The following is a 60,948-nucleotide window of genomic DNA, read 5'->3' as shown; positions in this document are numbered from 1 at the left end:
GTGGCAGGCAGCTAGCCTCAGGAGGTTGTGCAGGACATGCAGGGACAGGAGCCAGGAGCCAGTTGAGGTCTCCATCCCAAGTTCTTTGGAAAAGGATAACAGCCCTCAGGCTAGCAGAGGGGCAGAGCTAGGAGACTGCTGGAGTCCTGTCCCACCCCAGGCCGCCTCCCACCCAGTCCCTGATGCACCCCCACCCCCACCAAGAAGCTACAAGAGACAAGACCAAAAAGAGGAGGGTTTTAATACAAAGAGGGTGGGGCATAGCCTGGGAAGGACTTAAATAAGGAGAGTAAGAGTATCAGGAACCAGCAGCTGGGGGTACGGGGACCCTGCGGAGTGGGATGATGCAGACAGAATTCCGAGCCTCTTTGATTCTCCACCATCGGCCAAGCCTGCAGGGAGTGCAAGAAGCAGCTGAGACTCGGCCCAGTCTCCACCCCATTTCCACCCAGCTGTCCAGCCTGCACCACCTTACCTGAACCCTCGAGGGCCACACATACCTGTGCTCCTGCCCTACCCCAGCCACTAGGAAGTCCCCAGAGCTGGAGAACTTCAGGCTGTTGATAAAACCCACCTGAGCAGAAAGAGAGACAACACGGAAAGACATTAGAATGCCCCCCCACCACCGTCCTCAGCATGACAGTCAAGGACTGGGCCTTATCAGGCCTGGGTTAAATCCCTGCTCTGCCTCCTGCCACCTGGTGACACAGGCCAGCCCTACACTTGTCGGGGCCTCAGCCTCCACATCTGTGAGACGGGGGTAAGCAGAGCACGGGGCTAGCAGTGAGTTTGTGAGGATGAAGGAGGCAATGTACACCAAGTATGACCTGAGGCTGGCTCCTGGTGGTGGGGCCCTGGAGACCCCATGACTGTCCCCACTGACCTAGACCCTGCATTCTCAGCACACATCACTGACAGATCCTGCCACCCTCCCCCAGGTCACCCTAGTGTGGACAGTGAGGTCCACACCCTCTAGCCTGGAACCCAATCTAGCACCAGCAGTGCAGAACTCATCACAGGGCCAGGCCTCCATGCCTCTCCCCATGCTGCTCCCTGACTTGTACCCCAGCACCCTGGACAGGGCCTAGGATAGGAAGGGGAACAGAGGAGGGAAAGTGGGGAGGGTTCCTGCCAGGCCCTGCGCTAGGAGCTGGCCCTGCCCTGAGAAGGTTCCCTTCTGGCAGGAAGAAAGACCTTAAAGAGCTAATTCCAGGGGCCTAGGCAGTGTGGCAGAGACAGGCTGAGCATTCAAGCCCACTCACTCACCAGGGGGATGTCACAGAGAAGGTCAAGCTGCCGGAAGCCTTCCCCACACTGCCAAAGCCGCACGCAGGAGCTGTGGGAGCCTGGGGAGACTAGAACAGTGAGCAACCCCTGCACCGGCCCACCTGGCGACCCCTCCTTCCTGCCTCTCAGGGCACCCACCTGTTGCCACAAGGTCTGTGTTGAGGAGGGCTGCCACCGACGATATCCAGAAGGGCTGCTCCAGGCCTGGCTCTCCCCGCAGCCCGTGAGCTTCACGCTGCAGGGCAAGTGGTCGCTTCTTGGAGAGGCCCCACAAGGCCACAGAGCTACAGACAGGGAGGGAATATAGCAGTGAGGGGGCCAGAGGCAGAAAAGACCCCATGTATAACACAAAGGATTAATGCTTGAGGGGATGGATACCCCATTTCCCATGATGTGATTATTACTTATTGCATGCCTGTATCAAAACATCTCAAGTACCCCACAAATACATACTAAGCACCCACAAAAAATTTTTTTTAATTCTAAAAAAAAAGAAAAAAGGCCACGACAGGAAGGGATCAAGGGCACACAGCCCAGACAAGGTCATCTGAGCTCTCTGCCTCATCATCCTCATCTATGAAAAGAGGTTACAACAGCTCCCCCACTGGGGGTGCCCTGGGGCAAGCTCAGGGCCCCGTGGGCAGCCAGCGCTCAGGAGCAGAAGCTGTGGCCAGAGACATCCAAAGGAGCTCTTACCCATCGTCCGCGCCGGACACCATGTGCTCCTCATTGATTAGGTGGATGCAGTCGATGGAGCCCCTGGAGAAAGGGGCTGTGAGGGTTGTGGCCCAAGCCCACCCCCAGCCCATGTAGCCCCCACTGGCATGGCAGGCCACCTTACTGGTGGCCATAGAAGACAAGCTGGGACTCCTCAGGGATCTTCCACACACGTACAGTCCCGTCCCGGCCTCCAGCCGTCACACAGCACTCCCGGCTCAAGGCATCCAGCGCAGCCACAGCATCCTGGTGTCCGAAGCTAGAGGGCCGGGCAGAGCAGGATGGGGGGATAGGGGTATCGCATGAACTCATGGGCACACACTCCTATACCCTCTCCCATACCATCCACACACCCTCTCCCAAACATACTCACAGCGTCTCCACGTAGGAGTTCTCTGCTACATTCCACACCTTCACAGAGCGATCGTGGGACGTGCTGTAGAGCTGGTGGGTGCCTCTACGGAATGCCAGACCCTAAGGGTGCATGGGGAGAGGACAAAGGGGACCTGGACTACAGCAGGCGAGAGACAGGTCAGGCCCAGGGAGGACTTCCCAAAAAGCAAGCCACGTGGCATGTCCTGTGAGGCACTTTTGTGCCGCCCACATGCCCGTCTGCCCCTGAGCAGATGCAGACTTCTTTTTTATTTATTTATTTTTTTTAGCGACAGGGTCTCATTCTGTTGCTCAGGCTGGAGTGCAGTGGTGCGATCATAGCTCACTGCAGCCTCCATCTCCTGGGCTCAAATGATCCTCCATCTTGGCCTCCCAAAGTGCTAGGATTATAGGCAAGAGCTGCCACACCACGCCCAGAGGCGGCTTCTCAAGGCCCTCGTTGATTCCTGAGCAAGCTCGGCCCAGTCTCCCCCAGCTCCTCCCCATCCCTTTCGCCCATTTATGTATTTTACAGCACCACTCACTACCCACTCGCTACCCCAGGATGCAGGTTCCCTGAGGACGGGGACTACAGAGGCCAGCACTGAGCCTAGAACACTAGCATGTGCCCACTAAAGATCCACTGGCATAGACCCAGCTCCTCACCGACACTGCATCCCGGTGTCCTGTGAAGGTGTACAGGTGCTGGCAGCTCTGGGCCTCCCAAATGAGAATGAGCTTGCTGCGGTCACCGGAGGCCTGCAGGGATGAAGACAATGATCACAGGCACCCACCATGCACCAGACCTCCTGCCTGCCCCCAGGGCCAACCTGGCCTTACAAGGTACTTGCCGTCGGAGGAGATGGCCATGCAGAGGACGTGGCTGCTGTGGCCAGGGGGCTTTCCCTCGGCACCCTTCTTGGCTCGAGGAATCACACGCAGCTTCCGTCCACTCTCCACGCTCCCTGCCGTTGGGGGTGGGGGAGAAGCTACTGGGATGGGGGGATAGGGCTGGCTGGCAACCCCCGTCAAGGGGCAGCATGGAAAGAAGAGCCATGGCAAATGTCCCGGACTCGGCCAGAAGACCTGGCTCAGCCACTGTGAGCCTCCGGACAAGCTGCCTCAGTTTCCTCATCTATGAAGAGGGACATTAATGCCAAACAGCAGCCACACAGCCCAAAGAAGAGAAGGGATGAACAAGGACTTTGGGATTGATGGTGTGAGTTCTTCTGTTACTACACCAGGTGTAGAAGGAACTGCTGGTCAGCCAGCAATGGATGGGAACCCAGGAGGACCGGGCACTCAATCCCAGGACTGCACAGCCTCAAATGTCTTCTAGTCCAACCACCCACCAGCGGCATTAATTCCCATTAAATCATCATCCTGACTTTGTCCAAAGGTCTCTAGGGACAGGGAGCTCATAAGCTCCACTGCCGGGCAGCAGCTTTCACTGTCACCCAGAGAGCACTTCTAGGGCAGCAAACCTGCCTCCAGAGACTTCCCCCCTGCAGGGCTCAGCCTGCCGTGACCACTCCCACTCCCCTGACAGCCCTCCCGCATCCGCCAAGGGGGCTCCAGCCCCACCCAGGCACTCACTCACACTTAATGACGGTGCAGTCTTTGGCAGCAGAGAAGATGGCTGAGTCATCGGGGGTGATGACCAAACATGTGACAGACAGCTGATGCCCCCGTAAAACACGAATGTCAGCCAAGGCTGGGGCCTGGATCTGGGCAGACAGGGGCTGGGTCACTGTGGCTAGTGGCATAAAGGCACCACCTCACCAACCCCACCGCGCAGTGTTGGCCTTTCCCACCCAGGCCAGAAGGAAAACAAGACCCAAGGCTACAAGGACCAGATCCTTACCTGACCAGATAGGCCCAAGTGTCCACCATGTTCCAGAGCAAAGGCCCCCACACTCTGAGCCCCCACCGAGCCACCTGCCCACCAACCCAAGTGGGGCCCCCAATTCCCTCCAACCTTATAACAAAATACCATGTCCACTCACCTCCTTTGCCACCAACTTCTGCAGCCTGCCCCTCTGCTCGAGCTGCATGGAGAAGAGGTGGATGAGACCCTGGGAGCAGATCAGCTCCACCTCCACCCTCCCCCAACTCTCCCTCCACACTTACCACATCCTCCTTCAGGCGCCCCGCCACCTGGTCCTCCTCAAATGCACGGGCCTCAGCCTTCTCCTCCTCTGTGCAGGACAGACCAGACCAAATAAACTGAGGCTGAGACCCCTCTTTCCCCTCCATCCTGTCCCCATCCCACTGCCCCAGCGCTGGATAATGCAGGAAGCTCCAGCTGCCTCAGCAGAGGGGAGGGCAAGCTGGAGGGTTTCCTCCTGCCTTTACTTATCAGATCAGCCCCCTGCAGGCTCCCCAGGAGGCCCATGAGAGCTCCTGGCCACCCCCACAGGGCAGCCAGCACCGACAGCCCGGGCACTCACTGGGAACCCATGTCAGTCACCCATCAAGTGGCTGGGGCTGCAGCGATGAGCAGCAGACCAGCACAGGCACAAGCCCTGCCCATGGCTGGCCTGCTCACTGGCTCACCTTGCTGACGGAGCTGCTCTAAGTAGAGCTTGGCCAAGCGCAGCTTCTTTTCCTGTGCAGTTTCCTCCAGCTCTTCCTCCTCCTCCTCCTCAGGCTTCCTTGGAGCTAGGCTGTGGGCAGGAAGGGGCTGGGTCTGAGGGGCTCACCTTGTTCCTCTGGCCGCTAGGATCGTGCCTTTTGGATGCTCACCCTGCCATCCAACCTCCCCCATTCCCTGCCAGCCCACGTGGCCGGTGACTACACTGCAGAAAACTGAAGGATGTGACTCCCCAAACTAAAAGGCCCCACTCAGTGCCCCACGTAGGGGTGGAAACAGACCCAAATCCCAAAGAGATCACTAAAGCCTCTCAACTCTGGGAGAAAGAGGAGGCTTCCAAGAGAAACCAGGCTTCCAAAAGAAATCAGGTCACATACAAAGAGTCAGGAATCAAAATGCACAGGCATCTCAACAGCAATACTGAAAACAAGAAGACAAAGGAGACTCACACACAAAGCTCTGGAGGAATACACTGACCCCTAAAATGCCATGCCCAGTCAAACAATCAATGACGACACTGCCAGGTGTGCAAGGTGCCACGGAATTTTCTCCCTCTTTTTCTTTAAGAAGGATAGAGGCTGTGCTCCCAAACAAGAGGGTAAACTGGGAAAGAGAAAGGCAAGGGATACCGGAAACCAGAGATGCGACACAGAGAGCAGAAAAGGTGACACCATACCCAGACATAACAGGGGCAGTCTGGATCAGATCCAAAGACCCACCAGGCAGACACACCAGGACTGTCATCACCACAGCACCATCCTTTACCCTGGGAACAAGGTTCCAAGCGAACCTTCACTGTTTGGGGATTGGCCTTTACTGGTGAAGTTACGGCTTTCCCCTCCATGCCCCAGCCCCCAGACCAGCTGAGAGTACTCACTTCACTCAAAGACAGGCCCTGCTTTGACCTGCTCCTGGGAGGTGGGGGTAGGTCATGGGCACTCAGACACAGAGGATCCAGGGCAGCCCACTCCCTCTGATCATGTGCCTGCAGACATCTAGTCTCTGTCCACTCCCCTAACCGTGTTTCCCAGGACTCACTCGTAACCCTGCCCCTGACTTCCCCAGAAGGGATCTTGGAAACTCTCAGGAAAGCCAAAGCTGGACCATGCCCCAGAAATAATTTAGTGCCCTGTGCCTGGCAAGCCTTCAGCCAACAGGGCTAGTGCTGCCCTTCCCTTACACAGCCAAAGGACCTGTGTTAACTTCGGACTTCTACTCAATTTAGCCAAACTAATTAATCTATTGTTGAAGGATTCATACGCATGAGGCAGAATGCTAAAGAAATGCAAGGGAAGTACACACTATGATTCCATTTACAGGGCATGCTAGAAAATGCACAACTCTAGGGGCAGTGGTTAGCAGAGACTTGGGGGGAAGGACAGGGGCTGACTATGAAGGAGCAGGAGGAGTTTTGGAGGGTGATGAAACTCTTTACCTTCAGGGTAGAGGTGGTCACACGACTGTGTGTGTTTGTCAAAACTCATTGAACTATAACTTTAAAAAGTGAATGTTACTATATGTAAATTACACCTAAATGGAAAATGTTAATTTTTTAAAAGAAGAACAAAGAAACCAAAGAAATGATTAACTCAAGTTAGGAATGACAGTTGGGGCTTCTAAGTTTCTGCAAATGTTCTAGTTCTTAACCTAAGTGGTAAGTAAGTATACAGAGGTTTACCATTTTACCATTACTCTCTGTAGCACAAATATATCTCATTCACTCTTCTGTATCTAACACACTTCACAACACAACATTCTAAAAATATTTAAAAGCACTTAGCCCACACTAGCCTGGCACACACTCACCCACAATAACCTTCAGATTAAGAAAAGTACATTAATGGCTGGGTGTGGTGGCTCATGCCTATAATCCTAGCACTCTGGGAGGCTAAGGTGGGCGGATCACTTGAGGTCAGGAGTTCGAGACCAGCCTGGCCAACATGGTGAAACTCCGTCTCTACTAAACATACATAATTAGCCAGGCATGGTGGTGCAGGCCTATAATCCCAGCTACTCAGGTGGCTGAGGCAGGAGAATCACTTGAACCTGGGAAGCAGAGGCTGCAGTGAGCCGAGATCGCACCACTGCACTCCAGCCTGGGCAACAGAGTGAGACTCTGTCTCAAAAACAAAAAAAAAAAGTACATTAAGTCTTTCCGTGAGCAAATTAAGGCAATACATACTCAATTTTAGAAGCGAGGTTCTAAAGTCAACTCATAGAGAAGGCACTAGGATTCTCTGGTCCAAGAGCCTCCAACCCACAGGGTCAGGCCTGACACCTTGCCTGACCCTTTGAAATCCTGCAAGCAACCACACCCATCACCTGCAGAAATGAGCGAGGCATTCAAAGCCCTCTACAATCTACATGCACTTATGACCAGTCCTCCTGTTTTTGTGTGTGTGTTTTTTTTTTTAGAGACAGGATCTTGCTCTGTCACCCAGACTGGAGAGCAGTGTATGATCATAGTTCACTGTAGCTTCAACTCCCTGGGAAGGGATCCCCAAACCTTAGCCTAATGAGTAGTTGGGACTACAGGTGCACACCACCATACCCAGCTAACTTTTTTTGTTTTTGTGCAGACAAGATCTCGCTATGTTGCCCAGGCTGGTCTCAAACTCCTGACCTCAAGCAATCCTCCCGCCTTGGCCTCCCAAAGTGCTGGGATTAGAGGCATGAGTTACCAGGCCCAGCACCCTTCCATCTTTTCTACTGCCCATTCTGGCACACTTACACCTCAGACTTTCCTCTGATCACTGAATGCCTTCCCTACCTCTCCGTGAGAGACTCCTCTTCATCTCTCAAGACCCTATTTAAATGTCCCTCCCCTGTTACCAGAACACACAACTATAAAACACACACCTCACTACAACACTCTCTTCACCCGCCTGCCTATCTCTGCACTTCCAACAGCAAAGACAGTGCCTGGCATATTAAGAGACGGGGAGTCCAGTAATTGTGAAATTGCAGGAAAACTGGCAAGGGAAGAAGGATGCAAGAAATACTTGACAGCTTTGTTCTCTTTTCCTGCAATTTCTCAATCAGTCCAGTCCCTGCCAAAACCTAAAGAGGTCTCAATGGCCTCGGATTGGGGCCCAGGGTCCTTCCCACCCAGAGACCTCGCAGAAACAAGACTTTGCAGGACCAGAAACTAAAGGAAAGAGCCACGATCTCAGAGCCAAGGGCCAGAGTCTTGGGTTCTCGGCTCAGCTCTGTTCGGACTCACTCAGTCTTCCGTGCACCATGGGACTCAGTTTTCCCTCCCACTATGTGGAAAAGAACAGCTCACCTCTCGCTCTCAGAGTCGCTGGAGATCTCCTCATTCATCTTGCCGCCACCCTTGGATTTGCCCCTGTCCCCCGCAGAGTCGGCCTGGGAATTATACGGTCTTTTCTTTGGTCAGGGGTCCAGACCACCCTGGCATTGACCAAGGGCCCCCCTCGGTTCCCTCAGAACCCCAGGACTGGGAAAGGCGGTAGTTCCCGGGTTAAGCGAACGGCTTTCTAGGATTTGGCCCGCGGAGAGAGGGATGAAGCTGACTCCAGCAGGGGTCCAGGGCGAAGGGCTGGGGAAGGGCCCGGACCTAGGTCCCCTGGATGGGATGACGGTTGTCCCAGTAGCAGGGCTGACCGCGGCCCTCAGAAGCGCCATGCTCACCTTTCGCCGCCGCTTGCCAGCCCCCGCGCCAGCCCCGGCCCCAGAGGCCGGCTTTCCCCGCTTACGAGCAGCCGCTGTTGCCGACATGCTGCCCACCAGGCGTGTAGCAGCGGCCGCAGGAGAACTCACGTGGCAGCTGAACCCTCCCAGCTCCCCAGCCGCATGGCAAGACCCCGCGTCTTGATAGGCTTCCACCGCCCGCCGGGCCCCGCCTCCTACTGCTCCATTGGGTCCTTCGGCAGGCCCTGCCACGCCCCCAGGCACCCATAGGATGCACGCTTGTAGCCCCGCCTCCTGAAGTTCCTAGGCTCCCGCACCAGGCTCGAGTAGGAAGCCCGTACCTCCACAGCGCTTCCGGCCTGAAGCTGTGGCGCTTGCGCTCTGCTGCCGGCCGACTTCGAAGTCGGAGCAAGAGCCGTCTCTGTGTTTGCGCCCCTTGGCCGCTGGGAGGCGCCAGAGACGCGGCGCCCTTTCGCGTTCTGGAGCGTGACTCCTCCCCTCCATGGGCAGCCCCGCGCTAGACCCAACGGGGATCCAAGCAGCCCCGGGGAGAGGGAGGCTGCGTCTGTATCCGGGCCCAAGGTCACCGGGCCCAAGGTCACCGGGCGACCGGCAGATGCGTGCTGCAGGCCCCGGCCACATGAGTCGCTACGGACGCGACTGCCCCGGACTTGGATATGCCAGATCGAGTGTCCACCCGTCCGTGGGACTGGTCGCCTGACTCGGCCTGCCCCAGCCACTGCTTCACCTCACTGGTGGCCAAATAGCCGATGTCTAATCCCCCACACAAGCTCATCCCCGGCCTCTGGCGATTGTTGGGAATTCTCTCCCTAATTCACGCCTGAGGCTCATGGAGAGTTGCTAGACCTGGGACTGTCCTGGGAGGCGCACACAACCAGGCCGGGTGGCAGCCAAGATTCCTCTCCCATGTCCCTGCTTTTCTTGGGTGAGTGTGCTATGGTCCTGCCCACGGCAGGGCAGGGCAAGGCCTGGTGGGACTGGCCTTTGCCCTCTGTCAGTTCAAGGCCACTGATCTGGAGTTCTGTCTCCTCAGAACTCTTGAGTCCATTGGGAAGGACTTCTACAGCACTGGGTTCTAAGCTCCGGGAGGATAAATCTGGCCCCAAGAATCCTGCCCCCAGGAGCCTCTGCCCACCCTCCCCCATAGCTCGGTGACTCAGCCCCGCAACCATGCCAGGGCTGAACTAGCTGACACAGGGGGAGGAGCCCCGAAGTGGAAGAGAGAGATCCTCCTTTCACTTTCCCTACCCCTCAGGACACACAGGTCAGCTGGAGAGGGTAGGGAGCCAGGCAGACCCTGTTGACCAGAGTGGGCAGACTGGACAGAGTCCTAACCTTGCACTTGGGACTGGGGAAAGGGGCGTTTCTGAGGGACAAAGAGCCGGGTGTGGTCTGGGGCTGGGAATGCCGTCAGGGTGGACACAGGTTGCAATGGGAGGCCACCGAAGGGCCAGCCCGGGGTGGGGCAAGTTGGTGTTGTGCTGGCCCAGGGCAGGGGTGGGGACTGACAGTGGGTCGTTGGGGATGAGGAGGCCTCCACTCAGGCCTAAGGGCCTCTCTGTGCCCCAGGACAGCCATGGCTCCAAAGCGGAAGCCCTCGGTACAGACTGAGGGCCCTGAGAAGAAGGGCCGGCAGGCAGGAAGGGAGGAGGACCCCTTCCGCTCCGCCGCTGAGGCCCTCAAGGCCATACCCGCAGAGAAGCGCATAATCCGCGTGGATCCAACATGTCCACTCAGCAGCAACCCCGGGACCCAGGTGAGCTGCAGTCCCCAGTCAGGCCCAGAACCTGCCCACTGATAAGCACAAACATACCCAGGCCACCCCCTTAGGACTCAGTTCTGGTTTTGGAGCCCAAGGCCCCCAGGTAAGCGCCAGCGCCAGGCCATGTTCTCCTGACCCCACACATCAGGGCTGTGTCCCATCAGGTCCAGGCGGGTCACATCTGCCCTGCAGACCCCATGCAGGCCTCCTCCCACCGCACTTAGGGAAAGGCTGTGACTACATCAGTTTCCTGGGCGCTCGCCCATGTCCCCTCAGGGCAGAGCCATGTCCCTCTCAGATTCCCCCATCCAGGGCCCAGCTGTGTCCCCCCAGCACCCCCCATACCCCCATGTCAGGGTTTAGCCATGTCCTCTCACACCGCATCGCCTAGGGAAGAGCAGTGACTGCCCAAGCTTCCAAGACAGGGTCCCTCTGACTCCCACTGCCGTCAGACTCCTGTCCCCATCAGAGCCCTCTCGGTGTACGGCCAGGCACCCCATCTGACCCCAGCCAGCCTGCCCCCCACCTCCCCTCTGGCCCAGGTGTATGAGGACTACGACTGCACCCTGAACCAGACCAACATCGGGAACAACAACAACAAGTTCTACATCATCCAGCTGCTCCAAGACAGCGACCGCTTCACCTGTTGGAACCGCTGGGGCCGTGTGGTGAGTGCCCCGCCTGCTCTGCACATACTCCCCAGGGTCCTCAAAAGGCCACAGCTACTGACTAGGGGGGCACCCCCAACTGTCCCGGGGTGCTCAGCACAGGACCTGGCCCGACACGCAGGCCAGCAAATGTTGATGGTGGGCATACCCCTGAAGGCTGTCAGTTGCAGGGAGAGGTCGGCCAGTCGAAGATCAACCACTTCACAAGGCTAGAAGATGCAAAGAAGGACTTTGAGAAGAAATTTCGTGAAAAGACCAAGAACAACTGGGCAGAGCGGGACCGCTTTGTGTCTCACCCGGGCAAGTACACACTTATCGAAGTACAGGCAGAGGATGAGGCCCAGGAAGCTGTGGTGAAGGTGAGATGGCCAAGGAAGGTGAGCAGGCCCTGGGCTGAGGGAGGGGACTCGTTGGAGAGTTCCCGCTGGTTGGGCTCTGCCACTGCCCAGCTGCGCAGCCTCAGCCACAGAACTCCCCTCTAGCCTCAGGCTGGCCGGTCTCTGTCTGGTGTCGCGCCCTGCCCAGCTGCTTCTGCCCATGTGTGCCCTCTATCTTCAGGTGGACGGAGGCCCAGTGAGGACTGTGGCTAAGCGGGTGCAGCCCTGCTCCCTGGACCCAGCCACGCAGAAGCTCATCACTAACATCTTCAGCAAGGAGATGTTCAAGAACACCATGGCCCTCATGGACCTGGGTGAGGAGTGAGAGGCAGGCAGGGTGGCAGGGGCCTCAGGGTGACAGGGCTGTGGGGCTGAGTCTCCCCACTCCCCTGTCCCCCTAGATGTGAAGAAGATGCCCCTGGGAAAGCTGAGCAAGCAACAGATTGCACGGGGCTTTGAGGCCTTGGAGGCGCTGGAGGAGGCCCTGAAAGGCCCCACTGATGGTGGCCAAAGCCTGGAGGAGCTGTCCTCCCACTTTTACACTGTCATCCCGCACAACTTCGGCCGCAGCCAGCCCCCGCCCATCAATTCCCCTGAGCTTCTGCAGGCCAAGAAGGACATGCTGCTGGTGAGGGCTGGCAGGGGTGCGGGCAGGCAGTGGGGCACTGAACAGACAGCCTAGGCAAGCGGGATGAGGGGCAGGTGGCCAAGAAGGCCCAGAAGGATGGACTGCCTGGGCAGGCTGACAGACGGGTGGGGAAGGCTAGGCAGACAGATAGGGTGGGGAGGGACAGGCGGGACACACAGGTGGGGTGGCTACAGTACCAGTCATGTGAGAGAGGAGAGGGGAGGCCAGAGGTCAAGTGGGAAGACAAGCTGCCAGGGCCCATCATCCTAGGTGCTGGCGGACATCGAGCTGGCCCAGGCCCTGCAGGCAGCCTCTGAGCAGGAGAAGATGGTGGAGGAGGTGCCACACCCCCTGGACCGAGACTACCAGCTTCTCAAGTGCCAGCTGCAGCTGCTAGACTCTGGAGCACCTGAGTACAAGGTGAGTTGGGCCCCACAGAGGGGCCAGGCTATCAGTGGGCACTGTCCCTCTGCCCACCTGCCCTCGAGGTGCCCAGAGGAATACTCGCCCTCAGCCTTCTCTTCCTGTGTCTCCAGGGCCTGAGGAGGGCTTGGGACTGGGGGAAGAAAAATGGGGGATTAGCTCCTGAGCCTCCCACCCTGGCAACCAGCTTCTGCTCTCCCCACAGGTGATACAGACCTACTTAGAACAGACTGGCAGCAACCACAGGTGCCCTACACTTCAACACATCTGGAAAGTAAACCGAGAAGGGGAGGTGAGGGAGGTTCCCCCACCTCTCCCCCATCACCACTGTGCCTTAGGAAGATGTCGTTGACTAATCTGCCCCTTAGCAAATCGTTTAGCAACTCTGGTCAGTTTCTGCCGGCCATGAGTGCGTGTGAGTAAGCAGAGGGACACTAGGCCTCGGTCACGAGCAGCAGGGCAAGGCGCCTGAGTACTCGGGTGGCATCACTCCCATTTCTCACTTCCTCTCCACTCAGGAAGACAGATTCCAGGCCCACTCCAAACTGGGTAATCGGAAGCTGCTGTGGCATGGCACCAACATGGCCGTGGTGGCCGCCATCCTCACTAGTGGGCTCCGCATCATGCCACATTCTGGTGGGCGTGTTGGCAAGGGCATCTACTTTGCCTCAGAGAACAGCAAGTCAGCTGGATATGGTGAGGTGCCCCTCTGGGCCAAGCCCTGGGAGGGTTGGCACTAAGGTGGATTGGGCCCAGTCCTTGGTCACTGGAAATTCATGGTGAATCCAAGAGAGGAATCCTTTAGTGGTTAATGACTACAGTGCTCAGTGGGTTGTCCTGAGCTTTGGTGGCGGGGGTCTTAGAGGAAGTGTCTGATGGTCAGGGATGGCTTCCTGGGGGAGGCAATACAGATAGGATGGGTGCACCAACCAGACCTGGGAGGGGGTAAAAGGGGAGCCTTTGAGCCAGGTGTGGTGGCACACACCTGTAGTTCCATATACTCAGGAGGCTGAGGCAGGAGGAGTGCTTGAGCCCACAAGTTTAAGGCTGCCATGAGCTATGATCACACTCCAGCCTGTGTGACAGAGCCAGACTCTATCTGAAAAAATAAAAATAAAAAAGAGGAGACGTCAAGGCAAGGGGATGGGCAGAGAGGCTGGGAGGATGTGAGGATGTGGCAGGTCAGGGCTTCCAAACACTTCCTGATACTGGAGCTCAGAGCAATGCCTAGTGGGGGCAGGGTGGGTTAGGGGCCCAGAACGATCAAGGAGGCTTTATCCAGAGACTGATGGTTAGCCCAGCTGGACTTGTCTGTAGCAGGATCCCAGTGGCTACAGCTGTGGAGAGGGGGGCAGCAGCCAGAGGCTGCAGAGAGGCCGTGCTCTTATCCAGGCTGGATGTGATGGGTGCCTGGCCCAAGGGCTGGGAAGTGCAGGGGAGGGAGCCCATGAGAGGGGCATATAGGAGGTGGGATGGGGAGCATGTGGGAAAGGGTCAAGGCTGTCTCCAGTGACTTCGGAGTTTCTGGCCAGGAATGTCCTCACCAAAATGACCCCCCCAGACCAGCTCCTCAGCCCAGGCTGTCCCCATCATTGGAGGCCACCACCCAGCTGGCCAAGAGAGCAAGGACCAAGGATTCATCCCAGAATAGATGGGGCTGAAGTTCTAGGATGCCTGAGGTCGCCAAGAGCAAGGGGTCCACCAGGAGGGCAGACGAGCTTAGGAAAGAGTGGCGGGGTGGAGGGCTTAGGAGAGCCAGTGCGAGGAAGTCCCAGGTAGGGGCTGATGATGTCAGAAGCAAAGTAAGCAGAGCAGGCCAGGGAGAAAAGCCCCTGCCCCGGGTTTGGTCACTGGGAGGCCATTGCTGACCTTGGTGAGGACAGCAGAGGGTGCAGAGGCCTGGCCATAGGGAGCACAGTGAGGTGGGAGGGAGCAGGCTGGGACAAGGAGGGAGTGACAGCTGGAGGAGAGTGAGCCTTTTCTTGCTGGAGCAGCAAAGCCAAAAGAGATAACATCGCAGCAGAGAGGGGCCCCACAGGTCAGCAGGAGGCAGGCTGAGCTGCCCACTGGTGCCTCCCTGTGTCCTGCAGTTACTGGCATGAAGTGTGGGGCCCACCATGTCGGCTACATGTTCTTGGGTGAGGTGGCCCTGGGCAGAGAGCACCATATCAACACGGACAACCCCAGCTTGAAGAGCCCACCTCCCGGCTTCGACAGTGTCATTGCCCGAGGCCACACCGAGCCTGGTGAGTCCTCAGAAGCTGTACAGCCCAGGGAGAGAGGTGGGGCCGAGATAGGGGCTGGGACATTTTCAGGGAGGGGGCTGTGAAGAGGGACAAAAAGAAGCTTCCCTGTAGTCACTCAGTTTGTCATTTGACAAACATCCACTTGTTCAACAAATCATTCCTGGGCATCCCGGAGGGCTTCAAAAAGAGAAGTTGTTGACTGAGCATTGAAGGATGAGTACGAGTTTCCCAGAGAGAAGTCGGGGAGGACACCCCAGGCAGAAGCCCCAGCCGCTGCAGTGGTTTGGAGGTGGGCAAGGTGGAAATGAGCAGGTGTGCCCTGTGACAGACGTGGAGAGCGTAGGGAGAAGGACTTACTCGTAAGGCCAGGGACCAGTGACCTGTGACCCCTGGGCCACCCTGGCCCTTGCTGTGCCCTGCAGATCCGACCCAGGACACTGAGTTGGAGCTGGATGGCCAGCAAGTGGTGGTGCCCCAGGGCCAGCCTGTGCCCTGCCCAGAGTTCAGCAGGTCCACATTCTCCCAGAGCGAGTACCTCATCTACCAGGAGAGCCAGTGTCGCCTGCGCTACCTGCTGGAGGTCCACCTCTGAGTGCCCACCCTGTCCGCCGGGGTCCTGCAAGGCTGGACCGTGATCTTCAATCATCCTGCCCATCTCTGGTACCCCTATATCACTCCTTTTTTTCAAGAATACAGTACGTTGTTGTTAACTGTAGTCACCATGCTGTACAAGATCCCTGAACTTATGCCTCCTAACTGAAATTTTGTATTCTTTGACCCACATCTGCCCAGTTCCTCTCCTCCCAGCCCATGGTAACCGGCATTTGACTCTTTACTTGTATAAGGGCAGCTTTTATAGGTTCCACATGTAAGTGAGATCATGCAGTGTTTGTCTTTCTGTGCCTGGCTTATTTCACTTAGTGTAATGTGCACCGGGTTCACCCATGTTTTCATAAATGACAAGATTTCCTCCTTTTTTAAGGCTGAATGGTACTCTGTTATGTATATGCACCACATTTCCTCTATCTGTTCATCTATCAGTGGACACCAAGGTGCTTCCATATCTTGGCCATTGTGAACAGTGCTACAGTGAACTGGGAGAGCAGACATCTCTTGAACATACTGATTTCATTTCTCTTTGATGTATACCCAGTAGTGGGGTTTCTGGATCCATATCACCCCTTCTTGCCAGGCTCCCTTGTGTCCCAGACATCGATCCCCCTTCCCTCCAATCCCTGTTAGCCTTGATGTGTCTGTGGCCCCAGAGTCTTGCCTCCTAAAGTGATGGGTGTGGTACGGGCGTATTACAGGGACACAGATGCAGCAGCCTGCTCAAGGGGCACAGCTGAGAGTGGCTTGGATCCCACATCCACCTAGGCCGTCCATCCTGGACTGGACTGCATGTTGGAGCCATGTGGTCACCAAGGTAGGCTAAACTGCAGGCACGCGCAAGCAGCTTTACTAAACGTGGTATTCTCTTGTCCCAGCCTCTGCCTGTCTGTGCCACAATTGTGCTGGGCCTGGGCCTCCAGCCACACTCCAGGGAGCGAGCGCTCATATGGGTTGATGTGGATCATGCACACACTCCTTGCCCCTCCTGGTCCATCACTGCAACAACCTGCTTCCTCTAATTGAGCCTTCAAGGGGGACCCCCACTGTCTACTCAGAACTATTTGTCATCTGGGGACCCACCTGGTGATTCTGTCCTTTATCCCAGACATTGCCAGGTGAATCAAGCATTCCTCATGTCTTGGCACCAAACATCTCTTTGTGTCTTTCTTTTTTTTTTTTTTTTGAGGCAGTGTCTCACCCTGTCACCCAGGCTAGAGTGGAGTGGTGCAACCACTGCTCACTGCAGCCTCAGCCTTCCCAGGCTCAGGTGATCCTCCCACCTCAGCCTCCAGAGTAGCTGGGACTACAGGTACATGACACCACACCTGGCTAATTTTTGTGTTTTTTGTAGAGATGAAGTTTTGCCACGTTGCTCAGTTTGGTCTCAAACTCCAGGGCTCAGGTGATCCTCCTGCCTCTGCCTCCCAAAGTGCTGGGATTACAGGTGTGAGCCACTGCACCCAGCCTCCTTTGTGTCTTAATCTAAATGTTAGAAACAAGCTGAGCTTATGTCAGAGGAGCACAGCTCTGCAATCATGAAAGGAGGCTGTTCAGGCAGGAATGCCAGTGATCACCAGGCAGGTCATCCTATCCACAGACAAGGGGTGCCATTCCTGGAGCAGGCCAACATCCAGGCTAGGGTTGCACATTGCATTTAGTTGTTATGTCTCTTTAGTCTCCTTTAATCTGAAAACACTGCTTAGCCTTTTTTTTCTTTTATAACTTTGACACTCTTGAAGAATACAGGCCAGTTGTTTTATAGAATGTCACTCAGTTTAGGTTTCTCTGATGCTTTGTCGTGATTAGATTTAGGTATTGCATGGGCAGGAATGTGACATAAATGATATGCCCTTAGGGAATTCCATCTGTAGGGGCATGGCCCATTCTTGGTGATGTTAATTAACTTTAATCATCCATTAAGGTGATGTCCACCATGTTTCTCCACGGTGAAGCTACTATTTCTCCTCTTTGTAATTAATCAATAATCTGTGGGGAAATATTGTTGGGTGTAAATGTCCCTTTCCTCATCACCTTTCACCCACTAGCTTTATCCATCGATGATAACTTAACTGAAATCAACTACCTGAATCAATTTTTGCTAAGATAGTTGCAAATGGTAGTTATCTAACTCCATCATTTCTTTTATCTGTATTAGTTTCTGTCTTTATTACCAGTGTAGACTCATGGATTTTTATTTTATTCAGTGAGTTATAATCCATTACTGTCATTAGTTATTTTGATCCTCAAATTGTCCCAGATTTGGCCAGCAGAAGGTCCCTTCTGTGTCCTGATCATTTTTTGAGCACATCCTTTCTCTCTGGCATCACAAGATGTTCCAGGTTCATCTCGTACGAACCGGGAATCAGCCATTTCTCCAAGGAGCCCTGGTTCCCTGGAGCAGGAAATGTTTAGAATCCAAGATCTGGGCAATAGATGTGCTCCTTGGTACTGAGATGTCATTGCTTTTAAGTCCTTTCAGCAAAGAGAGCTAAGGAATGTGTATATGTGGCTTGGCGCAGGGGCTCTCACCTGTAATCCCAGCACTTTGGGAGGCCAAAGCCGGAGGATCTCTTGAGCCCAAGAGTTCAAGGCTGCAGTGAGTTATGATTGCAACACTACATTCCAGCCTGGATGACAGACTAAGACCCTGTCTCTAAAAAAATTAAAAAGGAAAAAAAAAGGGGAGAGACAGAATACGTATGTGTGAATAAATAACAAACATCTCTCTATATCTATTTCTCCAGTTCCAATCAAACACCACAGAGTTCTTCCATTCTTCCCCAATTCCCTATTTCCTCGATTCTCAAACAGTAAGAACCTGGGTTTCTATCAACATCAATACATCTACTTATTTGCTCAATCCTACACAAAAAGGAGTTTCAGAATTGCCATGCCCATACCCTGTGAAAAACAAACGTTCTAAGTAGAGCTCAAGATGTATCTGATCTTACTCAGTATTTTCTTTTTTTTTTTTTTGTCGTTAGACTGAGGGTCCATGGTCAAAGTAACAGTTTGAATACAGGTTCAGATGTTACTTGGATTGGTTCTTTCTCTTCAATGTGGTTATGTTATTCGTCTGAAATACAGGTAGGCTCAGTCATTTCTGTCTACATTCTTCTTTGTTACTTTATTGTTTTCAATATGTAGAACATTAACATAGTTCCAAAAGGTCCACTCTGTGCAAGCTGTGCTCAAAAGAGTCCTTCTATTCCCCTCACTCCATTCCTACTCACCTGCTGGAGGGAGCCAGTTTCATTAGTTTCTGGCATATCCTTCCTGTGTGTTTTTTTTTAATTTTGTTTTGTTTTTTGCAAATTTTGCAATACACTTACACACATACACATGCTAAGGAAGTGTTTTAATTTTTTATTTATATTAATGATGTTGAAGGGAGCATGAACTCTGCAACCCACCACAGTCCCCACCCCTCCCTATCGCGTTCCCCAATCCACTTTTCTCATTTGCTGTTCCCACTTGGCCCCACCGAGCTCTCTCCAGGCCCTGGTAACTCAGGGGCTGCCCCGGGCTTATAGGGCTGCCTGGGTAAGGACCAAAACTTCAAAAATCCAGCTTCACCTCCTAGAGGCAAATGCCCAAGTTCAAGTTGTAGCCAAGGACAGGAAGGGACAGCTGTGTGGACAGAGCTCTAGGAAGCAAAACTCAGCTGTGTGACCTGGGACCCATTTCTCCACTCTACTTTTCTCATCTGAATAATGGAGAACTGCACTGGAGCCCTTTGAATTCCAGCACAAAATTAGTTAAACCAAGAGGTCCATGTCCTGTCTTCACCATCTAGATCTGCAGCAATGCTGACCGTGTGTCTGTGAGGGGTGCTAGGGCCATAGGCACAAGTGAGGCTCAGATAAGGTCCCTGCTGTCATGGAGCTTACATTCTAGTAAAGCAGGCTCTAAGCAAATGTATGCATAAATATGAAATACCATAGCAGGTAGGGAAAGTGCCGGGAAGAAAAATAAAGCAGGATAAAAGGATTTGAGTGATGGGAAGGTGGAACAATTTTAGAAAAGATGGTCGCAAGCTGGGCGCGGTGGCTCACGCCCGTAATCCCAGCACTTTGGGAGGCCAAGGCGGGCGGATCACGACGTCAGGAGATCAAGACCATCCTGGCTAACATGATGAAACCCCCGTCTCTACTAAAAATAAAAAAATAAAAATAAATTAGCCGAGCATGGTGGCGGGCGCCTGTAGTGCCAACTACTCAGGACGCTGAGGCAGGAGAATGACATGAACCCGGGAGGTGGAGCTTGCAGTGAGCTGAGATCGTGCCACTGCACTCCAGCCTGGGTGACAGAGCGAGACGCTGTCTCAAAAAAAAAAAAAAAAAAAGAAGAAGAAGAAGGCCGGGCACGGTGGCTCACGCCTGTAATCCCAGCACTTTGGGAGGCTGAGGCGGGTGGATCATGAGATCAGGAGATCAAGACCATCCTGGCTAACACGGTGAAACCCCATCTCTACTAAAAAAACACACAAAAAATTAGCCGGGCGTGGTGGCGGGTGCCTGTAGTCCCAGCTACACTGGAGGCTGAGGCAGGAGAATGGTGTGAACCTGGGAGGCGGAGCTTGCAGTGAGCCCAGCTGTGCCACTGCACTCCAGCCTGGGAGACAGAGCGAGGCTCCGTCTCAAAAAAAAAAAAAAAAGATGGTCGCTGAAGGTCCCTCTCGAGCAGAGACCTGAATCATGTGAGGGAGCAAGCCATGGACAGATCTGCGGCAAGGGTGTTCTTGCAATGGAAACAGCAAATGCAAAGAAACTGGCTTGACGGGCGGAAGGAACAGCAAGCAGACTGCTGTGGCTAGAAATACTGTGGGCAAGGAGGAGGGTGAGCTCAGAAAGGGATGGAAAAGGCAGATAAAAGGGCCTAGCTCCCTTTTATCTGCCTTTTTTTTTTAGTTCCAGAGGAGCTGAGATTCTATTCTGATCTATTCTGATGACGGGAAGCTCTTAGAGGGATGAGAGCTGGGTCATGCCCCCATCTGCTTTGTTTTTAGAGGGATCCACTTCAGCCCCTGTGTAGAGAGTGGACTGTAGAGTATACGTCAGTTAACAACCAGTCAGCAAAACAGAAATTACCCTAGGTATTTCAGACAAGGGAAATTTGATACAGGGAAAGAATTGAATGACCAAATGGGGGATGATGAGGCAATCCAAAGATGAGCAACAGCTGGAAGTCACTACTACTCTTAAGACTGGAGAGATCAAGGAAGTGAATGGTGCTCTGATGCCCAGAGGCTAGGATCACCCTGCAGGAGCCAGAACCACAGAGGGGGCCACCTGAAGGGAGCCCCTGGCTGAGCTTCAGAGGGAAATAAATCCTGGCTTCTTCCCTCCTCCCATCCATCAGTCTTCTGCTGGTAACTTTCATTGGCTGAACATACCCAAAGTCAGTTGACAAAGGAGCCTGGGAAATACAGTTCCCAGGAAGGCAGTATAGCACTGACGAAGAAGGGAATGAATCTGAGGGCAAACAGGCAGATGGCCAGTGCAAGGTGCAGGAGCTGAGGCCGGGAGACCAGTTAGAAGGATGCTGAAATGGTCCAGGTGAGAGGTGGTGGTGGCTGGGACCAGCTTGATGGTGATGGTGAGAAATGGCTGGATTCCAGAGACCTCAGCGGACTGGATATAGGGTGTGGGGGAGAGGGAGTCATCCTGAGATGGACACTAAGATGGAGAAGATTCTGGGAGGAGCAGGTTGTTGGGGAGGGGTCAAGAGTCATGGTTCTGTTTTGGACATAGGAAGTTTGAGATGCCCATTAGTGAAAGTCCTGGTGGGGAAATGTTGAAAAGGCAGCTGGATACTCGTGAAAAGAGGAAGAGGCTTCAGATACCAATGCAAGCTATCAGACTATAGATAGGGTTTTGCCATGAAACTGGGTGACTTCACCTGGGGCATATGCCCCACGGGAGTTACATGGCTTTCCATGAGCCAACCACATTGGGGTGGGGAACCCTGACATTCACTGATTAGTCAGGACTGAGTTTTGTGCCTAATCAGGAAAATAGAGGGTGGGGATCTTGTTCACCCAAACTTCCTGTCCTGAGAATTGGGGAGGGGTGGTTTCCTAAAGAAAATTCAGGGTGTTTAGCCAGATGTGGTGGCTCATGCCTGTAGTTCCAGCTACTCAGGAGGCTGAGGTGGGAGGATCGTTTGAGCCTGGGAGGCAGAGATTACAGTGAGCCAAGATTGCACCACTGCACTCCAGCCTGGGCAACAGAGACCCTGTCACAAAAAAAAAAAAAAAAGGAAAGAAAAGAAAATTCAGGGTGCTCTTACCAAAAGGGGACCTGTTTGCTAACAGCGAAAACAAAAGCAAACAACAGCAAAAAAAACCAAAGAGCATCTGCCTGCTAAGGCCTCCTCTCACTCATCACACACACTATCATGGAGCACCTATTCTGTGTGAAGTTAATATTAGCTGAGCACCTACTATGTGCCATGTCCTATGCTTTTCTCTCACTTTTCCATCCTCCTTTCTTTCTGAGAGAACTAGCCCTCTTGGGGGGTCAGGGCATGCCTAAGGGTCCTCCTGTTTCAGCTTTCGTCTCACTGGTACCTCAGTTTCCCTTTAATAAGAGAGCTAAATGCTCATCCCATTGATGAGGATGGGGGAGGACAGGAGATGGCGGGGCACTTCTCACCACTGAGAAAGGTAGAGCAGGCTCTGGCTGACTCCAAAGCCACACTCTAACCCTCTCAAGTCTAGGCTCCAAGTCTGTGCCTGCTCTGTCCTCCACCCCTCCACCCTAGAGGCACCCCCAAGCACTTCCACAGTAGAGCCTCCAGCCTTCAGCTGGCAGCTGCTAGGACCCAGGGGGCTGGCGCCAGGCCCTGCCCTTCCCTTGCCAGCCCTGTGTGGCAACATCAGAGTGACAGCCAGTACCATCTCCGACAGGGGCTGAGTTGCTGGAGCTAGGCTGGGGCAGGGGAGAAAGACAGCAGACTCATCCTTGCACCCCTCCATGGGCCTGGCCAAGCCCCCAAGAGGATGGCAGCCTGGGCGTCGGAGCCACCTCCTGGGCAGCCAATGAGGTGAGGGGCTGGAGGAGCAAGGGACAAGAGGAGCAGGGGACAAGAGGAACAGGTGATGGAAATCCTGCAGCTGTAGGCTCCATTCTGCCATCTACATCCCAGCGCAGGGTGAAGCCTGAGAGCCCAAATGGCCAACTCCACAGGGCTGAACGCCTCAGAAGTCGCAGGCTCGGTGGGGTTGATCCTGGCAGCTGTCGTGGAGGTGGGGGCACTGCTGGGCAACGGCGCGCTGCTGGTCGTGGTGCTGCGCACGCCGGGACTGCGCGACGCGCTCTACCTGGCGCACCTGTGCGTCGTGGACCTGCTGGCGGCCGCCTCCATCATGCCGCTGGGCCTGCTGGCCGCACCGCCGCCCGGGCTGGGCCGCGTGCGCCTGGGCCCCGCGCCATGCCGCGCCGCTCGCTTCCTCTCCGCCGCTCTGCTGCCGGCCTGCACGCTCGGGGTGGCCGCACTTGGGCTGGCACGCTACCGCCTCATCGTGCACCCGCTGCGGCCAGGCTCGCGGCCGCCGCCTGTGCTCGTGCTCACCGCCGTGTGGGCCGCGGCTGGACTGCTGGGCGCGCTCTCCTTGCTCGGCCCGCCGCCCGCACCGCCCCCTGCTCCTGCTCGCTGCTCGGTCCTGGCTGGGGGCCTCGGGCCCTTCCGGCCGCTCTGGGCCCTGCTGGCCTTCGCCCTGCCCGCCCTCCTGCTGCTCGGCGCCTACGGCGGCATCTTCGTGGTGGCGCGTCGCGCTGCCCTGAGGCCCCCGCGGCCGGCGCGCGGGTCCCGACTCCGCTCGGACTCTCTGGATAGCCGCCTTTCCATCTTGCCGCCCCTCCGGCCTCGCCTGCCCGGGGGCAAGGCGGCCCTGGCCCCAGCGCTGGCCGTGGGCCAATTTGCAGCCTGCTGGCTGCCTTATGGTTGCGCGTGCCTGGCGCCCGCAGCGCGGGCCGCGGAAGCCGAGGCGGCTGTCACCTGGGTCGCCTACTCGGCCTTCGCGGCTCACCCCTTCCTATATGGGCTGCTGCAGCGCCCTGTGCGCTTGGCATTGGGCCGCCTCTCTCGCCGTGCACTGCCTGGACCTCTGCGGGCCTGCACTCCGCAAGCCTGGCACCCGCGGGCACTCTTGCAATGCCTCCAGAGACCCACAGAGGGCCCTGCCGTAGGCCCTTCCGAGGCTCCAGAACAGACCCCCGAGTTGGCAGGAGGGCGGAGCCCCAGCATACCAAGGGCCACCTGAGAGTTCTCTCTCCTGAGCAGGAGAAAGGAGGGTGGTTTCCGTGGGGGCTCATCCAACCCCTGCACAGGTCACAGCAGGTGCCCTGCTGGACATCTGGCTCTGGAACAGGAGGAGAAAGGGTGTCTGCAGCCTGGTGAGGCCCACGGACGTCTGAGAGCCAGGAATCCTGGGGTCTGGGCCCAACACTGCATAGCACTGTGCACAGGCCGACCCTTCCTTAGGCCTCAGCTTTCCCATCTGCACCCTGCAACATCTCTGAGGGCCCCTCCAGCATAGGTGGTTTGTGAAACTCACAGGTGGTCCCCAGGCCAAGGTGGGCAGGTGTCACAAAGAAGAGGGCCCTAAGGGCTCACAACCAAAGTGATCCGCCAGGCAGGGCAGTATCTGGGTTACAGCCACAGCAGGAAGAACCACTGGAGAGACACTCAGAAGGACTTCCCTGACATCTGCATCAAGGAGAGTCTGGACAAAGCTACTGAAACTCCTCCATCTGCTTCTAAAATGCCCAGAAGACAACTGGACCAGTTTGGTGTTAGAAGTAGGAGGCTGGACGACTTCACCCCCAAAGGGTCCTGAAGCCCCAGAACTGGCGTGTGGAAGGGGCTGAGGCCTAATTGAGGTTGGTGGATTCACACTTGGGGGTCCTCCAGGACCTCAGCTGCACCCATTTTCTGGAGGTTTTGCTGCCCACAACACCAGTATTTCACAACTTCCTGGTCGCTGAGAATATTTATTCAAAAACAGGGATTGAAAAAACTGTACAGAGTGTCTGCTGCTGAGAACTGGGCCCCTGCCCCATGCCACTCCCGCAGCTACCTGGCAGTGCCCCTTCTTTGGGGTGCCCCCTGACAAGCCCAGCCAGTTCATTCCAGTCAAAAGGGTATCAGTGGAAGCAGCGAGAAATCTGCAGGTGGTGGGGAGAGAAGCCTGGCCCCAGCTACCCCCCGGGCCCTCCTCCCTGACTCCCACAAGGATGCAGTAGGCCAGGAAGCCCTAAGGGATGGGGAGTGCGTGAGTGACACCCGCCATGGTGGGGGCACTAGGGAGTCTCCTGGCTGCTCCCTGTATCCAAGCACAGAGCTGAGGAGGTAGGGCCCCCTGCCCTGGGGCTGCCGCAGCTCAGACCCCTGGGCCAGAAACTGCCCCCACTCTGAGAGAAAGAACTCCCATAGACGGAGGCAGGGTAGGGGGTGCATCCATGCGTCTGGGCGTTAGCGGCGTTTGGGACCCCAGGGTGGAGTCTCCTTGGGCGGGTAGGGTGCGGAGGCAGCCCCCTGCTGGTGGTCCTGCCTGCCCCTGCCTGTACCTCAGCTGGTCTCAGTAGGGGGAGAATTTCTGCCGCTCAGCCTTCTTGCTCCCATTAGCCGCTGCCATCTTGGCAGTGTAGGCCGCCAAGCCTGGCGGCGGCCCTGGGGAAGCAGGTGGTAGAGCCAAGAAGGGCACGGGCTTGAGGCCGATGAAGTTGGAGAGGGAGATGGCATAGGGTGTGCCCAGCAGACCAGGGGGAGCTGTGGGCAGGGCCGTCAGGGGTGGCGAGAAGGGGGCAGGCAGGTCTGCGGGGGCCGAGCTGGGCGTCCCCCCAGAGGTAGACTTGGCCGTCTCTAGACTGGAGAGAGGGATATAGAGGGGAGACAAAGGGGAAAGTGGGAGTGAGAGAGGAGCAATGAGGGCAGAGATGGGCATGAGATTAGATGAAAGGCAAGAGAGAGGTAGTGAACAGAGAACAATCACATGGGGTGGATGTGTTTGAGGGGAAGATGGGAAAAGTGGAAGAGGAAGGGAAGAAAGGACAAGCAGATATAGCATGAGGTGCAGGGAGAAATGGGGTGGCCAGAGACCCAGGGAAAAGAGACAGCAATGGAGAATGAGAGGTGGATATAGAGGGGGGAGATGGGGCAACAGAGGGTGAATTAGGCAAAGACCATGGGGAATTGGAGTAGGGTTAGGAGAGGCAGAGGTCGGGCCCAGATAGAGAGAGGAGGCCAGCTTCCTCTCCCCACCCCTGCCTTTCTTGGGCACGTGAGAACCATGACCTGCTCCCCGACTGCCGCCCAGCACGCGCTCACCAGGCAGTGATGAGGTACTGGGCCAGGGCGATGGAGACCGGAGAGCCAGTGATGGTGACATGCCGCTCCCCAGCGCCCTCTGCTTGGTTCCCGATCTTGATATGTGCCCCTGACATCTGCCGGATCTCGCTGATCTTGCTGCCCTGGCGCCCGATCACACAGCCAATCAACTAGAGGGAAGGCAGAATTCAACCCTGGGTGAGGCCCAGACCCCCAGGCCCCCCTACCCACCCTCCAGCCATCCCATCCCCTGCTCACGTCGTTGGGAACCAAGAACTCCTGTGAGCTGGTCTGTGTGCCGGGATCCAGTCCTGAGGGGGAGAAGAGGGACTGAGTGCGGTTCTGGGCCTTTCCCACCCCACCATTTCCACTCTCCCTGGAAGGGAGGGGGCTGCCCTCTTAGGACCCTCCCCCTGCCTCCTTGTGCAGGGGTGGCTTACCTGGCACCACGCTGGGTGTGGCAAAGGGGACCGCATGGCTTGAGAGCTGCTGGAGCTTGGTGACCTGTGCCAAAGAGGGGTCAGAGGTCAGAGGAGGCATGGTTCGGGAAGGGGTGCCTTGGGCTATGGGTCACTCACCTCAGCTGGGGTCACAGCCCCATACTGACCCTGGACAGAGAAGCCCTGTGGGGACAAAGTGGGTGAAAAGGGGGTTACTGTGACATTAGGGCAGTTCAGCCAGAGTCACTCCTTCCCCCGTCCCTGGACCTCCAATTCCTTCTTCCATCCCCTCCTCCATCTCAATCCCCCTTCTCCAGTAATGTGTCCCACTGCTCCTGTTGTTCCCCTCACCTGGTTGGCAGAGAGAAGAACAGTACCTAGGGAGAGGCTCGGATGGTAGGGGATAGTGGCTCCTTTGGGTGGGGACTGGAAGGCATAAACAGGGCTCTGTCAGGACCCTCTCAGGCTCTGATAACCTCCCCAACTGCCTAGTGGCCTCAGGCCCCCACCATGACCCCCAGGGAAATGCACATAATCCCTGGAGCTCATCATCCATCCCTGCAGCCCTGCCCTGCCCCACCTGTGGCACAGGCATAGGGTTTGGGGTACCCGACAAGGCAGACCCAGGGCCCATCTCCTGCCCCCTCTCTCCCTGCCCCAGGGCAGCACCTCCAGGATAACAGCGCAGATCTGGCGCACACACAGGATGATGGCATCAGGCACCCCAGACACCGTAACAGCTCGCTCTGTGGAGTTGGGGAGCAGGTCCCCTGCCACCTGTACCTGGGCACCCGTAGTCTGCAAACAGAGAACAGGGGCCACTTCTGGCTGCTCCCATAACCCAGAAAAGGGCTGCCCAGGCTCAGAGCTCTCTAGAGGGGGAGGACACCATAAGCCCAAACCCCTCTTACAACTGCTCCCTTGCCCCGGATTCCCTGTGGGTGGTATATCTCGCCCCTCACCTCTCGGATCTCCTTGATCTTGGTGCCAGCCTTCCCAATCAGTGAGCCACACTGACTGGCAGGGATGACAAGGCGCAGGGTCACTGGAGGCCTGGAGACATTTCCACCATTTGCAGGAGCAGCACAAAGGTCCTGGGACAGGGAGACGGTGGGTTGGCCATGCTTGTCCCTGCCATATGGGGTCAGGAGGGTACCCTTTCCCCAGTCCCACTTCAAGGGAACACTGTCCTGGGCTTGACCTCCCCTCCCACCCATAGCCACTATCTGGAGTCGGAGTTGCGTTCCTCCTGGGGAACCACTCTTGGCCTCCTGCCCTGGCCAGCCACGGACCTCGTCCAGTTTGAAAGCAATCATGGAGACTGCATGGAAGACAGCCGCTGTAGACCCGGTGATGGTGGTGATGCGTTCGGGGCAGGAGCCCTCGGAGATGGTGATCCGGGCACTGCTCTGCAGATACAGAATGAGCGCCGGGCAGCGGGGCATCTTCCCTGCTCCCTTGCCGGAACTTGTCTGCCTGCTCCACTCACTAGGCCCGAGGCAAGGCTCAAAACTGCCACCCTCTGGGGCACTCACTGGTCAGCCCAGAAGGAGTGGTTCAGGGAGAAAGTGGGGCAGGGATCTCCCCTCCACATCAGGTGCCCTGGGCTCCTCCCCCAAACTCCATCCTCACCTGCTCCCGGATTCGCTTTACAGTCTCGCCCTTCTGTGGGAGACAAAACAGATAATCACTCTTAACTTAGAGGTCACAGCCTCCTTCCCTGGGCTGAAGCCTCAGCTGGAGGGGGATGTACAGAGCAGAGCTGGGCACCTACCTTCCCGATGATGCTGCCCACTTCCTGCGGACAAGACAAGAGCCGTCAGATGGGTGCCAGTGCCCAGGCCCAGCCCCTCCCCACTGGGATACCGAGTGAAACCCAGCCCAGCCCAGCCTTGCCTCGCCTTGCCCTCCACCTCCCACTCATCTTCCCCTCCACCTCCCACTCACCTTCCCGTGCATCAGCATCCGCAGCGTGAGGGTGATGCTGAGCTCTGGCTCCTCCTCCAGTCCCCCATCCGAGCCGCTCATTCTGTCAGGCGAGGCTGGGGCCACAGCAACCTGCGAGTGTGTCTGCGCTGTGACCTGGCCGGCTCTGGCAGGGGCAGCCAAAGAGGGGTTCAAGAGGAGCCCAGTTCACCCTGCCCCTGCCCTTGCATGGGGACCCCAGAGCTGGGCTAGTCAAACTCCCAGAGGAAAGAGACTGCATGGAGCTTAAGCGCCACACAACCCTCTGACTGGGGTGCTTATGTGTGTCTCACGAGCTATGTAAGCCTGGGGAGCCCATTCAACCCTCTGAGCCTCAGCTTCCCCATCTGTAGAAGGGGATACAAATTCCCATCTCCAAAGAGTGATGAGAATTAGAACAATAAGCACATACATGGTAGGTACCTAGCCTTTCCCTTACCCAGAGACACTAAAAGAAATAATTAACTAGGAAGCCTATGGGAGTCCAGAGAGGAGAGCCTCCTCCCTGACCTCTTGGAAGAGGTCACCTCTGTGGATGGGGCCCTGAAGGTGGAGTTCAGGCTGAAAGCTTACTCTATATGAGAGGCACTTGCGTCCAGCGGCCAGATGCTGGATGGAGCACAGAAGAGCAGCTGGGGAGGAAGCTGGAGCAGCCATGGGAAGCCTTGAAGGCAGGGAGGCCTCGGGTGTGGTCAGGTCTTGCCACTGCCTGGTAAAGGCTTGAGGCAGGGGTTGAGGGGGGAATTGAGGCACACTCCCACCTACCAAAAGTCACTAGGGCAGAAGCTCACTACAGACACCTCTGGGCAGGGTTCATTCAGCACTGAGCTGCAGTGGGTGGGGCATAGTGTGTCAGGGGACTGGCAGTTCTGCACGTTGGTTTCCAATCTCTCTCCTATGTGCTGGAAATGGCCTTGGGAACAGGAGGTAAGAAGTGTCCAGGCTGGCCACATTCCCAGCCTGGAACACTTTCTACTGTACCAGAAACAAGTCACTTGGGCTCTGAGTCTCAATTTCCTCACTCATAAAATGGAGGGAATACCTCTCCCTAGGACTGCGTGATGGGTAAGAAAAGGATTTGGTGGGCTGCGGAAATGTCAAGGCCGTTAACTGATGGAGGAAGGTGGAGCCTGAGATTAGCTGCTGGGATTAGCTCAGTGGCCAGCCCTCCCCACCCGACCCTTTTTCATGCCCCGACTTAATCCTCAACCTTAATCCTGCTTGGAAATCCCTCTCCTTAGGCATCTGTCTGCTGCCAAGGCTCAGCCTTGATAGGGAGCTCACTGGGGGACCAGAACCCTATGGGGAAAACAGGGAGTGGGACCAACTGGTGCTAAGTCTGGGCCAAGACCAAGCCCTAACACTGCAAATTCCTCATGCCCAGGAGGGTGTGCGGGTGAAGGATGAGTGTGCTGAGCTTGGAACACTCCAGAAGTCTCTGGGCGCCTTCCTCCTCGGCCCCCTGCCCCATCCCGACATGACAGGAAAGGGCATGGAGTTCTGTCCAACGCCCTCTTCTGAACTCCCCTTGCTAGACAGAGCTTGAGCACAGAAGGTGAAAGGGGCTCCCAGCCTGGCTCCTTCTAAGAAGCCCCAGCAAGCCACCGTATGGCATAAGGTCTTTGTTTCCTCACCTATCCAACGGAGGTGACACCCTGCTCCCCTGGGCACAGCTGCTCCTCCTTCCATTTGAGTTCTGCCACAGGGACTCCAGAGGGTGGAGATGAGCAATGGATGCAGGGACTGTGCTCTCCCAGCATCCTGGCCAGCCTCATGCTGGCTGCCCTTGCTAGACATTCCCCCGGCTGCTTGCACTTCCCCCATCAAAGCACTTGTGATGACGTGCTTGGTTTCTGCCTCTCTGGACAGCCAAGCCCAGGAGCCCCTTGGAGCAGGAGCCAAGGCTGCTGCCTTCTCCTTATGTCCCCAGGGCTCAGTTCAGAGCCAGGCCAGAGAAGGTGCTCAGAACATACTGAGCTCAGCTGGAACTCAGCTAACATACTGGTTAGCTGAGCGGATGAATTCACTGCACAGAAGGAGAACCTGATGCCTGGAAAGGATCAGTAACCTGCCCAAGGTCACAGAGAGGTGGGACACGGTGGGACTAGCATTGCTAGTGTGAGGCTATCCAAAGCCCCATCTGCCTCCCCTTTCAGGCTGCTCCTGTCTGGATCTGTTAGTCCTCTTCCTGGAGGGCGGGCTCCTTTGAAAGTGGGGATTGGGCTTCAGTCGTCTCTGAGACCTTTGCCTGGCTAGTAGACAGGGATCCTATTTGGAAAGGACTGACAACTTGTCCAGAGCCTCGGTCTTAAATTCCAAAATTTTCTGGGGTTCAAGGACCCCCTGGGATGGTAACCAGTGGGAGACCTGACATTGTCCCCAAACATTCTCCACATGACCTCTTGTGCCTCCAGGAAAAATGGGGCAGGAGGGCTGGAACATGGCCAGACCTAGAGCTTCTGCCATGAAAAGATTCCTGGGTCTCCAGCAGAGACCCACTGCCCCAAGTCCTTTGGGTAACTTTGGCCAGGTCCTCACCTGATCTAAACCCACCTGTATTGTGTTTAGGGGCTGGGGGTAGGGAGAGAGTTGCTGGTCTATCTGCGCCCTTCCTGTTCTGAGAGACTCTCAAGGTCTTTCCCATCTTTAGGCAAGAACAAGGGGTTCTGACCCATGTCTTCCAAATTATTCTCCTAGGGCCCAAGGAACAAGCAGCCCCATGAGGCATCACTGGCTCCCCCTGCCCTCAGTGGGGCTCTAGGGAGTCATTTGCTGCTTCAGCCGGGTGGGCCCTGGGTCTTTGCCGGGCCACCCACGTGGCAGCCACACAACATGCCACAGTGACCTCCAGCTCACCTCCGAGGGTGCCCAGCACCCTCTGGTCAGCAGGGCTCCCTGGCAGGACACACCAAGCTCACACCAGGCCTCTGACCTCGGGCATTCCCTCCTGACTCCCAGACCCCCTCCCCAGCCCCAGTGCCCACTCCTTCTGTCCCTGGCTTTCTGCCACTCAGGCTGGAGGAGGCGGGGGGGTGACAGCTGTGTAAGCGATGGTGGCTGCCCCCTTCCTGCCCCTCCCCCCCAGCTGTCTCTCTCCCATGACAGCTGCCCAATCAAAGGGCTGGGGGCTTAGCCAGCTCACCCCACATGCAGGGATCAAATGTCCACCCTGCCTTTGTTCTGGAGCAAGAACAATCCGGGGGAGGGGAGGGCTCCTGGGGCCAGGCGATTCAAGTAGACTGGCCCGCCCCTTGGGGGATTCCCTCCGCTCTGCTGGCCAGAATGCCTGGACCAGCTAGGGCCTGTGGACCCACCTGGGCTTCACTCTCCATCTCACATCCCCCCACATCCTCTCAGCACCCCCAGCTCCCCACCTAGCAGCCCCCTTCTCCTATTCCCACTCCCAAAGCAGCCATGCTAGCCACACCCAGTGATGCTGGGGAATGGCTCGGAGCATCCAGGGAGGCAGGGTGTGGTGGGGGTGGACCCTGGGCCACAGCAGGTCTGCATCGAGGGCTCCTAACTCTCCTGCCCAATCCCTTCTCTGGAGATGCTCACTCTCCTAACTAGCCAGGCCTTCATAAGAACTGCCCCACCATCCTTGGACACATGTGCCCAGCCTCCCGGGATAGCCAATCATCTACAGCTGGGAGAGGAGGAGGGGAGTGGGAAGCCTCAGGTGAGCATCCTGGGGTCCACAAGTTCCAGCCTCTGTCTTCTTGATTCAGATCTGCCACATAGACAAAGTGCCAGGAAGGGAAAGGCAGCTCTGACAAGTTGGCAGGTGCCAGAAATGCTACAGCTTCCATAGAGCATCATTAGGCAGCCCCCAGGAGTCTTCGGAACCAAGGGAAACCAATCAAGCCAGGGCCCAGGCTGGGCTCCAGGAGAAAGGCCACAGCCTCATGGTACCCATCCCCTCACTCTCTCACCTACATTGAGAAAGGCCTCTAGCTTCTATTCTCCGTGCTGAAAACTATATGCTTACTCTGCTGCTCAACAGCCACCCATGGCTGCCCAGTGCCCAAAGAATAAAGCCTGAGCTCCACAGACAGGCCATCAAGGATCTTCATGATCCAGCCCCTGTCTCTCTTGTCTCATCTCCACCCCATCCTTCACACATGCCAGGCTGCAGAACACACTTAGCACCTCCAGCCCTTCGGGCCTTTGTCCAGGCTTACCTCAGCTCAAAACGCCCATCCTCCCCACTCTCTGTCAAAATCCTTCTCAAATGCCACCTCCTCTGTGAAGCCCTCGCCAGGCTTCCAAGTCAGATGTGATCACTCAGGCCTCTGTGCCCCTCAAAGATGCTGCTGCAACTCAAAGAAGTCCCCGTTGGGCATTTCTGAGCCTGTCTTTCCACTATACACAGAGCTCCAGAAAGAGGAAATTTGAGACAAGACCAGGGTCAGTGTGCAGGGAGAAGAGTTAAGGTTCATGGGGCCTGGGGACATTTGGAACCAAAGATGGGGCTGAGGGTCCCAGAGGAGTAATGAGAGTAGAGTGAGAAGACCCAGACATGAGGGCCAGCCACATGGGCAGAGGTAGGACCTGCCTGAACAGGATTCCTGGTTCCTTTCTCAGCATCCCCAGCCCTACTCCTGCCATTTTACCAGGACTAGGAGCTCCCTAGGTATGCTGATGGGGTGGCGGATTTGGTTTGTGCTTTAAGTTTTCAGAGGGTGGGAGCAGAGTGGGTCTCCTCATGGAAGAGGGGGACTGGAAGAAGAGCTGGGGGGTGGGGTACGTTTCACAGAGTCGAGTTGGGCTCAGCCTGTCACAGCTGGAAAGGTCTCACTAATCACAAGAGGGGCTCGAGGCCCAGAGAGGAAGGGAAATGTTTGTAAGCCTACATGGGAGACAACTGGCAGAGCTGGAGAACCCAGGGGTCTACCTGTGCAGCTCAGAGCTCTTTCCTCAAGATGTCAGCGCCACTGGGCAATGGTGATAGAGGCTGGAGGGGCAGCAGTGATGGGAGTAGGGAGGGTGGACAGCCTGTCTGGGGACACAGGGTGGGGCAAGCCAGCCTCCTCGTGGCCTGGGCCTGCCAGGGTGTGTGGGCTGCCTGCTCCCAGCCCCCCACCCTGAGCATGCAAGAAGAACAATCCCCTTGTGTTTGGGCAGCCTGAGCCTGCATGCTGATGAAGGCTAGGGGGTGGGGGCTGGGATGGGGGTGCCCTGGAGATTGAGGGGGCTCCAGGACCTGGGAAGGCCAGGGGATTTTTTCAGATGGGGAAAGAATAGGGTCCCAGGTACTGGTCCTGAGGCAATGAGGATGACCCAGGGAACAGGGAGGGCAGGAGCTCAGCTCCTAGGAAGTTCATGGATTGTAAGAGCCTTTGTAGCGGAAGGCGAGCCCCTGGGGACACATGTCCTGCTGGTTCAGCACGAACATGAGCATCCTGGGCTTGGTGGGGAGAAAGGAATGCAACTGGCCCTGGGTGCATCATCACCTTGGAGACCACTCCCCTGGGTGCTGGGGCCGGGTGGGGCAGTGGGTGCCACAGGTCTCAAGATGGCGGGCCAGGGATAGGGGAGAGAGGAGGCGGGCACCTCCCTCTCCTGGCCAGGCAGGCATGAGGGCCAAGCTGAAGTGAGTAGCAGAGCCTCCCACCCCCACCCCCCAGGACCCCAGCCAAGAAGCTAGGTCAGAGCTGAAGGGCTGAAGAGCTATGGGGCAAGAAGGACCACTCTGAGCCCCCAGCTGTCATATCCATACACCCCTGGCCTGGAGGTCTGTATCTGGCTCCCCCAACGACTGGGGAGGATGGGAAGGGGTGTGTGCCCAGCCAGGAGCTACAGGGGAGTGGCAGATGAGGGCAGAGATGGAGCAGAACCAGAACCCAGGGCAGGAGGCAGAGAGAGGAGCAGGCGCAAAGGACAGAAACAGCGAGTGGGATGGGGGCCTCAAATCTGGGATCTAAGGTCCAGGAAGCCCCTCCCTGGTGCCAAGAGCGCCTCTGGCAGACCAGCGCCCCCCACCTGTGCAGGCCTCAGCGGTGTGGGACAGAGAACGTGTTCCTCGCAGTCTCACAAACCCGGGACCCCAACCAAGGGATCTGGGCGCGGGCTCCCTGCCCCCGGGCGAACCCCCAAACTTCGCGGCCCGCCGTGCCCCGCCCGGCCCGCGCCCTACCTCGCTGGGGCTGTCCTGCGGCGGCGGCGGCGGCGGCACGGCGGCTGGGCCGCTCAGTCCCACATTGTCCCCGGGAGAGGCGGCCGCTCACAACTGCGAGTGACATCAGCTGCGAACAATGAGGGGTTTGACAGGCGCGGAGCCCGGCCGGCCCGGAGCCCGGCTCCGCGCCCCCCCCCCCCACCCCCCGGCCCGCCCGGCCCGGCCCCTCCCCGCCCCCTCCCCGGATCCGATTACAGAGCGGCGGGCCCGCCCCAGCCGCCCCAGTGCCGCAGCCGCCCGCCCCGCCCCGCGCGCCGCGGTGCGCCCCGAGCGGCGGCCGCTTCCTGGAGGGCTCAGGCGACCCTTCCCCTGCCACTCCCAGAGCCCCACGGGTTGGGGGTAGGGGCGTCCGGCCTGAAGCCCGGTCCCCAGCCACGGCCTTCCCCTCACCGCACCCGCTACGCCCGTCTCCAAGCCCCTCCGCTCCCGCCAGGCCAGTCCTTCCGGCCCGGGCCGCCCGCCCGGCGCCTCTGCCGAGCCCCCTGCACCCGCATCCCCGCCTTGGCCCCGCCAGCCCCGGCTCCGCCTCGCTCCCGGCCCGGGTCCCTCCGAGCTCTGGCTGGGACCCCGCGCCCCGCCTAGCTCCCGGCTCTGCTCGCTACGCGCCATCCTCCGCTCGGGCTTGCGCCCACCAAGACCCGCTCTCCTCGGCCACCCACAGCTGCACGGCCCGGCCCTCGTCCGCGCAGGACAGGCTGGAGGAGGGGCCTGAGAGCCGTGTGGCCCTGTGCACCCGATCCTGTGATAACCCCAAATCAACCCCCGGAATTCCTTTTGGGGATAGGGTCGCAAGGAACGGGCTCCGTTGAGTCTTTTACTGGGGAAGGGATACTAGTGGGGGTGGAGACGAACTGTTCTCAAGTCCCCTGGGCACCCCCCGCCCTCGGGGGAGCAACTATTCCTCCCCCCACTCCATAATCGGCTCAGCCTGGTCCCACTGACCTCCACCTCCCCCCACAGCTGAGTCTCTTGGCACCTGGGTATGTGTGGGTGGGGAGGGGAATCCAATCTCCCTTCCTCTCCATCTGGCCTGGTGGACAAAGGGCAGGGGGACCATCTGGTCCCGCCAGGGTGGGGGAGGAGCCCACAGTGTTGGTCCCAGGGGTGGGGGAGGGGCGGCGCTCTTAGAAGCAGGAGCCGGTGGGGTCTGATTGCATCACTTTATTTCACCGACCTCCACTCTGGCTCTCACCCCACAAGCCTCAGAGCAGGAAACAAGCTTGGCTGAGATGCCTCAGGCTGGGTAACCTGGGGAGGTGTAGAGCACCCAGAAGGAAGGGTAAAAGCAGGGGGGCGAAGCGGTGGCCCTCCCTTTCTGGGGGTCACTTCTGGGCTGGGGCCAGCTGAAACCTGTGTCCAAGTAGCTTTCAGGGCTGGCCACACCCTAAGCCTTGCAAAAGGGCCTCCTGCAAGGGTTGGCCCATGGGGTCCCCACCTTCCCAGCCAGTGAGGTTAGCATGGTTAGGAGTCCACACGTGTGCAAGTGCTTGTGTGGAGGCTCATGTATGCATGTGTGTATATGCAAAGCTGCACATGACAATGTGCATGCCAGTCCAGAGTTACATGTACCTATGCAGTTGCTCTCAAGCGAAGGGTCATATTTGGGAACAAGGATGGCTCTAAACATGTAAGCGTGCATGTGGGCATGTATGTATCTGGGGCCTAAGGAGGTGGGGAAGTGGGTGTTGGGGGAAGGGCTGGCCTTCAGGGCATTTGCAGAAGGAGGAGTGGGTGGGAGGGAAAGGCTGGGCAGAGCAGGGGAGGGAGTGAAAGCCAGGCAGGAAAGTGGAAGAACAGGAGAAGCTCATGTAATGGATTATCCTCCACCAGATTATGTTCCTTGATTCCTGAGGGTTTTTTCTCTTGATTTTACCCCCTCAGTCTATCACTGCAAGAGAAAGAGGCAGAAAAGACAAACAGACCACAAAAGACAAGAACCCAGACATATAGACAGACGCACCTGTTGCATGTGCATGAGCCAGAGCCTGTGAGAGAAGAGAGAGCGTGCGAGAGAGAGCTCAGGGCAGGCAGGCAGCCCACCCCCTGCAGCAGTGCTGGGCTTCACTGGAGCCCCTGCAGGAAGTCCAGCAACCCTGTATGCCACTCCTCTGGTTTGTCCAGGTAACAGGGGTGCCCCGCCCCCTTCATGATCAGCACCCGGTGGTTGGGCAGCTGCTTCAGGTGCTCAAAGCTGGTCTGACCCATGGGGTCCTGGTCTCCATATACAATCAGAGCCGGAGTCTGAGAGGAAGGATAGGGGGGTGGGGCAGAGTCAACAGGGACCTGCCATAGCATCCCCAGCCCTCCCCACCACTTCAGTCTCTTCTTGGGACCACCCCATATGAGGGAGACAGACAAGCTGGCCCAGTGGGTGGGGGCACAGATTGGTGTCTGCCCCAGAACACAGTTTAAGCACAGGGCTTGGCACAGTAGTCTGCTGAGTAAACAAAAAGGGTGGAGTTGGGTGGTCAGCTCCTCCCAGAAGACACCCCTTGATTACCCAGCCCCCAGATGAGGAAAGCCCAGGGATGCACCCTTCCTTGCTCCTGGCAGGGGCACCTTAGCTTCCCACACAAGGGTACCTTCACACTGGCATAGTTGGCAGCATTGATTTTGTCAGTGCAGATGGGGGCCACTGGCACATAGCCCAGGAGCTGGGAGCCAGGGGCCGTGAGGAAGGGCAGGGAGTACATGCCACTCAGTGATGGACTGATCACAACCGGGGGGCCCAGCTCCAAGGCATCCACCACAGCCGCCAGGAAGCTGCCAGGGGCCAGCTCCCCAATAGGGGCAGGGGCTGCTGCTTCCTTGGAGCGCCCCAGACCTGCAGGGATTCAGGTGTGAAAGAGACAAGACAAGGGCAGTGAATGGCAAAACAACGGAGATGGATGCTCTCTCCAGGAAGCCCTCCTAGGTCAGTTTCTCTGTGGTCAGGTTCCTATAACATCCAGTGTGCCCACATTTATTCCTACAGTAGCCTCATTCTATCTTATCGTGCCAAGCATGAGGCACTTCTCTCCACGTCTGTGCCTGTCTCCCGAGCAGTAAGTGTCCTGGAGAGAATCAGGCCCTGAAGCCCAGCAAGTCTGGGTCCAGAACCCAACTCTGCATTTATTGTCTATGTGACCTTGGGTAGGTCCCCCTCAGCCCTCTCTCAGCTGCTCAGTCTCCCCATCTGTTAAAGGGGGATAACAAAAGTATCTGCCATTTAAGATTGTTGTGAAAATTAACTGTGTGAAAGGCACCTGGCCCTGGATTGGGACAGGAGAGGCTCCTGAAGGACAGCAGCTGAGGGGTGGGTTCTGCAGCTCCTCCTCCAGTCATTCAGGCTTCACCAACAAGATTAGCTCCAGACCTTCACCCTGAAGCTCAAGCCAACCCACCATTGGAATCAATCCTGCCTGGGCAGGAGGCTCGCCCTTGAGCCCTGAAACCATACCATCCCTGGCCTGAGGGGGTGGGGCCAGCCATGCTGCTCCTTTCACACCTGGCACCAAGGGTTGGGACCCAGCCATCTGGGTTATGACAGGCAGTCTGGGCACTGATCCCACCTACCCTAGAACCCAGCTCAGGGCTTTGCATGTGGGATCACAAGTGGGGGCCTGGCCATCCACCAGGCCCTGCCTTGTCCCCCAAGGCTCCAGAAGACTCAGGTCTCACTCCTTAGGGCTTCCAAAAGCCTATGGTTATGACTCAGTCACAATACTTTACTTCCAATTGGCTGGGCACCGATTACTCTGTGTCAGGTACTAGCCACATACTCACATGGATTATCTCATTCCATTCTCATTAGAGCCAGCCCCAAACATGAGTGTGGTTATCTCCCATTGCAGATGAGTAAACAGAGGCTCAGAGACACTGAGACAATGCCCAGGTAACAGTGAGGAACAGCTGGGCAGTGAGGACCACATCTGGATCAAGACTGCTCAGAGGCCCTTGGAGTGTGCTTGACCAAACGCTGTCAAGTTCAGGGCCCAGCCTGGCTGGGTCCTCCAGATCCCACCGCCCCCACCCCTGGAGTGGGGAGGGGCTACATGTTATAGGAACCTGGTCCTGTCCCTGATGAGACCTCCCCAACCCCTGCCCAGAAGCCTGCCCCTTAAGTACCTGGCAGGTCAATGGCCACAGCCCGGTAGCCAGCCTGGGCCAGCCTGTGCAGTGTACCCAGGTTCTGCCAGGTCTCGGAGGAGAAGCGAATACCATGCAGCAGCAGTACAGAGAAGTGAGCCTGCCCACTGCCGGGCCGGGCCTCTCGGAAGAAGAGGGCCTGGCCCTGCACCTGGATGGTGTCCTCGCGCTGCTCCACACTTGCCGCCATGCCTGCCGCTGCTGTGCTGGTGAAGGGCCTGTGGTTCAAAGCCACGATGATGAGGGGCCACAGAACACCCTGCCCAGGGTGGCGGTCCCAGAGGAGCAGCAAGGAAGCCTCCAGGAGGCTTCCAGAACTTTAAGAACATGCTTCGGGGTCAGGAGGACATAGGTGTTATTTCTGCCTCCACCATTTACTTTAGTGTGTTAACCTTGGGCCTCAGCTTCTTGATCTGAAATACGGGAACAATAAAGCCAACCTCAAGAATTAGGAATTTAATTAAAAGTTTAAGAAAAATTATCGGCCAGGCCTGTAATAATCCCAGCACTTTGGGAGGCCGAGGAGAGTGGATCACCTGAGGTCAGGAGTTCGAGACCACCCTGGCCAACATGGTGGAACCCCATCTCTACCAAAAAAATAAATAAAAAATTAGCCAGGTGTGGTGGCACGTGCCTGTAGTCCCAGCTACTCAGGAGGCTGAGGCAGGAGAATCGCTTGAACCCAGGAGGCAGAGGTTGCAGTGAGCCGAGATCGTGCCACTGTGCTCCAGCCTGGGCGACAGAGTGAGACTCGGTCTCAAAAAAAAAAAAAAAAAAAAAAAAAGAGCCAGCTGATAGTCAAATGGAACTCTCATTAGGCCGGGCACGGTGGCACATGCCTGTAATCCCAGCATTTAGGGAGGCCGAGGTGGGCGGATCACCTGAGGTCAGGAGTTTGACACCTGCCTGATGAACATGGAGAAAGAAACCCCATCTCTACTAAAAATACAAAGTTAGCCAGCTGTGGTGGCACACGCCTGTAATCCCAGCTACTTGGGAAGCTAAGGCAGTACAATTGCTTGAACCCAGGAGGCAGAGGTTGCAGTGAGCCGAGAACTCGCCATTGCACTCCAGATTGGGCAACAAGAGCAAAACTCCATCTCAAAAAAAAAAAACAGAAAAATTATCAGTGGGGGTGCCTGCTGTAAAAACTCAATATGTGGTGGGGCTCCATTATGATTACTGTTCTTATTCTCATCGTTATTATCCTTTTCTGTAAATGGGGATAATTCAATAGTACTAGCTCATAGGTGGTTGATAGGATTAAATAAGGCCATGCAGGTACCATGCCTAGCACGTAGTAAGGGCTCGGTGCTCAATCAACGGTAAATTACAGGTCATGAGTTGGCAACGCAGGCCAGAGGGAGCCCAAATTGGGGTAAAAAGCCCATTTTATTTTATTTTATTTTATTTTATTTTATTCTATTTATTTATTTTGGGACGGAGTTTCACTCTTGTTGCCCAGGCTGGAGTGCAGTGGCATGATCTCGGCTCACTGCAACCTCCACCTCCTGGGTTCAAGCGATTCTCCTGCCTCAGCCTCCCGAGTAGCTGGGTTTACAGGCGCGCGTCACCATGACCTTTAATTTTTTTTTTTTTTTTTTTTTTTGAGACGGAGTCTCGCTCTGTCGCCCAGGCTGGAGTGCAATGGCACATCTCAGCTCACTGCAAGCTCCGCCTCCCGGGTTCACGCCATTCTCCTGCCTCAGCCTCCCAAAGTGCTGGGATTACAGGCATGAGCCACCGCGCCCGGCCTAATTTTTGTATTTTTAGTAGAAACGGGGTTTCGTCATGTTGGCCGGGCTGGTCTGGAACTCCTGACCTCAAGTGATCCACCCACCTTGGCCTCCCAAAGTGCTGGGATTACAGGCATGAGCCACCGCGCCGGGACTAAAAGCCCATTTTCTTCGTCTTTTTTTTTTTTTTTTTTTAAGAGAAGATGTGTCGCTCTGTCGCCCAGGCTGGAGTGCAGTGGCGCAATCATGGCTCACTGCAGCCTTGACCTTCCTGGGCTCAAGTGATCCTCCCGGCTCACCCCCAGTAGCTGGAACCACAGGCGCGCTTCCACACCGTAAGCCCATTTTCTAGAGGCGGAAACCGAAGCGCCCAGTGGGAAAGGGGACCCCCCGGGGACGCGGGGTGCTCAATGCGCTGCCACCTGGGGCCCAACGCGTTGACCTCGCGGTCAGGTTGCTTCCGCGGACCACGGTTCTGGCTCGCTAGCTCTGGAAGGGAGCACGGGGAGGGAATGGTGGCAACCCCCAAGGAGGGGACCCAGGGATCCGAGAAAGTAAGACTTGGGGTAGGTGGAGTTGGATTTTGACTGGAGAGAAGAAAGGGTCAGGAGTGCAGGGCGGGTACCTGGGGAGCTGCGTGGACTCGCGCAGACGGGAAGCAGGCGCGTGCTGGCGGTGAACTGGGGCCGGAGGAGGAACGCTGGGGAGAGGTCGGGCCCCATCCAGCGGGGGCGGGGACTGGACCGTGCTCCGGGGCGCCCTCTTGCGGCCACAAGCTCGCAGAGTCCATAGACTCCGCTAAACTCGTTCTTCTCACAGCGGCGTCAGTTTCCCAAAGCCTCTCGGTCCCACATGCCCCAAACGCGGTGCTGAGCACGGTTTCGAACTCTTCAGCGACCTGCCCCACATGGACATGGAGCAGTCTGAGGAGGAAAGTTCCTTCGGGATCGCATCCTTGCTGCTCTCTTCCTGCTCCCCATCTCCCTTATCCCCAGCCAGAACTGCCTAGGGCAACTTTTTGGCCTGGCACGGAGTTGAGGCCCGACAGGTTTGAGTGCGAGGTTCCGCCAGTGTCCAGCCAAGTGACCTTGATCATTTTCCCAATGCCCCTGAGCCTGTTTCCTGCCTGTAGAGCGGGTCAGATGTTGCCAACCTCTGCAGAGTAGCAATAAGGAGTAAACGCCACGCTCTGCACAGCCTCCCAGTGCTGGGCCTGGTCGCCACGCGGAGCCTTGGGCCTGGGACAGGCCAGACGTTTGTAACACATCGCCAACCAGGGCAGGCGCCATGAGTAGACGTGAAGGAGCCCAGGGCCAGCCCAGGCTCTGACTGTGGGTGTGCGTCGGGGAGGGGTGGGGAGGAGTGGATAGGAGTCAGGAAACTTTTGGCTCGGCCAAGACTTGGAGCTGCTGCATAACAATATCTGGCATTTACACAACGAGGCCTCTGTTCCGGACACTGTTCTGAGGCTTGACCCGTCCTTGAGAACCTAGGACAACCCTGTGCGGTGGGTTTTATCCTTAACTCCATTATACAGGCGAGAGAACTGAGCCAGGGTGGAGATGTTCCACTGGGAAGAAGCCACATGGCTCTCCGCCGACCCTCAAGCCAAAAACAATTCCGAAAATCTGGGCAGGGGGAGGCCAGAGAGTGCTGGGGCTCGCCCCCAGCATCCCCTCCACTCAGACAACTCGGTAACTGGGCTGCAGGCCCGCGGCTGCGGAGTGCGCAGGCGCGTCTAGGTGGCCGCGCTCCTGGCTGCCTAGAGCCGGAGCGGCCCGCGGAGCTGCGGAGGCAGCCATGGTCGGGGCGCTGTGCGGCTGCTGGTTCCGCCTGGGCGGGGCCCGCCCGCTCAACCCGTTCGGCCCGGTGAGTCTCCCCGGGGAGGGAGGCCGGCCGGTGGCCCGGGGGAGGGCCGTCTTTACCCCGCCCCTTGCCCCGGCGCCCCGGGGCAGAGTCCCGCGGAAGAAGCAGACGCTGGGGCCGCGAGTGTGCGTGTGCGCGCGTGTTATGTGTGTGCGCGTGTTATGTGTGTGCGCAGGGTCTGCATATGTTCTTGGGGGTCTGGGTGTATGTGTACGCTCGTGTGTCTGCGTGGTGTCCGTCAGTGGGTTTCCGCGCGCTTGTATTTTGGGGGGGGGGTGTTGATGTCTGCCTGCTTGTGTCAGCGTATGTCTTCCGAGTGTATTTCTGTGTGCGTGTGATTTTAAGGGTATGTGTCTACCTGTCTGCGTGTGTGCATTTCTGGGGGTTTGTGTGTGTGTGTGTCTGCTTTCCTGTGCATGTTCCTTTCTTGTGTGAGTGTGTAGTCTTATGGTTGTGTGTATGACCGTGCTTGAGTATTTCTGAGGATCAGCCTGTGGTTTTGAAAGTGTGCATCTCCATCAGTCTCTCTGGCTTCCTGATGCCTGACTGTGTGCGTGATGTAGAGGGTACCATTACAAGGGATTGACTGCACACAGGCCAGTGTGTGTGCAAGGAGGCTGCATGTACATGCAGGAAATAGCTTGTGCAAAAGAAAAGCGTGTGGAGGCAAGACTCGTATTTGTGCGTGTGTGCACCTGTGTATCATTGTCAACGCATATTCCAATGACCTAACGCGGGCACAGTTTACCCTGCCCCCCGCAAACCCCCCCCAGGCGGCCGGCTGCAGGTCGGCTACAATTGCCTAGTACTGGGTTGCCAAGGCAACAGCCTAAGCCCCGCCCTTCCCGCCTTGGAGAAGCGCTGGGGCGCCCCGAGTGGACAGCAAGGAAAGGTCCCTCGCGCCCGGTGGGAATCTGGGCTAACGCCCAGTTAGAGACGCGCGTCTGAGGTTGTTAGTGGTCTCCAAGAAAAGAGGAACGCGCTCTTCCTCCACTAGGTCCTGGTTTTCCAGAAAGAGCAGAAAGGCGGCTGCTGCTGTGGCCCACAAACCCCCCGACCCCGAAGCCTGGGGATGCGGGCTCAGGAAACATCCCCAAAACATCCCGGAGGGAAGAATAGGACCCAAGACGGGCCCCCGGCTCCTAGCTCGGACAAGCGCCCAGTTGGCACAAAATAAAGATGTGCTGGCCAGGCGCGGTGGCTCACGCCTGTAATCCCAGCACTCTGGGAGGCCGAGGCGGGTGGAACACGAGGTCAGCAGTTCGAAAACAGCGTAGCCAACATGGTGAAACCCTGTCTCTACTAAAAAATACAAAAATTAGCCGGGCGCGGTGGCGGGCGCCTGTAATCCCACTATTCGGGAGGCTGAGGCGGGAGAATTGATTGAACCCGGGAGGCGGAGGTTGCAGTGAGCCGAGATTGTGCCACTGCACTCTATCCTGGGCGACAGAGCAAGACTCCGTCTCAGAAAAATAAAAATAAAATAAAGATGTGTTTGCTGGACTCCTGGAAGGAAGCAGGCGTGCTCATCCTAGGCCCAAGAAATGACAGGAACAGCCCTGATCCAGTCCACGGTATTATCAAAATCTCACAGGAAGCTTAGGAGGGCAGCCACGAGGTTATCCCATTTTACTGACAAACTGAAAACACAAGGTCAGGAAGTGGCAGTCTCAAAGGCCTGTCCTGTTTGAGTCCTGGGTCCTAAGGGCTGTCCTCTGGGGTGGCAGAGACCCCAGACTGGAGGAGTCCACGAAGCAGGTCATTTGGCCAGAAGCTGTCTGTGTGTGGGATGGTGAGTAGCAGGCGGCATTCATCTCTCCAACCTCTACACCGTGCTTTTCATTTCTGGGTGTACCATGCTCCTCCCTGGCCCTGCAGCCCCTTACTCCTCAGCATTTTCCTCTATTACAGACATTCTCTGTGAGCCTCTTCATAACAGCTGGGTTAGACCTTAGTTATAATGTGATTGTAAAACGCGTTCTGATTTTAGCAGTATTAAATGCCGTGAGATTAAAAGAACCATTTCCAAACATGCCCTTAAGTGGGAGATCCCTTTGCACGCAGTCTTTCTTCTTTGATAGCCCTCACCACTTTTTCCACCTGCAAGGCTCCAGTTCATCCATCACCTCCCAGCTCCACGGGTTCCTCCTTGGCAAACCGAGTGTGGCCTGGTAGTTAGAAGCCCATTCCTAGGTTCAAACCCCAATTCCCCCACTTGCTACTTGGCACTTTGGGCAAGAGAATGTACCTCTCTGAGCCTCCATTTCCTCGCCTATAAGAGACCCATAATCACGTCTGCTCCCCAGCATTCTTGGTGGAAAAGAACCTTGTATGTGAAGCGCCACACTCAGGGCCTGCTCTCATAAGCGCTTGATGAACGGAAGTGGTTTCAGCTGATGCCATGATGGTGGTGGTCACTGAGCATGCTGTGTGCCAGGGAACACCTCAGATGCACCTCCTCACACTGTGAGGTATCTGAGCACTTGCCCTGGCATGTGGAGTAGTTGAGTGTGAACCCCCAGAACTTTGCCCAGAGCAAGGGAAAGGGCAAGGGCTAGAGCTCTTCCTCTGCTGGGGACTCTGGGTGGGGTTTTGGGATGGGATCCAGGGTCCTTGTAGGGGCTCAGTCCCAGCCTCTTTTCCCTCTCCTCTCCTCCTCCAGACTGTGGTACAGACCTCCATGAGCCGGTCCCAGGTAGCCCTGCTGGGCCTGAGTCTGCTGCTCATGCTCCTACTGTATGTGGGGCTGCTGGGCCCCCCTGAGCAGACTTCCTGGCTCTGGGGAGACCCCAATGTCACAGTCTTGGCTGGTCTCACCCCTGGCAACTCCCCCATCTTTTACCGCGAGGTGCTCCCACTCAACCAGGCACACAGGTAGGTGCTGCTCCAAGGGTCTAGTGGAGGGACTAGGCCCAAGGGGAGTCCCTGTGTGGGACCCCCATTATACTCAGGGTGCTCAGGGCCTGGGAGGGCAATGGGAGAAGCCTAGGAATAAAGAAAGGTGGGCTACACCAGGTCCCCAGCATACACATTCCCCTGTGTGCCTGCAGGGTGGAGGTGGTGCTGCTTCATGGAAAGGCCTTTAACTCTCACACGTGGGAGCAGCTGGGCACACTGCAGCTACTGTCACAGAGGGGCTACCGGGCCGTGGCCCTTGACCTTCCAGGTGAGCACCCCCACCCCTTTGTCTAGGGAAGCCCTAAGTGTGGCTGGGGGGGGCAACTGGACCCTAGTGTCTGGACAAGCCGTGGCAGGTCACAACATAAGGTGGCACCATGAAAAAGTCAGTGTTTTCATTTTCTACCATGAAAACTACAGTATGAATTCTAGGTCGTGGAGCAAATAAAAACTCTCCACAAGCAGTATACTTTCTTTTTTTTAATTTTATTTATATATATTTTTTGAAACAGAGTCTTGCTCTGTCACCCAGGCTAGAGTACAATGGCACAATCTCGGCTCGCTGCAACCTCCACCTCCCAGGTTCAAGCGATTCTCCTGCCTCCGCTTCCCCAGTAGCTGAGATTACAGGTAACTGCCACCACGCCTGGCTAATTTTTGTATTTTTAGTGGAGATTGGGTTTCACCATGCTGGCCAGGCTGGTCCTGAACTCCTGACCTCAGGTGATTCGCCTGCCTCGGCCTCCCCAAGTGCTGGGATTACAGGTGTGAGCCACTGCGCCCGGCCAAGCAGTGTACTTTCTATGACAAACTATATAGGTTTTGTGTTTTTAAGTACACAAATGATTTATGCTATCATTCTTGTCATTAAAAAGATGAAAAAATGTCATCGAGTCATAGAGGATTAAAAAATACTAAAAAATAGCGAAGCTCTGAGAGACCGGTGCCGCATTTCTCTCCCTCTCTAAAAAGTTTAGGGGATGCCACACCCTCTTCTGGGTATTCCCACACGTAAAGATGCAGACAATATAGAGGATTGTCTGGTGGGGGCTGTAAACATGATTGGTATCCTGTCTGCTTAGCACATCCATCTGTAGCTTGGTTTTCTCCCCCTACATCATGTCTCAAGGATCATGCCGGTCCCTGCAAACCTCCCTCTTTGTTGTCAACCCTGCAGTGTGTCCCATAGGAAGGATGGACAGGCTTTATCCAGCCATTCCTCTACTGGTGGAATGCTCAAGCAATGTGGTAGCTAAAGCATCCTTGGACATGCTTCTTTGAGCATGTGAGCAATAATTTCTCTAGGGTAGCTACTAAGGACAATTGATGGGCCAAAGGATGTGTTTCGTTTTGTTGTTTCGTTTTTTTGTTTTTGTTTTTGTTTTGTTTTTGAGACAGAGCCTTGCTCTGTCACCCTCGCTGAAGTGCAGTGGCTCGTACTCGGCTCACTGCAACCTCCGCCTCCTGGGTTCAAGCGATTCTCCTGCCTCAGTCTCCTGAGTAGCTGGGATTACAGGTGCGCCCCACCATGCCCGGCTAATTTTTGTATTTTTAGTAGAGACAGGGTTTCACCATGTTGGTCAGGCTGGTCTCAAACTCCTGCCCTCATGATCCACCCGCCTCGCCTCCCAAAGTGCTGGGATTACAGGCATGAGCCACCGCGCCCAGCCACCAGGACATGCATTTTTAAATTTAGATAACTACTACCTCACCCTCCAAAAACACTGTATGGATTTATCTTCCCACCTGTCATGTATGAAAGTACCCATTTCCCCATGTCTCCTCCAACACTGGGTATTATTTCAGTCTTTTTCATTTTGCTAATATTAGATGAATGAAAGATACGCTGCATGCAGCCCATGGCCCTTTCCTTCTACCAGGAGCTTTGAATCCCAGGCTCCTGGTGGGGAGTTAACTTAACTCTATTTTCCAACCCTGCATTCCATTTTTTTTTCCTTTTTTTTTTCCTGAGACAGAGTCTCACTCTGTCACCCAGGCTGCAGTGCAGTGGCACGATCTTGGCTCACCGCAACCTCCGCCTCCTGGGCTCCAGCAATCCTCCTGCCTCAGCCTCCCAAGAAGCTGGGATTTCAGGCGCCTGCCACCATGCCCAGCTAATTTTTGTGTTTTTTTTAGTAGAGATGGAGTTTCTCCATGTTCACCAGGCTGGTCTCAAACTCCTGACCTCAGGTGATCTGCCTGCCTCGGCCTCCCAAAGTGCTGGGATTACAGGCGTGAGCCACCACTCCTGGCCAAGATATGCTTTTCTAACAGGCATATTACATTACCAAAAAATAGCTTCTGGGCAGTTTTAGGTAGTGTGTGCCAGTGCCACTGGTCCCCAACTTTTTCCCCCACTGTGGTGGGCAGGAAGTCCTGTGTACCTTCCCAGTGCCCCTCAGCTGGTACCTGCTGCTGTTCCTAGGTTTTGGGAACTCGGCACCTTTGAAGGAGGCAAGCACAGAGGCAGGGCGGGCAGCGCTGCTGGAGCGGGCGCTGCGGGACCTGGAGGTACAGAATGCAGTGTTGGTGAGCCCCTCGCTGAGTGGCCACTATGCCCTGCCCTTCCTGATGCGAGGCCACCACCAGCTACATGGATTCGTGCCCATCGCACCCACCTCCACCCAGAACTACACCCAGGAGCAATTCTGGGCTGTGAAGGTACTGGGAGAAGGATCTCAAAGGTCCTGGCACCCTGTCTGTGGCTTGGGGGGGGGGGGTTCAGGACTCAAGTCTTACTTGGAGGGACATGGCCTTATCCCTGATCTTGGATGGAAGAGTTGGATGGTGTTGGGGAAGGCTTCCTAGGAAGTGGCTTGGGGGTCAGAAACTCATCAGGCCCCAAGATCACAGCCCTCTGCCTTGCCCTGCAGACTCCAACCCTTATCCTGTATGGAGAGCTAGACCACATCCTGGCTCGAGAGTCACTGCGGCAGCTCCGCCACCTGCCCAACCACTCTGTAGTGAAGCTACGCAATGCAGGCCATGCCTGCTACCTCCACAAGCCGCGAGACTTCCACCTTGTCCTGCTTGCCTTCCTTGACCATCTACCTTGAACTAACCCACTCCCAGGTCCCGGCCTGGCCTGAGCTTCGACAGTCTGGACCGCCAGCCACCCTCCCCCGACCAGGGAGACAGCCTCTGGGATTGGAGGCCAGAGGCCAGAGGGTCAGACCCAGCCAGGACTTCTCATTTCATCTCACAGACACAATAAAAAAGCATATTTGCCCTGCCTGGAAAGTGACAGGTTCCGTTTCCTGGTGTGCTGTGGGAGAGACAGGAGTGGGAGGCAAGTCTGGGACTACTTTGGGCCTGGGAGCTGGAGGGGATGTCCAGCAGTCTGAGAAGGCTAAGAATGCGCCACTTCCTAAGTGCCTGGCCTCACCACTCTGTGCCTGAGTTTTCTCATCTGTAAAACGGGTATGATGGCAACACCTAGGTTGGAGGGTGGTTATAGGACTGAATGAGTCTGGATAACTGAGTACTTGGCCACATAAGGCTGGGGAATTGCTGGTGGGAGGCGGGGTGTATTACTGCTGCTGCATGACCACAGGGATTGGTGGGAAAGCCAGGGTCTGGACAGCCAAGCCAAGGAAGTCAGGAACCTAGAGGGTGTGGGGAACGTGATTTAACAATTAGCCAGTATTGGACGGGCGCAGTGGCTCACACCTGTAATCCCAGCACTTTGGGAGGCCGAGGCAGGCAGATCATGAGGTCAGGAGATCGAGACCATCCTGACTAACACGGTGAAAACCCGTCTCTACTAAAAATACAAAAAATTAGCCAGGCGTGGTGGCGGGTGGCTGTAGCCCCAGCTACTCGGTAGGCTGAGGCAGAAGAATGGTGTGAACCCGGGAGGCAGAACTTGCAGTGAGCCAAGACCGAGATCACACCACTGCACTCCAGCCTGGGTGACAGAGCAAGACTGTCTCAAAAAAACAAAAACAAAACAAAACAAAAAAAACAGCATTGGCTGGGCACAGTGGCTCACATCTGTAATCCCAGCACCTTGGGAGGCGGAGGCGGGTGGATCACCTGAGGTCAGGAGTTCAAGACCACCCTGGCCAACATGACAAACCCTGTCTCTACTAAAAATACAAAAATTAGCCCAGCGTGCTGGCACGCACCTGTAATCCCAGCTACTCTGGAGGCTGAGGCAGGAGAATCACTTGAACCCAGGAGGCGGAGTTTACAGCCAGCCAAGAAGGAGCCACTGCACTCCAGCCTGGGCAGCAGAGTGAGACTCCATCTCAAAAAAATAAATAGCTAAATAATTAGCCAGCATTGTTATGAGTTAAAGTCTATTTGCCCGCATGAATAAATAGGTAAATAATTAGCCAGCATTGTTATGAGTTAAAATCTATTTGCCCGCATGCCAGAGTGAGACTCTGTATCAAAAAAATAACTAAATAAAGAATTAGCCAGCATTGTTATGAGTTAAAGTCCATTTGCCCCCATGTTATGTGTGAGCAGCCAAGACTTAAACCTCAGGAAAGGCGGGACAGAACCCCTCCCCCCAGCCTGCCTCCTTGGCCTAGAGATTGAAGTCTTTGTCCCTCACCCTTCCCCAAGCTGACTCAGCCCCTGGAGCAGAGGGCAGACCCGGCTGGGAGTACAAAGGGCAGCTGGGACACAAGTGGGCAACTGCAGCTGTGGCCTGCAGGGGGCCAGTGGTACACCTGTGCCTGTTTAGCCTCCCCTCCAGTGGCTGCAGAAGAGCCAGTTTCCTCACACTGTCATCCAGGGTCACAATTACATCCGTTCACAGTGACATCATCACACCCACCCACCATCTCACACTGTCACATACACAATCATACCCACTGATAGACTGCACACGCAGTGGCACGCTTAAACCGTCACACGTGCTCTTGTCCATGCATTTATTCCCATTCCAGGCACTGTCCGGGCTCGGCACGGCCCTGGGCAGAACCTTGCAGGAAGTGGAGCTCACAGCCTCCTGGAGCTCACAGTGTGGGCAGACAGACATTGGCCAATAACTTCAGTACAAGCGGAGCTGAGGCGTCAGGGAGGACCTCCCCGAGGAGCTGAGGCCTGCAGAGGGGAGCCGTTGGAGACTTGCCGAGGAGGGCGGGGGCGCAGGCCCTGGGCTTTGCAGCTCTGCATCTTGAGAGCCTCGGGGCGGCCCCCTTTCCTCCCGCCCTATCCAGGGGCTGAAGGAGGAGGCGCCTTTAGGGGACGGGACCGTCCTGAGCTCCCGGCGCATACCCGGGGGCAGGAGTGGCAGGCGTGTCGTGTGGGGCGGGGCGAGCCTGTCAGAGCGGTGCCCGCCCGGAGCTCGCAACTCGCGGGGCGGCGCTGGCCGCGGCGGCCGCTGCCCGGAGGCGGGATCCGGATCTAAGCCTCCAGTAATCCCGCTGAGGCCCGAACCAGAGGCGGGCGGGGACATCCGCGCCGACGCGGCCGCGGGCGCTGGGACGGCCCTCACTGGCGGTCTTCGGTCTCCGCCCCGACATCCGGCTCCGGCCACGTGGTGGGCGGACCGGGGCGGTCCTGAGCCTGCGACCTCCCAGGCGACCTCGCTGGACCCTAAGTCCAGGCCACAGTCAGGAAAGGGCGCTGAGAGGTGAGCGTGAGCCCAGCGACAGGAGAGTGAGGTGGGGGCCCTGGGGAGGGATAGAGGGAATGGGGCTCCGTGGCTTGAAAGCCGGGCAACTGGGAGGCGTTGAGGTTTTTCTTGTTTGTTTTTTGTTTTTTGTTTTTGTTTTTGCCTTTTTTTTTTAGGAGGGCGGGGGGAGTACAAGTCTGGGTTCAAACCTTGCTCGGCTACTCTCTGAGCTGTCCTTGAACCTCTCTGAGCCTCTCAGCTTTCTCCTCTGTAAAGTGGGCATTCTGAGCACAAACTTCATGGGGCTCTTTTGGGGATTAAATAAGGAAATGTGCTGGAAGCAGACAGCCCAGCGCCTGAAACAGAATGGGTGCTCCTTAATGGAGGCTCCGAAACACGGTATCCTACCCCTGTGGGAAGTCCGGGAGCCGCCGTGGGGACAGGCAGTGTGCAGGAGCGCACCAGTTCCAGGGGCTTGGAGGGGTAGTTAGCCATTCACTTTGCCCCCAGCTCACCATGTGCAGCGCCATGACCAGCAAGGGTCCCGAGGAGGAGCACCCATCGGTGACGCTCTTCCGCCAGTACCTGCGCATCCGCACCGTCCAGCCCAAGCCTGACTACGGTGAGAAGACGGTGGTTCCAGAGCCTGTGACGGGGCCTAAGGGACGGGGACTGTGCTCTAAACCAGCCTCCAACCCCTGTCACCCAGCTGAGCCCCACTCTGCTGTACCAAATGGCTCCCCAACCCCTCCAGCCATTCCCCAAGTAAACAGACTGAGGCAGCCCCTCCAGGTTAAGGAGGAACCCTTTCCCCAGAGGCTCTGCTGCTGACCAAGGTTACTCCTGGCAGCTGGTTAAAGAAAAACTTCACCTCACTCTCCAGGGCAGGAGTGGTGGGGGAAGCCTGAGGCAGCCACAGGGAAAGGAGAGGCCCTCCAGAAGTCCACTGGGGCTGGACAAAGGCCACAGCCCTTAGGGAATCAAGCTTGGTGGCTAGGGCCTTGGAGGTGGCTCCTGCCTGTTATCCCAGCACTTCAGGAGGTTGAGGCTGGCAGATTGCTTGGGCCCAGGAGTTCAAGACTAGCTTGGGCAACATGGCAAGACTCTGTCTCTACAGAAAAATACAAAAATTGGTCAGGAATTGTGGTGCACCTGTAGTCCCAGCTACTCCAGAGGTTGAGTGGGAGGATCGCTTGAGCCTGGGAGGTCGAGGCTGCAGTGAGCCTAGATCACACCACTTCACTCCAGCCTTGGTGACAGAGTGAGACCCTGTCTCAGAAAAAAAAAAAAAGAAAGGAAAAGAAAAAAAAAAAAAAAAAAACTTGGTGGCTGGGAATTGTGTACATGGGTCCAAATTCCTCTTCTGTGATTAATCAGCTGAGAGATGGTGGGTGAATCTCTTCATGTCTCTGTGCCATAGTTTCCCATATTTAAGGAAGATAACACCTTCCTCCAACCCTGGACATCCGCCTGGCCTTCCAGAAAGGGTCACTGACTAGCCAAAAATATCTTCTTTCTTGGGGATGGAAATGCAGGAGTCTCTGAGGGATATGGAGTGTGTCAGGGAGGCAGCAGCCCATTTCTGGGTATGCTCCCCTCTCCGGGCTGCCTGGGCTGGTGGGAAGCCGTGGGTAGGCAGAAGCAGCCCCAAGACACTCTGTGCCTCCAGGAGCTGCTGTGGCTTTCTTTGAGGAGAGAGCCCGCCAGCTGGGCCTGGGCTGTCAGAAAGTGGAGGTGAGCCGGGGGCCCTAAGCGGGGAAGGGAGGTGGGCCTGGGCACCTCCTCACCCTGCTCAGACCACCTACCCTCATGACCATCTCCAGGTGGCACCTGGCTATGTGGTGACCGTGTTGACCTGGCCAGGCACCAACCCTACACTCTCCTCCATCTTGCTCAACTCCCACACGGATGTGGTGCCTGTCTTCAAGGTGTGTAAGGGGCTGGGGAGGTGGGCAGTGCAGGCCTTGGGGACAGATGTGATGCAGACCCCAGGATTCAACCTCAGGGAGCGCATGGTCCTGGTCCCAGTCCTGGCAGTAACTCTCAACATCCTTATGACGTTACACCACTCAAGCAGCCTTCATCCAGCAGCAAGTTCTGGGCCAGAGTGGGGTGGGGGACTGGGGGGTGGGAAGCAGGAGACAGTGATGGAGGATGGCAATCAGCTGCCTTCTTCAGCCCCCGTCTTTCCTCTCCCACCACTCCACCTGTCACTCCAACCCTATGGTGGGCTCCCAGGGCAGGGCCACTGTTGACCAGAGTGGATTAATGGCTAAATTTGGGGTTTGGGCCCCTCTTTCCATCCCTGCCCCCAGGAACATTGGAGTCACGACCCCTTTGAGGCCTTCAAGGATTCTGAGGGCTACATCTATGCCAGGGGTGCCCAGGACATGAAGTGCATCAGCATCCAGTGAGTGTCCTCCATTCCTACTCCTCTACAATGTCCCCACTGGTCCAATGGATTGACCCAGGACCTGAGGGGGTGATTGGAGAAACTCAAGGCCAAGGAACACCTTGACTTCTTGGACAGGAATTACTGCCATGACCATTGCATGGATAGGGAGATTCAGACCAGAGAGGAGCAGGGACTTTCTGGAGTCCCTATCAGGGTGTGGCAGGGTACAGTCCAGGGCACAGGACTCCAGCCTGTTGGCCCTGCCTGCGGGGCCAGCCTGAGCATCTGGTGGCTCCCCCAGCACCTGGCTTATGCCCCCTCAGGTACCTGGAAGCTGTGAGGAGGCTGAAGGTGGAGGGCCACCGGTTCCCCAGAACCATCCACATGACCTTTGTACCTGGTAGGAGTGGCTCAGATACCTTTGGGAAAGGGGAGGGTGGGGCGGGGCAGCCTCCTTATCTCATGTCCCTGCTGCTTTCACAGATGAGGAGGTTGGTGGTCACCAAGGCATGGAGCTGTTCGTGCAGCGGCCTGAGTTCCATGCCCTGAGGGCAGGCTTTGCCCTGGATGAGGGTGAGCAGGTTGGCAAGCCAATGAGCAGCCAGGCAGGGAGGGAGTAGGAGGCTGCTAGTGGGGACTGAGCTGCTCCACCCTCTGAACCCCCTTTCCCTCCTCAGGCATAGCCAATCCCACTGATGCCTTCACTGTCTTTTATAGTGAGCGGAGTCCCTGGTGTAAGTATGAGCTTGGAGGGAGGGCTCACTCTACAGGTGGGAGGCTAGGCCAGAAAGGGCACAGTCCTATGAAGGGTTGCACAGCAAAGTTGAGGCCTGAGAAGGCCTTGAACCCAGGGCCTCTGCCTCCCAGCTCTTTCCTATCTGAGCTTCTCTGAGGGCAAGCCCTGACTGGGCAGAAACCAGCTCTATGCTACGGGCCCTAAGTGGGGACAGGACCCTGCCAGAGGAGCCTGGAATGAGGGGGAGACCTGGGCCCACCCCAGGGCTGATTGTGTCTCCAGCCCCTCATGCTGAAGACACTCCCTTCCCCCTACACCTCCCCAGGGGTGCGGGTCACCAGCACTGGGAGGCCAGGCCATGCCTCACGCTTCATGGAGGACACAGCAGCAGAGAAGCTGGTACGTGGCACCCCGGGAGGGAGTCTGGGAGTTCAAGAGGCTCTATCCTGAGGCCACTGTCCCATTTAACCTCATGTTCTCGTAGCACAAGGTTGTGAGCTCCATCCTGGCATTCCGGGAGAAGGAATGGCAGAGGTGAGGCAGCCTGGGAAGCGGTGGGGTGGCTCTGGGAGGCGGTACCACAGAGGATAGAGTCTGAGCCACCTCTTTTATCTGTTGCTGCCGCTACCCTGCCCCCGCACTACAGGCTGCAGTCAAACCCCCACCTGAAAGAGGGGTCCGTGACCTCCGTGAACCTGACTAAGCTAGAGGGTGGCGTGGCCTATAACGTGATACCTGCCACCATGAGCGCCAGCTTTGACTTCCGTGTGGCACCGGATGTGGACTTCAAGGTGCCACCTCCACCTGGGTTTGGAGGAGGGATCCTGGGTCCTCAATCTTGTCCTAGAGGCCTCTGGAAAGCCTGAAGGATCAGCTCGTCTCCCTTCTCTTAGGCTTTTGAGGAGCAGCTGCAGAGCTGGTGCCAGGCAGCTGGCGAGGGGGTCACCTTAGAGTTTGCTCAGGTATGGACTTGGGACATGTGATGGGAGAGTGTGGGAGCTGGGAGAGACCCAAGTGTGCAACAGTGGAGTGTGTGCTTGGTATGTCTGCATATGTCTGGGCATTTCTTTATCTGTGAGAGACACATTTTATTCCAACAAGCATTCGTTGTAGAGGCCACTGTGGGTGCTGGGGAATGCTGTGGGGTGTAAAATTAGGCACAGTTCATGCCCTTGTATGGTGAAACGGGGAGATATAAATCAAACATTTATGTGATATTACTTTTTTCTGAGAGAATCTCACTCCGTCACCCAGGCTGCAGTGCAGTGGCACAATCTCGGCTCACCTCCGCCTCCCGGGTTCAAGCAATTCTTGTGCCTCAGCCTCCAGAATAGTTGGGATTACAGGCACCTGCCACCATGCCCAGCTAATTTTTGCATTTTTAGTAGAGACAGGGTTTCACCATGTTGGCCAGGCTTGTCTCAAACTCCTGGCCTCAAGTGATCCACCCGCCTTGGCCTTGCAAAGTGCTGGGATTACAGGCATGAGCCACTGCACCCAGCCGTACTTTCATATAACACATGTGGTACAAGAAAGGGTGGCCCCTTGCACTCTGAAAACCTGTAACTGGAGTATCCAACTAGTCTGAGAGGTCTGGGGGAGCCATCTTAAGGAAGGGGCACTTGGGCTAGGATCTGAAGGATGGACAGGAGGTAAGTAGATGGAGGGTGGGAAGGTCCCAGACCTAGGACATTTGAGGGGCTGAAAGAGGACCTGTGGCTGGACTGGCCACCCAGATGTCTGGGTAGGTGAAGGAGTGGGGGTGGGGAGGTGTTCTGTGCTAGGCACAGCCCGTTCTATGGGAAATAGGGCAAGATGCCCAGGCCCATGTCCTGATCCTGCCATTCTTCCCGTCCCTCAGAAGTGGATGCACCCCCAAGTGACACCTACTGATGACTCAAACCCCTGGTGGGCAGCTTTTAGCCGGGTCTGCAAGGACATGTGAGCTCGCTGGCCAGCTCTCCTCACAGCCCAGCCCCCCACTCCTCTCCTTCCTGCTGCCCCCTCCCTTATCCCTCCTCCCTCCTCCCACCTCTCTCCCACCTTCCTTTGTCTCTTCAATTCTTCCCTTTCTCCCTCCCCATTCATCAGGCTCTTTCTCCTACAGGAAGCTTACTCTGGAGCCTGAGATCATGCCTGCTGCCACTGACAACCGCTATATCCGCGCGGTGAGCCACTTGCATATAGTGCCTGGGCAGTGGACTGGGCCTGACTGCTGGCTTTTCCCTAACGGCTCTTCCTTGCCCCTGCAGGTGGGGATCCCAGCTCTAGGCTTCTCACCCATGAACCGCACACCTGTGCTGCTGCACGACCACGATGAACGGCTGCATGAGGCTGTGTTCCTCCGTGGGGTGGACATATATACACGCCTGCTGCCTGCCCTTGCCAGTGTGCCTGCCCTGCCCAGTGAGAGCTGAGCCCCGGAACTCCTCAACCTTTGCCCCTGGGGCTTCCATCCCAACCAGTGCCAAGGACCTCCTCTTCCCCCTTCCAAATAATAAAGTCTATGGACAGGGCTGTCTCTGAAGTACTAACAGCAAGGACACCCGTGGAGCAAGAATTTTCCTTTTCCTGGGGACATGTTACCATCTCCATTTCACAGATAAGGAAACTGAGCCTGGCTGTGAGCACTTCCCCACTACCCCACACTGCTCTGTGCCCCTTGACACAGCACTCCCATTCAGTACCATCCAGCCATGTCTGTGCCTAGCAAGAAAGGGCCACAGTTCCTATTTGAGTGGCCACCATACTTATTCTGACCTGTCAGGGATTCCATTCCCATCAAAGGGGGATACTAAGGACCTCAGGAACTACTCCCATCTTCCTGGGTGTACATCTGGGATCCTAAGACAGGACCAGAATAGCACCAGCTGGGCCCCTGCCAGATGAGGGGCAGGCAGAGGGCCAACGGTGACTGCTGGCTCCTGTCAAAACCTGTACACCCTTGTGTTGGCAGCAGGGGCCACAGAGGGGCAGGGTCCCTGGTAGACTAGGTCAGTTCATCTTAGGGGCCTCAGCACCCTGGATCTGTGTATGCAGAGGCCCAGGAACTGGGCTTCCACCTCAGCCTTGCTAGGACCCCCAGGCAGTACCAAGAGTAAACTATGGCCCCAATAGCAGAGCCTGATCTAGCCAGATCTGCTCTATCCTGTTCTGACTTCCCCGAGCATGGGGCAGGGGAGACAGGGCTGGGGTGGGGTAGTTGGATTTTTTAAGTTTCTAGTTGTAGCCAGAAGTCCAGAGCCTGGCTCTGGGCTGCAGGCTTAGTACTAATAGAAATAACAATCACTTCTGCTCATAGTTGACAAGGAGCCAGGACTTAGACTGGCTTTTTTTTTTTTTTTTTTTTTTTGAGATGGAGTCTTTTTCTGTCGTCCAGGCTGGAGTGCAGTGGGCGTGATCTCGGCTCACTGCAAGCTCTGCTTCCTGGGTTCATGCCATTCTCCTGCCTCAGTTTCCTGAGTAGTTGGGACTACAGGCCCCCACCACCACACCCGGCTAACTTTTTGTATTTTTAGTAGAGACGGGGTTTCACCTCCGCCTCCGGGGTTCAAGGGATTCTCCTGTCTCAGCCTCCCAAGTAGCTGGGACTACATGCGCGTGCCACCACGGCCAGCTAACTTTTGTATTTTTAGTAGAGACGGTTTCACCATGTTGAACAGGATGATTTCGATCTCTTGACCCCAGGGGATCCGCCTGCCTTGGCCTCCCAAAGTGCTGGTGAGAGGTGACAGCGTGCTGGCAGTCCTCACAGCCCTGGCTCGCTCTCGGCGCCTCCTCTGCCTCGGCTCCCACTTTAGCGGCACTTGAGGAGCCCTGCAATGTGGGAGCCCCTTTCTGGGCTGGCCAAGGCCAGAGCCGGCTCCCTCAGCTTGCAGGGAGGTGTGGAGGGAGAGGCGCGAGCGGGAACCGGGGCTGCGCGCGGCGCTTGCGGGCCAGCTGGAGTTCCGGGTGGGCGTGGGCTTGGCGGGCCCCGCACTCGGAGCAGCCGGCCGGCCCTGCCTGCCCCGGGCAATGAGGGGCTTAACACCCGAGCCAGCAGCTGCGGAGGGTGTACTGGGTCCCCCAGCAGTGCCAGCCCACCGACGCTGCTCTCGATTTCTCACCGGGTCTTAGCTGCCTTCCCCCGGGGCAGGGTTCCCGACCTGCAGCCCGCCATGCCTGAGCCTCCCACCCCCTCCATGGACTCCTGTGCGGCCGGAGCCTCCTCCATGAGTTGCCGCCCCCTGCTCCACGGTGCCCAGTCCCATCGACCACCCAAGGGCTGAGAAGTGCGGGCTCACGGCGCAGGACTGGCAGGCAGCTCCACCTGCAGCCCCGGTGCGGGATCCACTAGGTGAATCCAGCTGGGCTCCTGAGTCTGGTGGGAACGTGGAGTACCTTTATGTCTAGCTCAGGGATTGTAAATACACCAATCGGTATTTAGCTCAAGGTTTGTAAACACACCAATCAGCACCCTGTGTCTAGCTCAGGGTTTGTGACTACACCAATGGACACTCTGTATCTAGCTACTCTGGTGGGGCCTTGGAGAACCTTTATGTCTAGCTCAGGGATTGTAAACGCACCAATCAGCGCCCTGTCAAAACAGACCACTCGGCTCTACCAATCAGCAGGATGTGGGTGGGGCCAGATAAGCGAATAAAAGCAGGCTGCCTGAGCCAGCAGTGGCAACCCGTTTGGGTCCCCTTCCCCACTGTGGAAGCTTTGTTCTTTTGCTCTTTGCAATAAATCTTGCTGCTGCTCACTCTTTGGGTCCACGCTGCTTTTATGAGCTGTAACACTCACCGCCAAGGTCTGCAGCTTCACTCCTGAAGCCAGCAAGATCACGAACCCACCAGAAGGAAAAAACTCCAAACACATCAGAAAATCAGAAGGAACAAACTCCAGACGGGCCACCTTAAGAGCTGTAACACTCACCGCGAGGGTCCGCAGCTTCATTCTTGAAGTCAGTGAAACCAAGAACCCACCAATTCCAGACACACTGGGATTACAGGCGTGAACCACAGCGCCCGGCCTAGACTGGCTTACTTTTCAATGAACCCTTACAGCAGTCTTGTGATGGATGCCAGGTCCCACTAGCGATGCAGAAACAGGCTCCACTGGCCAGGTACGGTGGCTCATGCCTGTAATCCTAACACTTTGGGAGGCTGAGGCGGGCGGATTGCCTGAGCTCAGGAGTTCAAGACCAGCCTGGGCAACATGGCAAAACCCCGTCTCTACTGAAAATACAAAAAAAGTAGCCAGGCATGGTGCCATGTGCCTGTGGTCGGGAAGCTGATTTTGGAGAATCGCTTGAACCCAGGGGATGGAGGTTGCAGTGAGCCGAGATCACGCCACTGCATACCAGCCTGGGTGACAGAGCGAGACTCTCCCAAAAAAAAGGAAAAAGAAACAGGTTCCACTAATATAGTTTGCCCCAGACGACAGAGCTTGGAGGTGAAGGAGTCGAAACTCAAGAACTGGGAATTTGTGCTTCCTGAGCATAAGGCAGGTTCCATGTACAAGCTGGAGGCTGAGGGTAGCAGCTGGCTGTAACCTTAAGCCCAGTTGAAGCCCTGACCTGGCCTCCCCCTCAGACCAGAACTTGGTAAAGGGATCACTCCTTTTTCATGGCAGGATGGCTGGGGAAAGAACCTTCCCACCTCACGTCCAGGACACCAGCACAGAAACCTCACTTTGGAAGTTATCAACCTGGTGGCCTGTCTGGGCCAAACCACCTTCGGAACACAGAACCTGCTCTTGCTCCCTTTCAACCCCACCTCCACCTGTCATGCCTTGGCAAGGGGTAGGTGGCCACCCAGAGACTGCCAGGATTACAGTCAAGAGCTAGCAGCCCCAGCCCTGGTTGGGCAACTGAAACCTCCTAGGGCCCCAGATGGACTGCCTAGATCAAATGCTACCCCCACCCCTTCCTAGGTTCATTATCTTCAATATTTTCTCACCCGTGAAACAAAGATAATCATGATACCTACTTCAGAAGTAGGGGATCATGTGCCATGGGCTGCACCTGCTGCTGTAGCATAACAGCACCCCTTTAGGAGTTTCTAAAGTGTCCAAGGTTGGACCGAGGCTGGTTTTGAGGATTAAGTGCAGCCGGGAAGTGCCCACCTGGTGCCTTCTATAGGAAGCCTCCACAAGGCTTACTATTACTTCAGTACTTGCTTCACTGACTGCTGAGGATAAAGACCTCCATGTGAAGCAGCTGACCCAGGGGCACAGTAGGGTCAGAACCAGTCACGGGAGTAAGGCAGTGCCACCACCACCTGCCTTTCTGGGTCCCTAGCTGTTGGGGGACTAACATAGCCCAGAGCAGTGGATGCTGACCAGGTGCACCAAAAGAGCCCAAATCTGGGACACCTCAGGCCAGAGTGCACAGCTGCTCAGCGGGGCCCCTTCCCCTCCCTCGGAGTATGCTTTAAGACCTCATGAGGCTGTTTAAGATTTCTCCCTTTGGGCCAGGAGCACTGGCTCACGCCTGTAATCCCAGCATTTTGGGAGGCCGAGGCAGGCAGATTACAAGGTCAGGAGATCGAGACCATCCTGGCTAACACAATGAAACCCCATCTCTACTAAAAATACAATAACAAAATTAGCCAGGTGTGGTGGCAGGCACCTGTAGTCCCAGCTACTCCGGAGGCTGAGGCAGGAGAATGGTGTGAACCCGGGAGGCGGAGCTTGCAGTGAGCCGAGATGGCGCCACTGCACTCCAGCCTGGGCAACAGATCACGATTCTGTCTCAAAAAAAAAAAAAAAAAAAAAAAAATTCTCCCTTTGCTCGGCAGGTTACACAGTCCAGCAAGCTATGTGCCCGAGCTTTCCAAAAGCCCCCAATCATTTCTCATTCATTAGTCCTCCTCTTGCACTTCAGGGCCCCATCTCCTGACTCCCACCCACATCCCACCATCCAGACTCATGTCTTCTCCCACACAACAGATGGAGCAACCAAACCCATCCCCAGGATCATAGACAGAGGCTAACAAATCCTGCCTCAGGTTTATTTGTACAAATAGCACAGGAGGACCCCAGCCCCATGCAGATGGTAGCCCAGGGGCGGGGGTGGGGGGTCACACCAGTCCTTCTGTCCTCATGTTGGCAGAGATATCTACTCTGAAGCCTTTGTAGGGGCCTGGGCACCTTTGGGAGCCTGAGCTGGAACTGAAGCTGGAGCTGCAGCCTGGGCCTTGGTTTGATCCTTGGCCTTGGCCTTTGGCCGGCACAGCCTGAGCCCCTTGGCAATACGGGCACGAGCACGCTTCCCAAGCTTGGGATGGGCAATGTAGGCAAGTCGATCAAGCTTGCGGCTGACACCCTTTGGGATCTTGGGCTTAACCTCCTTGGGCTTTAC

At 56.4% G+C, this 60,948-nt stretch overlaps 8 protein-coding genes across 30 annotated transcripts in view; 4 read left to right on the top strand and 4 right to left on the bottom strand.

The window, feature by feature from the left end:
- Positions 1-224: 224 nt before the first annotated feature.
- Positions 225-8,798, bottom strand: RRP9 (ribosomal RNA processing 9, U3 small nucleolar RNA binding protein). The gene is made up of 15 exons (XM_002813677.6): positions 8,624-8,798; positions 8,256-8,338; positions 4,933-5,042; positions 4,507-4,574; positions 4,383-4,424; positions 3,977-4,103; positions 3,217-3,341; positions 3,043-3,135; positions 2,378-2,478; positions 2,129-2,263; positions 1,984-2,046; positions 1,426-1,571; positions 1,267-1,346; positions 501-574; positions 225-392 (listed from the first exon to the last, which is right to left on the bottom strand). The coding sequence occupies exons 1-15, from the start codon at positions 8,708-8,710 to the stop codon at positions 299-301; spliced, it is 1,428 nt and encodes a 475-aa protein (XP_002813723.2). The 5' UTR covers positions 8,711-8,798; the 3' UTR covers positions 225-298.
- A 260-nt stretch (positions 8,799-9,058) lies between these two features.
- PARP3 (poly(ADP-ribose) polymerase family member 3) lies at positions 9,059-15,724 on the top strand. 6 transcript variants are annotated; one of them, XM_002813676.6, is made up of 11 exons: positions 9,059-9,569; positions 10,219-10,400; positions 10,949-11,074; positions 11,245-11,433; positions 11,633-11,765; positions 11,853-12,079; positions 12,350-12,499; positions 12,708-12,794; positions 13,021-13,198; positions 14,593-14,748; positions 15,171-15,724. In XM_002813676.6, exons 1-11 carry the CDS (start codon positions 9,551-9,553, stop codon positions 15,338-15,340), a joined length of 1,617 nt encoding a protein of 538 aa, XP_002813722.3. In that variant the 5' UTR covers positions 9,059-9,550; the 3' UTR covers positions 15,341-15,724. The 6 variants fall into 6 exon arrangements, with proteins under 6 accessions (XP_002813722.3, XP_009237233.2, XP_009237232.2 ...); XM_009238958.4 differs by having other exon boundaries at positions 9,155-9,569; positions 10,214-10,400; XM_009238957.4 differs by lacking the exon at positions 9,059-9,569 and adding an exon at positions 9,678-9,908 and having other exon boundaries at positions 10,214-10,400.
- A 5,565-nt stretch (positions 15,725-21,289) lies between these two features.
- GPR62 (G protein-coupled receptor 62) lies at positions 21,290-24,490 on the top strand. Its single transcript, XM_009238951.4, has one exon. The coding sequence runs from the start codon at positions 22,535-22,537 to the stop codon at positions 23,624-23,626; it is 1,092 nt and encodes a 363-aa protein (XP_009237226.2). The 5' UTR covers positions 21,290-22,534; the 3' UTR covers positions 23,627-24,490.
- PCBP4 (poly(rC) binding protein 4) lies at positions 24,341-35,388 on the bottom strand. Of its 12 annotated transcripts, none has more exons than XM_024244331.3 (14): positions 35,252-35,388; positions 34,234-34,342; positions 28,080-28,224; positions 27,907-27,930; positions 27,765-27,797; positions 27,425-27,541; positions 27,095-27,226; positions 26,802-26,930; positions 26,484-26,558; positions 26,271-26,315; positions 26,133-26,196; positions 25,951-26,003; positions 25,693-25,862; positions 24,341-25,232 (listed from the first exon to the last, which is right to left on the bottom strand). In XM_024244331.3, exons 3-14 carry the CDS (start codon positions 28,158-28,160, stop codon positions 24,944-24,946), a joined length of 1,212 nt encoding a protein of 403 aa, XP_024100099.1. In that variant the 5' UTR covers positions 28,161-28,224; positions 34,234-34,342; positions 35,252-35,388; the 3' UTR covers positions 24,341-24,943. The 12 variants fall into 12 exon arrangements, with proteins under 12 accessions (XP_024100099.1, XP_002813715.1, XP_063578151.1 ...); XM_002813669.5 differs by having other exon boundaries at positions 35,218-35,368; XM_063722081.1 differs by lacking the exon at positions 27,425-27,541 and adding an exon at positions 32,279-32,410 and having other exon boundaries at positions 34,080-34,342; positions 35,218-35,312.
- Positions 35,389-35,421: 33 nt separating this feature from the next.
- ABHD14B (abhydrolase domain containing 14B) lies at positions 35,422-40,880 on the bottom strand. Of its 2 annotated transcripts, XM_063722082.1 has the most exons (4): positions 40,765-40,880; positions 38,383-38,621; positions 36,858-37,099; positions 35,422-36,516 (listed from the first exon to the last, which is right to left on the bottom strand). In XM_063722082.1, the coding sequence occupies exons 2-4, from the start codon at positions 38,591-38,593 to the stop codon at positions 36,337-36,339; spliced, it is 633 nt and encodes a 210-aa protein (XP_063578152.1). In that variant the 5' UTR covers positions 38,594-38,621; positions 40,765-40,880; the 3' UTR covers positions 35,422-36,336. The 2 variants fall into 2 exon arrangements, with proteins under 2 accessions (XP_063578152.1, XP_009237225.1); XM_009238950.3 differs by lacking the exon at positions 38,383-38,621 and having other exon boundaries at positions 40,765-40,861.
- A 794-nt stretch (positions 40,881-41,674) lies between these two features.
- Positions 41,675-48,147, top strand: ABHD14A (abhydrolase domain containing 14A). 2 transcript variants are annotated; one of them, XM_009238949.3, is made up of 5 exons: positions 41,675-42,008; positions 44,668-44,879; positions 45,056-45,171; positions 47,329-47,564; positions 47,777-48,147. In XM_009238949.3, the coding sequence occupies exons 1-5, from the start codon at positions 41,940-41,942 to the stop codon at positions 47,957-47,959; spliced, it is 816 nt and encodes a 271-aa protein (XP_009237224.1). In that variant the 5' UTR covers positions 41,675-41,939; the 3' UTR covers positions 47,960-48,147. The 2 variants fall into 2 exon arrangements, with proteins under 2 accessions (XP_009237224.1, XP_054408144.1); XM_054552169.2 differs by lacking the exon at positions 41,675-42,008 and adding an exon at positions 44,315-44,476.
- A 1,424-nt stretch (positions 48,148-49,571) lies between these two features.
- ACY1 (aminoacylase 1) lies at positions 49,572-56,146 on the top strand. Of its 2 annotated transcripts, none has more exons than XM_009238940.4 (15): positions 49,572-50,490; positions 50,983-51,094; positions 52,142-52,206; positions 52,296-52,400; positions 52,788-52,882; positions 53,191-53,267; positions 53,351-53,440; positions 53,545-53,601; positions 53,929-54,002; positions 54,088-54,137; positions 54,250-54,394; positions 54,497-54,565; positions 55,465-55,544; positions 55,711-55,771; positions 55,856-56,146. In XM_009238940.4, exons 2-15 carry the CDS (start codon positions 50,989-50,991, stop codon positions 56,018-56,020), a joined length of 1,239 nt encoding a protein of 412 aa, XP_009237215.2. In that variant the 5' UTR covers positions 49,572-50,490; positions 50,983-50,988; the 3' UTR covers positions 56,021-56,146. The 2 variants fall into 2 exon arrangements, with proteins under 2 accessions (XP_009237215.2, NP_001124673.1); NM_001131201.2 differs by having other exon boundaries at positions 50,483-50,521; positions 55,856-56,118.
- A 4,438-nt stretch (positions 56,147-60,584) lies between these two features.
- The window catches only part of RPL29 (ribosomal protein L29), a 2,343-nt gene continuing 1,979 nt past the window's right edge, over positions 60,585-60,948 (bottom strand). For all 4 annotated transcript variants that reach the window (XM_003776232.4, XM_009238947.4, XM_002813672.6 and 1 more), the window contains exon 4: positions 60,585-60,948. This exon is cut by the window's right edge and continues 123 nt beyond it. In XM_003776232.4, the coding sequence (XP_003776280.1) occupies positions 60,706-60,948 (243 nt within the window). In that variant the 3' untranslated portion in view covers positions 60,585-60,705.

This window comes from Pongo abelii, chromosome 2 (assembly GCF_028885655.2).
Source record: "Pongo abelii isolate AG06213 chromosome 2, NHGRI_mPonAbe1-v2.0_pri, whole genome shotgun sequence".
Lineage (NCBI taxonomy): Eukaryota > Metazoa > Chordata > Mammalia > Primates > Hominidae > Pongo > Pongo abelii.
Note: the sequence above shows the minus strand (reverse complement) of the source record. Positions and strands in the feature narration are given on the sequence as shown.

Bases quoted from the DNA above. Each gene is read 5' to 3' on its own strand.
- RRP9 (XM_002813677.6), bottom strand. From the start codon at position 8,710: ATGTCGGCAACAGCGGCTGCTCGTAAGCGGGGAAAGCCGGCCTCTGGG. The intron at 3,342-3,976 runs GTGAGTGAGTGC...CCCCAACGGCAG, and splicing joins AGACTGCACCGTCATTAAGT to GGAGCGTGGAGAGTGGACGG. The intron at 3,136-3,216 runs GTAAGGCCAGGT...TCATCCCTGCAG, and splicing joins CCTCCGACGGCAAGTACCTT to GCCTCCGGTGACCGCAGCAA.
- PARP3 (XM_002813676.6), top strand. The intron at 11,766-11,852 runs GTGAGGAGTGAG...CTGTCCCCCTAG, and splicing joins CATGGCCCTCATGGACCTGG to ATGTGAAGAAGATGCCCCTG. The intron at 12,080-12,349 runs GTGAGGGCTGGC...CCATCATCCTAG, and splicing joins CCAAGAAGGACATGCTGCTG to GTGCTGGCGGACATCGAGCT.
- GPR62 (XM_009238951.4), top strand. From the start codon at position 22,535: ATGGCCAACTCCACAGGGCTGAACGCCTCAGAAGTCGCAGGCTCGGTG.
- PCBP4 (XM_024244331.3), bottom strand. From the start codon at position 28,160: ATGAGCGGCTCGGATGGGGGACTGGAGGAGGAGCCAGAGCTCAGCATC. The intron at 27,227-27,424 runs GTCCGTGGCTGG...TCCCTGTCCCAG, and splicing joins TTGCTTTCAAACTGGACGAG to GACCTTTGTGCTGCTCCTGC. The intron at 26,316-26,483 runs GTGAGGGGAACA...TTGTCCCCACAG, and splicing joins TTCTTCTCTCTGCCAACCAG to GGCTTCTCTGTCCAGGGTCA.
- ABHD14B (XM_063722082.1), bottom strand. From the start codon at position 38,593: ATGGCGGCAAGTGTGGAGCAGCGCGAGGACACCATCCAGGTGCAGGGC. The intron at 37,100-38,382 runs GTACTTAAGGGG...GAATCCCTGCAG, and splicing joins TGTGGCCATTGACCTGCCAG to GTCTGGGGCGCTCCAAGGAA. The intron at 36,517-36,857 runs GTACCCTTGTGT...CCTTCCTCTCAG, and splicing joins CCAACTATGCCAGTGTGAAG to ACTCCGGCTCTGATTGTATA.
- ABHD14A (XM_009238949.3), top strand. From the start codon at position 41,940: ATGGTCGGGGCGCTGTGCGGCTGCTGGTTCCGCCTGGGCGGGGCCCGC. The intron at 44,880-45,055 runs GTAGGTGCTGCT...GTGTGCCTGCAG, and splicing joins CCACTCAACCAGGCACACAG to GGTGGAGGTGGTGCTGCTTC. The intron at 47,565-47,776 runs GTACTGGGAGAA...CTTGCCCTGCAG, and splicing joins AGCAATTCTGGGCTGTGAAG to ACTCCAACCCTTATCCTGTA.
- ACY1 (XM_009238940.4), top strand. From the start codon at position 50,989: ATGTGCAGCGCCATGACCAGCAAGGGTCCCGAGGAGGAGCACCCATCG. The intron at 52,401-52,787 runs GTGTGTAAGGGG...CCCTGCCCCCAG, and splicing joins ATGTGGTGCCTGTCTTCAAG to GAACATTGGAGTCACGACCC. The intron at 55,772-55,855 runs GTGAGCCACTTG...TTGCCCCTGCAG, and splicing joins ACAACCGCTATATCCGCGCG to GTGGGGATCCCAGCTCTAGG.